Source organism: Netta rufina (genome assembly GCF_964035555.1).
Source record: "Netta rufina genome assembly, chromosome: 15".
NCBI classification, from domain to species: domain Eukaryota; kingdom Metazoa; phylum Chordata; class Aves; order Anseriformes; family Anatidae; genus Netta; species Netta rufina.
The window spans coordinates 17,743,942-17,813,161 of record NC_140138.1 but is presented as its reverse complement, the minus strand read 5'-3'; the positions used below and the strand labels follow the sequence as shown (position 1 = coordinate 17,813,161).

Below are 69,220 nucleotides of genomic sequence, written 5' to 3'. Positions count from 1 at the left end.
CAGGACCCTGCAGCTCTCGGCTGCCCACCCCACCTCATCAGCACACCATGGTTATTAGGTGCAAGGAAGGCACGGACCATCACAGCATAGCTTCCTGAACCCTAGCAGAGGCTGCTCGTGTTTTTATTGAAGTAATTGCCACAGAGAGAGATGTCCTTCTACAGATGTCCCAAAATAGGGAGTGTTGTCAGGTAATAAATTTGTCAGGTAAAAAGGCAGTGTTTTGCTAAAGTGTAGGAGTGGTATTTCTTGAAAGTTTTGTGGTGCACGTACTTAAACAGGATTATTGATTCATGCACGTATGTGGACCAGCATTGGAGGCAATCAATAGGTGCATTATTAATGTGCTATGCTTATACCCAGTGATTACTCATGAAGAAGTGGCCTTTACTGAGGGCCAGAGTTCAGACTGGTCTGTTGTGATAGATGCTTTTTAAAATTGCTTGATTTGAGTCATCACTGTTTCATTCCATGGGTCGCAGGAGTTACTCTGCGCGTTATTATTTTCACGTCCCAGTTTTTCACTCGCTGGGCCCTGCAGACCTCGTGCCCAGCCCCGTGCTGCTGCCCTGTGCTCTCCCTTGCAGCAGTCCCTGTAGTTTTAGCAGGCTTCTTGCTCCGGATCCTAGAAGCACCCATTGCTTCGGTGCCTTGTGCACCTGCGGGCTGCTCTCTTTGCTCGAGGACTGGGTGTGGGGTGGGAGGGGAGCAGGGGCTGTGAGCGAGGCCGGTCTTTGCTCATGACTTAAACACATCTCAAATTCGGCGTACAAAGCTGGCAGAGCCAGCAGGTGGGGAGCAAGGGGGAGCGATGCCAGCGCCTATGGCAGGGGGCTGCCCTGGGGGAGGGTGTCCATGGGCGGCCTGGCCTCCGAGCCCAGAGCGTGCAGCACCCGTCTCTGCGCCGGCGGTGTGTGCAGGGAAGCTGGAACATGAGAGGACTTGAGTTACAACAAGGCAGCCTGAACTCTGGAGTATTTCGTTCACTAATTAAGCACAGACCTTGTGAGCTAGGACTTACTGGAAATGAAGATGCCAGGGGGGTATTTCTGAATGCTAGTACAGCTGGAAATTAATTCTTCGAGATGTTACGTGGATTAAAAGGCACGGGCAGGCTGGTGCTGTAATTAGCAGCTTTGGGGTCCTGCCGTGGCAGCCACAGGAGCAGCTACTGGGGTGAAGAGCTGTCTGCAAAGCAGCTCTCTCCTGGCCGGCCAGGCAGCAGGGAAATAGGACGGAGGCCAGCGTCTCGTGGCTGCAGTGCAGGGGATGAACAAATGCACAAGATGGGAGCTGGGCAGAACCAAAGGCAGAGGCCCTCTGCATAGCCCTGCAGACACTGAGCTGAGGCGTGCTGCGGGTGCGAGGCCGGGCTGGCCCTGAGGGCAGGAGCAGGGCACGGCACCGCCGGCCCCTGGTGGGAGCACACCGGGAGATGTCGGCGGGTGCTGCTGGAGCCGGCCTCGCCCCTCGAGAGAACACCTCCCCCTGGAAAACCCTGCCTCGCTGACACTGAGGGGTTTGGAAGGAAAGTGTCAGCACCGATGAAGCTCTCAATGGGAAAACTTGCGACGATTTGAAGTGTAAATGCCATATTTCATTACAGTTCTCCCTCTCTGTTTTGTTCCAGGTTTCCTATAGTACTTTCTCTCCCATCAGAGACCATCACTTTCATGTTATCAAGCTGAAATATTTCAGTGGGGTCCTTCCACAGTGTCTGAACTCACTTTCTTCCCAACTTTCCAGTCCACGAGATGCTTGAAACCTTGGCTCTGTCCTGATTTGGGGATTACAAACCACCCAGGGAGATTTTTACCCAGGAAGGGGAATCTGGTTTCCTCAGGATGTGGAGCAGGATCTGTGCAGCTCCAGAGGCTCCCGATGGCACCAGTGCAGCCCAGCGATGGTCCTTGGGGCCAGGTGGGGCTGGTGGCCGAGGCGTGCCTGGGGATGGGATGGGATGGGATGGGATGGGATGGGATGGGATGGGATGGGATGGGATGGGATGGGATGGGATGGGGATCTTCAGCTCCACAGCACAGCAGTATGGGCAATAAGGCAGCTCCGGCCTGAAATATCCCTGTCTGCATTCAACCTGTGTTTTGCTTCTTGCAAAGCTTTGAATAGGAAAGTAGTTACCTCGACTGATCTCCTTTTCTTGTTAGCTGGGCAACACACCATCAGCCAGCAATCCAGACCCGTTTCTCTGCAGCGCACCCTCATTAGAAGCACCAGGGCCAGCTCAGACTCCTAAAATCAAAGGCGCGGGATCTGTGCAGCAATCTGTGCAGCACTTCTGAGGGGTTTGGCGCTGCCACCAGTTCCCCACATGCCAAACAAGCACGCGGGGAGTCTGGGCAGGGGGTGCTGGGGCGAGGGGCAGGTCCCAGCCCAGCCCTGGTGCCGGCAGCCCCGCAGCAGCTCCCCAGCGTGGCAGGGGCCGGGCACCCGGGCACCAACCTGCCCTGCACGTGCTTTGCCGCACACAGGAGATGCGGTGCCAGCAGCAGCAGGAGCACTTGTGACCTGCTGGAGAAGGGACTTGTCCAGCCTCAAATCCCCTTGCAAGGGGTGCAGGGTGCCTGTGGGCCCCACGGCCCCCTGTTCACAGCCCCTGTCTGAGCCCTCCAGTGTTCCTGGGAGCCTCCACGCCAGGCAGCAGAGGCTGTGATCTCGCTGCATCTCGCTCTCTGCCTCTCATTTACATATTCTTTCTTTCATCTTGCAGCAGAAGTACCAACTTTGACAGCCCCCTTCCCCAGAGGCCAGCCCGATTAAAGCGCGGATACTCAGAGCCGTCTCTGTATCACAGAACCCGGCTCACCCGCGGCTCGGCACCCCCACAAGTGACGGCTGAGCACGAAGCGTCCCGGTGGGAGCAGCACAGCCCCCAGCAGCAAGCCCCAGCTGCCCCCATCCAGCAGCGGCCGTGGCACCGCGTCCCCACGGACCCAGCAGGGCCCCGCCGGGTCTGTGCGGAGCCAGGAGGTGCTTGCTCTGCACCCCTCGTTTGATGCTCAGCAGCATCGCCCAACCCGCCAGCTCCCACCACCTCAATTAACACTCCTGACCCTCCTGCCATCCTGCCAGGGGCCTGGGGAGGTGCCGTGATGTGCCCACCCGTCGGTGAGTGGGGAAGGTGGGAGGCTCCAGCAGGAAAAGGATCCGCGAGGCTGTGTAACTGAAGGACAGCAGGAGAAAAGGGAAGGGTGTTTCAAAGCAAAGACCGGGGATCCTGTAACACCCACGGGGAGCGGGGAGGCTTGTGAGCTGCTGCGTGATGAATGAGAAACACAGAGATTACAATAATTTTGTGTAAGAGTTCTCAGCTCTGCTTTGCTCTCCTGATTAATGGGATTTTGTGGAGAGTGCAGGGAAAGGTCGCCTGACACGTGTTCAACAGCTGATGGCATTATTCATCAGCTCTGCCAGGGAAATGTGACTGCTAAATACCCACAGATGTGCCCCCCAGCAGTGCCGAGGTGCCCCCCCACAGACTGAGCAGCAGCCCTGGGGCATCCTGAGTGCCTTTACAGGGTGAGTGCATGCCTCAGACCAGGCCTGTGCCTGGGTCTGCAGAACGAGGTGTCGCAGCCAGAATCCAGCTTTGGCACATTCGTTCCCCTTCCTGGGGAGGACTGCTGAACAATGGACAGCCCGACCTGCGCCTGCCATCACAGTGCAGGGTCAGTAAATGACCTGTGGGTCTGATCCCTGTTACAGCTGGCTGCAGGGCTCCGCAGCTCAGCTCCCACACAGTGAGTCAGGTGTCTTGGCACGTGGACTGCCCTGGGAGAGGTGGCTTCTCGAGAGCTCTTTGCCTCATAGAGGCAGGCGAGACCCCGGAGAGCCCTGGGCCCACTCCCAGTGTGGCACAAGCTGTAGGGCAGTCCCCCAAAGGGCAGTGAGTCTCCTCTGGGTGCCAGCGAGCCCAAAGCAGCTGCCACAAGGCCCCAGCCGTGCCCATCCTGGGCTGGCACCACAGCCCCATGCAGGAGCTGGCTGAGCCTTGTCCTGGTGCAGCTCAGCGGGCTGGGGGCTGAGCTGCCCACGGCTCCATCCACCCCGACCCACAGCACCTGAGCACACAGCAGAAGTGTGAGGAGCTAGACAGCCACCAGCAGCCCTGTGTGTAAATCTCAGCTAACGACAGCCTCGATGAGTGCTGCCAGCAGAGCAGGATGCTGTGACTGCCGTGCCTTCAGTGTGCCCAGTAAATCATCGCTCTCCTGCCTCTCTCCAGCCAGCATGCCCGCTGAGACGCACAGAGGTGCCAAGAGGGTGGCCCCAGGTGCCAGAGCCCAGATGCTGCACGGCCTCTGCTTGGCCCAGCCTTGAGCTCGCAGCCCCAGGTGTCTGCCCTTTGGGCCGTGCCCCCACACCCTCTGTGCCCTGCATGGGGACAGGACTGAGCCACGGGGACAGCATCGCACCCGGCAGTCCCGGCAGAGCTCGCCCTCCCTGGTGTCCCAGCTCACCCTCCCTGGTGTCCCCGGGGCTCGCAGGGGGATGGTCCCCTCTTCTCCACGCTGACTCCTCTGACCCTCTCATCAAGGTGTGCAGCGGCTTTTACTGTTTTTCCAGTAATGAAACTTTTTATTGTTATATTATAATCTGCTTAGCGCAAATGGCTTGTCCACCCAGCCCTGCAAATCACTTGTTATCATTGCAGTCAATGGTCTGTGTCAACCCAATTTCACAGACAAACGCTTCTCTCCCTGACCACGGTCACTGACATGGATAACTCTGATTTACAAAGCCAATAAAAATAGATTCAATGAATTAATAAGAACCACTGACTTAATATAGGAGATTAAAATCTCCAAATGTAGGGTGACTGGAAGCCATTTAATACGTGAACGGTGGCAAATGGGTTATAGAAATGTCAGCCTAGCCAGGGTCAGATGCCACAGTATGGTGATTTATTGGTGAGGAAAAGGCTAATTGATAAGTTACCTTTAATGCTTTTTTCGAGTAGCAAGATTATTTATATCACAGTTTGTTTGTCATCCTTTACTTTTGGGGTCAACCAAAATTTTTTATGATAAGAAAAATCTCAGCACCTTGTTCGTTAAAGTAGCAAGGTCATGCTGAAGGGTGGAATTTAGCTGCAAATAATCAGGTTGGTGTGATTAACGATGGCCTTGCTGCCGCTCAGAGCAAGACATGGGTGAAGCCAGCCTTCAGAAAGACAAAGCGTTGGCCACCAGCCGCTGACAAGGATGTCTGTGGAGAAAATACAGTAAATAAACACAAAGAATGAGGTGAGCAATACCAAGAGGAAGCACCTGCGTTTCACCTCTCACCCTGGCCCGGTGCCATGCTCGGCAGCATCTCTGTGGTCCTGCTGCCTTTCCCTGGGGCTGCTGGAGCAGGAGGGTGGCCCCGGGCAGGGCGCGAGGGTGCCTGGGGCTCCAGGCACCTCCCGGAGGCCTCCTGCAGGGCTCCACTCTCCCTGTTTCTGTGCGTCAGCAAAGGCAGATTTTTGCCCTTAAAGACCTTCCAGCTCCATGTCTCTGTCCAGCGTGCTGCAGGCAAATGTTCCCAGCCCTTCCCAGCTGGCTGCAAATACCAGAAAATTGCCAGCCGGGCCCCTGGTGCTGGGGCAGAGCCGGCACTGCTGGGACCCCCGGTGCGGGGCCTTGCACTGCCCATCAGGGCACAGGCACCCACAGCAGGAGGGATCAGAGAGCCCGATGGAAATGCAGCTCCCAGCACCAGGTTAGGAGGGATGTTAGATTACAAATGAAAGGCTTGTGTAGACTTTCAACTTCACTCTGCCTTCATAAAGGTGTCAGCTGGAATTATTTTGGGCATTTACTTGCGTGGTCTAGTGCATCACTAGCTAAAACAGTTTTTTTTAAATAATGGGATTTGATGCTTGGCTCATGCATAAAAAATAGCAAGAACACGACCCAGTTGCATAATTTTTAAGTAATAAATAGAGTCAAAAGTGTTTAGCTCAGCTGCTGGCACAGTGCGAGCACCCTGAGCACAGGCACGCAGGGCAGGCAGCCCCAGGCAGCAGCAGCAGAAGGAGCAGAGCCTCCTGGACTCACTGCACACTCCTATGACCGAGCCCTTGGCCGGCACAGCAGTGGAGCAGCACCGCCAGCTGCACGCTGCGCCCTGCTGCCAGCTGCAGGTGAGGCCGTGAGAGGCTCCCGAGCCTTGCCCCAGCAGCTGCTGCCCGCCTGCACGGCCTGGCCCCGCGGGCACCAGGGGCATGGCAGCTCCAGCTGGGCTTGCAGCAAGCACGAGGCCGACCCCCCCCCAGGGACCAGGGCTGTGCTGCTCTGTAACCACTTACAAAGTGACTCCTGCTCCTGTGGCTCAGTGCTCCCCAAGGCCACGTCCATTTCGTAGCTTTATTGCACACAACAAGAGCTCTCCTCGTCCTGCGCCTGCCTCCCTGTGCAGGGACTCAGCCAAAGACAAGCCGGGATTCCCTGCGAGTCCTCTGCCAACCGCACAGGTTCGCAGCAGTTCCTGCTGCCCGTGATGGGCCTGGAGATGGGCGCAGGAGGTGGCTCCATCGAAGCCATCCCCTGCCTTGACCCCAGAGCAGGGCTGGGGGCTGGGGGTACAGTGGGATCCCCTATGCCATGGCCACCGACCTCAACCTGGCTGCAGGAGCCTGGTGGGTGCTGCCGGTGCCACCTCCGCACGGGGCACGGGGCAGGCTGGCCGTGAGCTGCTGCTGGCACGAGTGTGGTGGCCGGGGGTGCACTGCCCGAGGTGCAGGGCAGGGACAGGGGGGCCTCTCCTCCCGCACAGCAGCAGCTTTGTTTTATTTTTGTTTTGATTGATGCCAGTTGACATACGGAGAATTCCCCACAGCGGGCAGTCACTCACACGGCTGATTATGGGCTCTGACTTCTTTCTCTAATTAAAACTCTCCCTCCCCTTTTAATTCCTTTGCCCCCAAACTGCCTGTTCTGGATCATCTCCTAACGCGACACTAACCGCCTGTGACAGGCAGCAGGGGATGCCCCACACAGCACGGGACGGGCCCCACACCTCGGAGCGTGGGCACCCAGACCCCGTGCCCTGGGGTCGGGGTGCGTGGGGGCACCCCCGCTGCTCACCCCTGCTCCCCCATGGGCCACTCCATGCAGAGGCCGGCTGGGGCCCCCACACCAGCCAGGTGTGCCCCAGGGCAAAGCAATTCCCAAAACCCAGGCACGGGGAGCAGCCAACTCGCAGCCGGGCTCTGCGTGCAGCCCGCTGCTCCTGCTGCTGCCCGCCCGGGGGGGCACATAGCGCGGCATTGCCAGGGAAGGCAGCAGCCTGCCCGCAGGACTGACCTGCTAAAGGTCCCGCGTGGGTTTTCTTGGCACTTCGGAATTCATTTCTAATGTAAGTGAAAGGAAAATACGCTTAAGCACAGGACTTAACCCCCTGAGTTGAGCTTTGTTTTGGCTGACATCAGCCCCCATGGAGCAGGGCCTGGCAGGGGGCACCTCCCGGCTGCACGAGGGCACGGCAGGCACGGCACGGCAGGGCTGGGAGCAAGGCTGGGGGCACGGGGAGCAGAGTCCCGTCCTGTCCCCCCCCCTCCACCCGGAGACCCCTCCCCAGAGCTCTGCGGCCGTTTTCTGCCCCCTCTGACCCCAAACCCGGCTGTCTGCCCGGGACCTGCTGCCTGCTGCCACCAGGGTGCCTCCCCTCTGCGGGAGGGGTGCTCATTTCCCAGCTTACATTTGTATTCAGCCCCAACAGCCTGGCAGGTTGGAAGCTGTGCGCCACAAAAACATGTGCAGTAATTTTATATAAACAAGTTACCGAGCTGGAGTTTTACTGCAGCGGGTAAATACTGGGTCAGGCCCTCTCTCGGCAATGTCTCTCTCGCTGTAATTAATATTGATTTTGTGCAGCTGAAATATAGCTACAAAATTTAATTTTGCTGCTAAGATTTTTGACATCACTGTTCTTAGAGATTAATGTGGGATTTAATGAAGGATTTGGCCTCTCATCTGTGATGTTCCCTCATCCCGCAGTGTGCCACAGCCCCGCTCGGCCGCAGCCTCCAGCCCTGTGGGCGGCGCGTGGCCCCGTGCCCACAAGCGCAGGGGACCAGGCCAGGGACACAGCCCCCGTTTCACCGCGCTGCTTCGGAGGAGAAGGAGCTCGGGGCGGTGGGTGAGCCGGGCACGGGGCACAGCCCTGGCGTGGCAGCTGGCCGTGCTGCGGGTAGGGATGGCTTCGCTGCTGCCACCACAGCACGGCCGGTCGGTGGCTCTGCTCATCCCACAGTGGGACCGGGTGGGAAGAGCCTGTCCTCAGCCCGGCACGAGGGGCGGTGGGTCCAGAGCTCTGACCCAAAATTGGGGTGGGGATTGTCCCGTCTGTGCTGCAGGTCCAGTGAGGACAGCAGAGCACCACATGCAGGGGGGACGTGGTCCTGTCAGCCCCCACTGTGCCTGGCATGGGGGTTGGAGCCCCTCAGTCCTGTGAGGGCACCAGGCCAGCAGCCAGGCATGGAACAGCACGGCATGACATGGCATGGCACGGCATGATACAGCACAGCACGGCACGGCGAGGCAGGACCCCAGGGTGCTCCGGCCTTGGGAAAAGCAGTGCAGCAGGCTGGCCCTCACACCTGGGGGCATGACGAAAAGAGCACAGGGTGGCACTCGTCCTGGCCACTGCCTCCAACTGCAAATATCAGATGGAACAAGGACCATGTGGCCGGAGCAGATTTTTCGCTTATCAAATCAAGGAGCAGCTGGATTAGAGGATTAGAAAAAACAAATTAATTACTAATGACTTCCCCGGGAGGTTTTGCCATGAGTCTCCGGGGCAGGCAGTGAGCTGTGCCCAGCCCTGGTGGGGGTATGGGCAGGGGTGCACGTGCAGCTGGCGGTGGTGCAGCCGTGGGGCCGGGCGAGGGGACCCGGCGGTACCTGTGCTGCTGGCACATTACAGCCAGCAGCGGGTGGAGGCTGGCCTTGGACTGCTGAGACAAAGCTGGGGCTGGGGGGAACCTGTGAGTGCAGACCCACACCTCTGGCTCCCGGTTAGCACAAGCTGCTGAGTTTCCATGGGTGTATCTGAGCCGTGAGATCCCCCTGACACAGAGAGGGTCTGAGGCGGGGGCTGGCTGCAGGCAGAGCCCACTGTGCCTCCCGCTGCACGTGCTGCCCTCCCTGCCCTGGCCGTGCTGCTCCAGATCCCTGGGGGATTGTGCCCCGTGGGGCAATGTGCAGCTCAGGTGCCTGCCGCTGTCCCTGTGCACACCGCTGTGCTCCACGCTGTAATGATGTGCTCAGCTCCACCGCGAGATGCAGGAGCGAGAGGGGGCAGGCGGCTGGTTTGGTTTGCACAGTTAATTGATTCGGTAAACAAGAGCTCATAAACAACTGTTACTGTCCCCATTATCCAGGACAACCGGGCTGGTTTCCATCTGCTTCCTGACCTGGATATTAAATTGCAGCAGCTGATGAAAATATGTCAATGGGAAGAAAGTTTTCTTGGCTTGCCAGAGCCTTTTGCTTGGGCAGTGCAAGTGCCAGGCAGAAGGACAGAAGGACAGAAGGGCATCGTGTTGGAGTGAGCAGGGCTCAGGGCTGCAGGTGCCATGTCCCCATGCTCCAGCCCATGCTGGAAGTGCAGATGCCCGGCCAGGGCCCCCTCACTGGGGCACCCACGCCAGGGCTGGAGCTGCCGGCGCAGCGCTGGGGACATCCATCAGGCCCCGGGCTGACAGCGCGGCCATCGACCCGCCTGTGTGCTGGGCGCCGGCAGGGAGGGCATTCCCGCAGTGGCGGGGAGTCTGGGGAGATGTCAGTCGATCAAAAAGCTGAAAGAACTCTTTAAACCAGATCAATCTCTGCCTCTCCCTGTCTCTGGGTGTGTGCTGGGTTGTATTTTTAACCACGCACATCACAGCTTGTGGAGGAGCTCCCGACGGACAGGAGAGCTGTGAGGGGGCAGGGAGGCGATCCCAGCCAGCAGCAGTGCCTGAGGCTGCCCCTCACCACAGCCCCCAGGCATCGCAGCACCCCAGAGCCGCTGTGACCGGCTGCTGCGTCCCTTGGGCATGGGACGTGGGATGTGGGAGGTGCAGGACAGGGACAGCTCTGCAGGGCAGCGCCAGCTCTCAGGGCTCACCGGGCCCCACGCAAGGCTGGTGGCACAGTGCTGCTGGTGCAGCCTGTCCCAGGCATGGGGACAGCCCTGTGGTGCAGCACAGCTGTGCCATGCTCTGCCGTGCTGTGCCATGCCGTGCCATGCCGTGCCGTGCTGTGCCATGCCGTGCCGTGCCATTCCGTGGCAGAGCACCCTGGGAACACCCCCAGCTGCCAGGCAGTGCCCAGCCCGGTTCACTCGTTACACAGGGCTAATTGGTTTAAAAGAGATTGCTGGGTCACTAATTACGGAGCCTATTGAACGGCACGTCTCAGCTTAGGGATACAATTAAAAGTTCACCCTAATTAATCAGGGGTAATTAACAGACCTTGCATCTCTCTCAGATTAATTAATCAAGGAATCCAGAGCAAATCAATGCGGGCAGGAGGGAAGCCGAGGAGGGCGGGGGCGTCGTGGAGGCCACGGGCTGCCTGACCCACTTTGCTGGGCTGCGTCACCGCTCCCTTGTGCCGGCACTGCCACGGCTGGGCCCTGCCTGCCCTGCCCCGGCCCTGCCATGGGGCTGGGCTCATGACCTGGGTGCCGCCAGCGACAGCAGCGCGATGGCACTGCCAGCATTGTGGCGTCTGGCCCCATGGCAGCCTGCTGGGCCCGCGGGGGCAGCGGTACCCAGGTGAGAGCACGCCTGGGGGCATGGGGCCGGTGAGCACCGCGGTGTCCTCGGCTGAGGTCTGCTGTAGCCATGCCAATCGTTAATGGTGGTTTGGCTGCGACTGTTTTATCTCCGGCTCCCCAAGGAGAAGCATATTGAGATAATCCAGACAAAATGATAGATGTATATCGGTGTCTTGTGTATGGATCTGGCTCAGCGTTTGTAATATTTTGTTGCTAAGGAAGTCCTCGTTTGTGGTGTGATCGAGGACCCCATGCCAAGTCACGGAAATTGATGTGCTCATAGTGGGAAACTTAATCACCAGAGGGTAAATGCCCACCTCGTTTTTCTCATGAAAGAGAAACGCAGCGCTTTGATTTTTGGCTCCAGTATAAACAGGGTGTGATTAAATATTGTTTCCCCTCTCTTGCTTGTCATTAATCACGATATAGCTGTGAGCGCTGGGTGTGATGTGGGGACACTTGCTTTGATTCCTCAAGTTCTTAAATGGTTTTGTTCTCTTTTCAATCCCATTAAAAATAGAAGGCAGGGTGTTTCAAAGTGCTCCTGATGGAGATCTCCTCTGGTCCGAAGGATGTGTGCTTTTGCAGGGAAAGGGGCTCTGCAGGCGGGCAAAGCCCCCAGCACCCGGCCACCCAGCGCCCTCCTGCCCCTCGTGCTGCCTCGAGGTGCTGCAGTGCCTCACGGCACCGCACGGCCTTGGGGCTGTGCCCACACCGGCCCTTGCTGCTCTGTGTGGGAAAGCCCTGGCTCCGGCAGCACTGTCTCAGCTGAAGGAATTAATTAGTGCTCAGCTCCTGTGGACAACGTGCTTCCCACGCAGGGGTGCAGCCCTGCCCATGCCCCTGGGACCTCGCGGGGCTGGTGTAATTGGCTGCGTTGTCCCACAGCGAGCAGAGCCTCTCGTTCAGACACATTCACTGCCCCTGAGCTCCTGGGGGCTGGGCTGGGAGCTAACACCTGCAGCAGGGGCATCTCAGGCCGGGTCAGACGCTTCTGGCACCTGGAGAGGTTCCGCTCCCTGATGCAGTGAGGAAGAAGAGGGCAAGCCTTGCTCCAACCAGTGCCAGAGGACACAACAGTGTCAGGACCGAGTGTACGTTACCCAATTCTCTACCCTCGGTGTGGATGGGGCAGTTTTCTTTTTATTTTCTGCTCTAAAGCACGCTTGCTCTAAGGTAAGGATAGGGTTATAAAGTTATAGATGAGCCAGGCTGAAGATGAGGCAACACTAGAACAAAGCTTTAAGAAAAAATTACTGGCCCGTGTTTGACTACAGATTCCTCACCTGGAGTTAAATGTGACTGTGAAGGTCTGCGAGCCAAAGAGAGATTTCCAGTTACTGGAGAACTAGCTCCTGCCCCTGCGGTCCCCAAGGAGCAATAATGAGATTTACCCGAAGCAGCCACCGCGGCGAGCCCAGGAGAGCTTCGCTCATGGCGATGCAGTGACGAGGGGCAGCGGGTGGGTACGGGGTCCCTGCCTGCTGCAGCGCGCAGATGAACTCTGCCGACTGCTTTGTTTTGTGCAGTGCTGGTTGTGCAGCCTCCCCGGGGCACAAAGTGTGCACAGCCCCAGCAGGGCTGCCCAGAGCCCTCTGAACCAGGGAGGGGGCTCAGGCTCCTTCCAAAGGGTCTGAGGGGTGCTGGTGGGGCGAGGAGGAGCCAGCTGCCAGCGGGTGCCAGGACGTGAGGGCTGCCCTCGCCCTCCGGCTCCCTGTCCCTGCCAGGTGGGTGCGGGCTGGGCACGGAGCCTCTGCTGCTGTGCTGCTGGGCACAGGGCTGGGACAGCCAGCACGGCCCTGCCCACACCCAGTTATGTTCTTTGCAGCGTCAGTGACAGATACGTAAGGATTAAATTGAAGTAATCTCTGTAATCTACTCAGCGAGATTAAAACCTCTCCCTGCCCCCCTCCCGTTTTTATCCCTTTCATTCCAGGACTCTGCCAGCAGTGATTGCAGCCCAGGGAAGCCATTTAGCTTTTAAGCACCCTTCCAGCCTGCTTAAAAATGCATTCAGAATCAAATGAGTTTGTGCAGCGGGGCCATGGCTGGCTGCTCTGGCTGGGTGAGAGGCTGAGAATTAGGACCAAAGTAGCTCGAGTCAGAGTCAAAATTAAATTTATTGTTTCTGACCTTATTTGGAGTACAGTGCATTTACAAGTGATTAATGAGGCTTACAGCAGTTTCAGACTCAGTCGTGCTGCTTGGCGCAGCCTTTTGGACTCTCCTGTCCTTGGTGAGACCCCGCACCTCAGAGCCTGGGAAGCTGCCTGCATGCACCGAGCTTGGTAGTGCTGGACCAGAAGGGAGCCTGCAGGAGCCAGGACGGGCCTTTGGAAGCGGCGCTGAGGCCAGGACAGCCAAAATGGAACCGGCCTGGGGGACCTGCTGCCATCCCCATCCTCTGTGCCACCGAGCCCCTGAATCCCACTGGGGCTGCTGCCCATGGGCTTGGCTCAGCTGCGTTCCTCTCCTTGCCTCTGGGCTGCAGAGCCCTGCAATCTCCCGTTCCAGCTCCAAGTTCCCCATCCAGACAGGGAGAACGGGGAGACGCTTGGGAGCAGCAGGCCATGTGGTGGAGGCTCCGTGCAGGCATTCAAGGACACTGCCAGCGCTGTGAGGCTGCAGCAGCTCAGCCCTGCCTGCCCCGTGGCACCGAACATCCCCTGTCCAGGTAGATGTACTGCTCAGCCATCAACTCAAGGCACAAGAAAAGGTGGCAGTTTGTCAGCCTGGAATCAAAAGGTTGTTAATGACATACATATTAGACACAGAAAACTGGATTAACAATGACACTTTGGCCCTGAGGGCTTTTTTTGGCTCTGGAAATAAATTCTACCCTTGATCTATTCTGCCTACAACCTGAAGACATCAAGGGTAGAATATCACCTTTAATCTTATTTGCTATTTCCAGTATGCATTTTATTGCTTCCCCCTCTTCCTATAGGTTTCATGTGCTCCCAGCACACTTTCTTTGTGTATTTCAGTAATAACCTTCTATGATCTCTACATTGCTGCAGCCTTCTCTTTTGGCATGCCCATCAGCGACCCGTGCCTGGGACGAGCCCTGGAACAGGGCTCCTCCTTACCTGCTGTCGGCTTGTGGCCTCTTCTGCTGGGGGGGGTGGCAAGGAAGGGGGGCTGAGGGCTGAGGCTGGGCTCCGCATCCTTCCAGTGGGGTTTGAAATGCCCCACGAGTACTGCCCCCACGATCCTGTGAGCTGGCACTGCTCTGTGCAAGGGGACAGCAGGGGAGGGGAGGCATGCCAGGAACTCTCCTGGGGCAGTCTGACAGCCGGGACCACGCAACAAAGGGCAACCAGCCTGGGAGAGACCTGGGAGGGACAGGACTGGGAATGAGAAGACTTAATGCAGGGCAAGGCAGAGCGGTCTTGAGCTGCTTTGGTAAATCCCACCACAACAAGGGAGATCGGAGAGCCTGGGAGAAGTGAAGGAGGAAAGATGAGAAAGATCATCTTGGAAAGACAGCCAGGAACAAAGGAGAGGCAAGGCGGAGAGCGAGCCATGAAAAGGGGCAAACAGATGGAGGGAAGAAGACAAAGGCGAAAGGTGCAAGGCTGGCAGCCAACAGCAAGTGCCAGCTCAGTTCGGAAAGGGGCAAAGGTGGGGAGGAAGGGCTGGAGGCAGGACCTGCTGTGGTGCTCGTCCCCCCAGCGCCACAGGGGGCAGGCAGCACGGCATCTCCTGCAGCCGTCAGGGCTCCGTCTCCCTGCACACCGGGGCAGCTCCGCGGCACAGGGCCAGGGCTGCAGCCCCGCCAGGGAGAGTGGGATCGGGGCCGACCCCGGGGCTCCCACTGGCACAGGTGGCAGGGCGAGGGTGCGCTGAGAACACCAGGAAGCTGTTGTTTTTGTGGAGCTGGGTGTAAACAGCAAGCATGTCATGGAAAAAACATGCCCTGCAAAGAGAGAGAGACTGAAAGCAAAATTGTCAGCTTTACAAAACATTCCTCCCTTGCAAAGCAGAGAAACCTGGAGGTGTCTAGGCATCCACACCAGCTTTATTTATCCAGGCGCCTCTAATGTTCATGCCTAGGCAGTGTGTTTGCTGCCGAGGCTGGATCACCACGTGGAGGCAATAAAACGGCTAAAAATGGAAAAAGCAACTTTTCCACAGATTTCCTGTGGCAGTTTGTCATGGAGCGGAGCTGAGTGATTGATGCCTTCTGGCCCCGGAAAGGCAGCCCGCCAGCGCCCAGCCCCTCGGTTCCCCTGCTCCATGCTCCTGCCCCGCTGCCACCTCCCCGGGCCGAGGTGCTGAACCCACAGCAGGGGCTCCATCAGCACTCCCTCCTCGCTCAGCACAGCACCAGCCCAGGCGGAAGGTGCCCAGCCCAGAGAAGTACCAGACGTGGGTGGGTTTACACCAGCCAGGAATAACCCAACGGCTGTTGACTCCTCCAGGCTGACACAGGATGTACGCTGCTGTTTTCCGCTGCGATCTGCACGGAGCTGCTGGTGTCCGAGCCTCTGCCCTGGCCCCTGGCAGAAGCTGTTGTTGCACAGAGCACCAAACACAGCACCCAGCACCCCAAATGCAAAGCTCCCGTGGGTCACTTCACCCTGCCAGGACGATGAGGTTGGCCCCACAAGGGACCAACCCCCTCTGACTGTTCCAGAGCTCTCCTGATCCATCAGACACTTGGTTCTGTAACTAACTATTTTTACACTCCCAGCAAGGTCCAATTTTGTTGCTCCCACACAAGCACAGGCAAAAGAGGCTGCAGAGAGCACTGCTTTTCAGCAGCCTTCTCCATCTTTCTTTACATCTGCACTGAGTTCCTGGGTGCTGCACAAGAGGAAACCTCATCCCCACCCTGCTGCCAGGCAGCTCGCAGTATCCTTGTTTCTGCTGGGCTGCCACTTTTTGCCTGTCTCATTCTATTACCGTCCTTCTTCCCGAGTAACAAGACAAGTAGTTTTCTGCAGCTGAACAAGCTTTCTGTGCCGAGAAAGCAGGGGCAGTGACTCTTAATGTTTAAGTGGTGCTGCACACAGTCTTTTGGCTTAAGTGTGAGCAACCAAGCAGAAGCCTGGGCTGGAAGGGTGCGAGAGGGAAGGAAGCGTGTCAGGTGGAGGGAGCCAGAGGACTGGGGACGAAGCAACAGTCTGCATCCATACCCTGCAACAACCGTGTGGTTTTCCTAGGTCAGCCTGCTTTTAGGCCATCACGGTTTGTAGACTACGCATCCCCAACCTGGCAGAGAAATGTAATTCTTGCGTCTTGTTCTTCCAGCTGACGGCTGCTCCTTCTGCCCTCGCTGAGGCCAGAAATCACTGCCGCCGTGCGGGGCGGCCCCTCCTCGCTCCTGTCCCCTCCCTCGCAGTGCAAGCCGCGGGGCCGGGGCTGCTCAGGCGCCCGGGAAGGAGGCTCGCCGGGAGCTGGAGGGACACCGTGCCTCGCTGCCAGCGCCTTACCCAGCCCGCTGCCGGCTCTGCCCGCGCCTCGTGCTCCCGCAGCATCGAGCCCTGCCTTCCCTCGCCCCGGGCCCACCGCGACCCAGCGCCGAGCCGTGCTCCCGGCCGGGGCCCTGTGCTGCCGGCCCTGCCCCGGGCCAGGCTCCAGCCGCCGAGGCGCGGTGCCCCCGTCCCTGCTCCGCCCGGCTGTGCCGCCGGGAGGACGGGGCTGGAAGGGGGGCGCGGCGCTGCGGGGCCCCCCCCCGCTGCCGGGGTCCGGCGGCTCGCACCGGGAGCGCGGCCGCTCCGCGCCCGGGCAGCACAGGGCAGAGCCGGCGGGGCGGGACGGCCGCGGGCAGCCCCCGGCGCCGCTCCCGGTCCCGGCGCGGCGAGAGAGCGAGGCCGCTCCCGAGGCCGGTCCCGGTGCCGGTGCCAGCCCCGGCCCCAGCCCCGGCCCCGCCGAGCGATCGCGGGGGCTCCGGGCGGCGCTGACGTCAGGCGGCCCCTTAAATAGCAGCGCCGCCGCCTCTGCCCCGGCACTTCCCGCGGAGGCACAGCCGCCGCCGCCGCCGCCGCCGCCGTCCGGAGCGCCGCGCCCGCCGGGGATGGGAGCCGCGCCGCCGGGGCCGCGGGCGCGCGGGGGCCGGGGCGGCGGGCGCAGCCCCCCGGGGCGGCCCGGCCGCGCCGCCGCGTAGCCCCGGGCCATGCCGGAGGGGCCGCGCCGCCGGGCCCCGGGGGCAGCGCCTCGCCTGCGCCGCGCCGAGCCGCGCCGGGCCGGGCCGCGCCATGCCCGCCGGGCCGGCCCCATGGAGCCATGGCGCGTAGGGCGCAGGGCGGGCGGGCCCTGGCTCCGTCCCGGCGGCTGGCGCGGCGGCTGCTGTTCGCGCTGACGCTGTCGCTGTCCTGCTCCTACCTGTGCTACAGCCTGCTCTGCTGCTGCGGCGGCCCCGCCGCGCCCCGCGCCCGCTGCGCGCCCGCCCGCAGCGCCGCCGCCGCCAAGAAACTTCTGCAGAAGTCGCGGCCGTGCGGCCGCCCGCCCGCGGAGCCCCCGGGCAGCGCCGCGCCCGCCCGCCGCCCCCGGGAGCCCCCCGCGCCGCCGGCCGGCAGCGCCCCGGGGCCGGGCCGCCCGGGCTCCAAGCGGCTGCCGAGGGCCATCGTGGTGGGCGTCAAGAAGGGCGGCACCCGCGCCGTGCTGGAGTTCATCCGCGCGCACCCCGACGTGCGCGCCCTGGGCACCGAGCCCCACTTCTTCGACAGGAACTACGACCGCGGGCTCGAGTGGTACAGGTGAGGGCGGCGCCGCGGAACGGACCCGGACCCGGCCCCGCCGAGCGCCCGGCCCCGGGCACCCCGCCCGGCCCGCGGGGCCGAATCGCCACGGCGCTGCCCGGTGCCGCTGCCCGGTGCCGGTGCCGGTGCCCGCGGCGGCGGGCGGGGACGGGTCCCGAGGCTGCGCCCGCCGTGGTTCGCGAGCCCTCCGGCGCCGCGCATTCCCGGAGCGCCCGCGGGCGCAGCGCACGGGCGAGGCTTGGCGCTGGCGGCCGAGCCGGGGAGGTTCCCTCCTCATCCTCACCGTCCTCCTGAAGGGCCGAGCAGCGCGGGGGGAGGCCGGTCCCTGGCAGGGCAGCCCGTGCCCCAGCCCCGTGCGGCTCCCTCCCGCGAGGCTTCTGGAGCCCCCAGACCCGCATCCACGCTGTGAGTGCAAACGCCCCAGCCCCGTCCCTGCGGGCCCCTGGCGCTGGAGCCAGGACGGTGAAGGAGGTTTCCCACCGTCGGAAGAAGCAGCCGCCAGTGAGAAGGGGCGAGTCAGAAGGCTGCGGGATGGCACAGTTACTGTCCCTGGTGCTGCAGCCCTGCTCAGGGTTCCTCAGAGCCCCTGCCCTCCCCCATCTCCTCTGTCTCAACTCAGGCAAGTGAGTGTGTCTGCGATCCCCAATACTTTGCAGAGAGCAGTGAGTGCATCTCCAGCAGGAGATGGTAAGATTTTAATTTGAGTAAAGGCTTTTGAGGGCAGTTCAGCGGTGCTCAGAGAGGCAGCGAGCGCCATGCGTGGGCTCATCCCTGTGCTGTGGGCAGTGAGATGGCCTCTGCCCACAGTGTTTGGCCCAGTGTCCTGGCGTTTTTTTGCTGTGTGTCGTGACAAGTGCTGCAGGCGCTTTGGGTGCTCTCAGGCACGGCTGGGTGCTTGTGGGGTCATCGGGAAGCAGTGGAGGCTTTGTTAGCCCCCTGGTGCCTGTGAGCTTGCAGCAGGAGGATGCCCAGCACAGGCAGAGCATTGGAGCTGGTTGTGGGAAGCAGCCCATGGGGCTGTGCGCCCAGCTCTGCTCCCTTCCCCTCTCATGCACTTACTCCTGTCTCAGCAGGGGTTTTCCAACAGAGATGTGCCCTGTACCCGGACAGAGCCGTGCTCCTCGGCTGCCAAATGGGTTGGGAGGCACCACGATGCGATGCTCACTCCCAGCTCTTCTGGGATCCCTGTATCTGTCTCCTTGCTGGCCAGACATGAGTCATGCCTGTGGCGTCAGGACGCTGCTTTCTGACTGCGAGCAGGTCAGAACTGCTCTGTGTATCGCAGGGGTGGTTCTCCAGCCGTTGGCACCGGCACCGGGGTCTGTGCTGGGGAGGCAGCTCAGGCACTGCTCGGGGAGGGCTATCAGCAGATGCAGGCAGCTCCACTGCTGAGTTGTACGTGGGTCACGGCGAACCCTGCAGAGGGATATGTTCCGTTCCTTTTGCTGTGGCACCGCTGGCAGGTGACTGGCGAGCCAGCACAGGTGCGGGTGGAGCTCTCTGAAGCTGTGTCTGTCCTAAGGGAACTGCAGCCAGCCTAGTTCCTCCTACCCTTCACCTGCCATTGCCCCTCAGCAGGTTTGTCCCCCCATCCAGATGTCAGATGCTGTCACCTGTCCTGCATTGCCTCAAAGCAATCGGGAGCGATTCTGCAGTACAGGCGAACGAGAACAGGAGCAGCAGTGGTTTGGCTGAGGGGCACCAAACAGCCGGATGGGCAAGGCAGCAGGACACAGGTCCTACCGAGCGCCTCGCTCAGAGGGGAGCTGCGTGTGCTCAGCACCTGGCTGGGAAATGGCCTCCCCATCCTGTGTCCAGGTCCTGCTCGCAGTCCTGGGCCCTGCAAGCTCTCTGGGCTCTGGTGCTTCCCCACGCATGGTGGCTGCAGTGGGCTGTGGGGAGCCTGGGGCTGGGGCCTCGGCGGCAGCATGGGACCAAACCCCGCGGCACTGCTCCAGGGGTGGTGGCTGTGCTGGGAGCGTGGCCGGGTGCTGCCGGGGCCTGGCTTTGTGTCCAGATCAATAGATCACATCAGAGCAGCAGAGCTTCCAAATTACTTCAGATAAAACAATTAAATGACACTTCCCTGGTTTTATTACTTTTTTTTTTTTTAACCTCACAAATGTGCCAAAACATAAGCGCGGAGGCTGCTAACGTATAAAGTGTGGAATTGATTTTACTTCTTGCAAGTGGAGCAATTAAATGTGGAGCAGGTCTAACCCACAGCATGACGAGCTCGTGTCGCTGCCAAGAGACCAAGGAGGCAGGAGCAGGGTCCTGGCGGTGGCTGTGCCCTGGGGAAGGGCAGAGCTCTTGGCACCCGGCTGTGAGAGGCTGCCAGCCAGGACCAGCACAGGGGCCGCCTGTTCCTGCTGGCTGGGGAGAGGGGAGAGCCAGAGCACGGGCTGCGTGGAAGGGCAAAGGCTCCCCTCTTGTGAGCAGAGACATCAGCTTCAGGAGCCCCTGCCCTGTGATGGCCGAGCACTAGTCGAGCCCCATCCTGTGCTCCAGTGGGGAGCCGAATGGAGGGCGCAGGCAGGTCTTTGCTGCAGGTGGGAGCAGCGAGAGAGCTGACTCCCTGTGACATTCCAAAAACATGAGCTTCATTTTTCCTGTGTTTTCCCCTGACCCTGAGTTGGGCCAATGTGGAGGTGGCAGAAGCAGTGACAGGGGAGCTGTGATGCTGCTGTCCTTGCTGGCTCCAAATGCCTTGCTTACTCACAGCTGCTGTTTCCGTGGTGGCTCCTGTAGCACCTCCTGCCTTCTCCCAGGGCAGCCTTGGCTCATTCCTCTTGGAGACTGCATGCTTCAAGTGGGCCCTGAGCGGGACCCCTCTGCTCTCCCCCCTGCGAGACCACGCAGCTCAGGAGCTGCCTGCCTAATGACAGCAGCCCAGAAACACCCATGCCATTCCCAATTCCCATCAGCCTCTCTAATCCACCTCATTAGCTAGAGATACACTACAGGAAAGGTATTTTTAGCAAGATCTGTTTTAAGACAACTGAAACCAAACAGCCAGCTACTGGGGAATATCGATTCATTACCAATCCTGGACTAAATGTTCGATACAGAGCTTTTCCTGCTGCAGGTAGCGTGCCAATAACCTTCAATATTTTCCAGAGCACAGGGAAGACAGGGTCGTTTAATTTGCAGTTAACTTTGAGCAGCAACCGTGGGTGCAGTTTTCCTCTCCAAGATTCCTGAGTAACTCCATGAAATGCTCCAGCGCCGCCGCGTCGCTGTCCCCAGGGAGCTGAGCTGGGAAGCGTTGGTGCCATGGGCAGCCCTGGGCGGCTCCAGCTGGGATTCAGCCGCGTGGATCCTGTCCCAGGGCAGCTCACTGAGTGCTGCCAGCCTCCCCTGCCAGCCTCCCTGCCGTGCTCGTGGCTGCCTGGGGAACAGACCCGGGGTGGGGAGGAAAACGCTGCACCCCCCACGCCTGCGGAGGGAGCGTGCAAGCCCTGGCTCCCGCACTCCGCCTCGCTAATTGCTCTCTGCTAATGGCCAGGTTGGCTCACACACAAATGGAAGCCCATTAGGGTTTGCCCAACGACACCGACTGTTTTGTGGGCTTGACTGACAGTGCATTTTGCTAAAGTTAATTAGCAAGAAGAGAGGAAGGCAGCAAGCTTCAAGGATGCTTTGAAGTTTCCTTGACTTCAGAGAGCGCCCAGGCGCAGAGGAATGGGTGCGGGCCCCCGGCAGAGGCTGTGTGCCTGAGGAGCTGCCCTGCCTGCAGCGCCTGCCCTGGCCGCTGCCGTGGGCCTGAGGTGGGCCTGGGGCAGCCAGAGCCCTGGAGCCTGGGAGAATGCAGGGAGGTAAATCCTTGCAGGGCGCCAAGTCTTCAATATTAATGATGCGTGCTCTCATTCTGTCTTCCATGACCTTGTTTGTAAACACTGCAATTTGTTCTAACCTTCGCTTCAGTAGCATGAAATCTCTCAGAACCTGGCGTGGCTGTGGGCATGGATGCTCCATGGAGCTGACGAGCGAAGGCTGCTGGGCCGTGGCGGCCTCGGGCATCTGCTGCAGGGACCCCAGCCCCGTGGGAGAGAGCGGGCCCTGGGGCTGGCAAACAGCGGCTGGTGGCACAGCCCGGCTGGCCTGGGGCCGTGGCAGAGGTGTGTGAGGGGTGGCTGCATCGTGCGAGGGGCCGCTGCGGTGTTCTGGGCACCAGCACGCCGCCCTGTTCCTTTGCACGTTCCAAGCACTGGAATATCACCACGTGGGCAGCGCGTCTCCGGCTTGAGCTTTCCGTTAGGCACATTACGTGATTTTTAATGAGTGTTCATTTTGGAAGTTTCACCTCTGAAAACAGTGGCTGTGGGAATGGCCAAGGGGCAACCCCAGCCCTTCTCCGTGCGCTGCGGCCTCTCCGGGAGGCTGGTCTGCACGGGGCTGGGATGTGCTCCCCTGCGGGTTGTTCCCTGCCTGGCCTGCGGCTGCTGGGCGCTGGGAGTCGGTGCTGGGTGGCTATTTACAGGGACGGGAGTTACACCCAGGCTTGCGTGCGTGAAGGGCATCGGCAGTGTGCCCTTTGGAAAAGATTTTGTTGACTTAAAGGACACAGCAAATCTCTTGAGCATTTGAATGATTAAAAATGAATCAGCAACAAAGTTAATTACTGTGCTCACACTGCTTTTATGCATTGAAATGTCCCTCATTATCTGTCTGTGAGCACTGGTGTAAAATCTTTGAACATAAACATTTATTAAAGGGAGCTGATCCATCGTTAAAGCTCCGGGCTGCCTCGGCGCAGGGCCCAGGTGTTCTCATGGTGTGGCAGGAGGGACACGGGGCTGGGACGGGCTTTCCCTGGGTCGTCCCTCAGGTCATCATTTTCCCAGTGTGGATGACGGTGTGATCCCTGAACTGTGCAGGCTTTAGGGGGACGCAGCCGAGTCCATCCTGCTCAGCTGAGAGCCCTGCTCCCGGGGCCAGCACCCCCGGCCCTTGCAGCGTGGCCATCCTCAGCAGGGGACACCGCTGTGGGGAGGCCTGGGGGACCTGGGGACTGGGGCTGGGGACTGGTGCTGGTGCTCAGCGCCCTGTGGCCTCCTCACGGTGCTCTGTAACGGCATGACTGCCAGCTGTTAGGCATCGGCTGCTGTATTGCTGTGTCCTGAGAGTCTGCTGCAATGTCACTCCACCAGAAGAGCTATTTTATCTTCCTCACACCTCAGTTTCTCGCATGCTTGACCCAGTTTTGCTTAAACCTTCGTGGAGCTTTGCTTGAGCTTTCATCTACTGACAGCATCTGAAGTCCTGCCGAGCCCAGCACTGGCCCCACGTGCACCTGTGGCACAGCACGGCACAGCACAGCACGGCACAGCACAGCATGGCATGACCCCTCTGCAGCGGGCACAGGGCTCGGGGCCAGCCGGGGGCCATGTGCCTGCTGCAGGCAGTCTCAGAGCAGCAGCGCTTTGGGTCCCCGCATCACCAGTGCCTGCCCAGGCACCCTGTGCACCCCAGCCAGGCTGGCTGCATGGGAGCGGGTCCGAGGGGAGCCCAGCGGGTGCTGGGTGTGCTGCAGGATTTCGCTGCCCACCCAGGCTCCCCTCTCCCCGTGCCCAGGCAGCAGGCGCTGAGCCCATGACATCGGGTGGCTGAGGGAAAGCGCTCGGCCCTCATCACGAGAGCCAGCACTTGGGATTTTTTTGCCAAATTAAACAGTTTGTTTTTATGCCGATGAGTGGATGAAGTCCAGGATTACACACACTTCAGTCTGCGGCCTCTGAGGAGAGCCCTGGATGTGCTCGCCAAATCCTCTGCACACAGCGAGCGGCAACAGGCAAATATTTACCCAGGAGCTGGCAGCTCTGCTGCGTGCTGCACGGGCTGGATGCAGACCTGGGCCATAACGGGATTATCGAGTGTGTGCTCCCCCCCGCACGCTTATCTGCAATATCTCAATCATCTGATGAATTTTTGTACAAATTTATCCCTGGGAGAGTGTTTCACGCATGTTCGACATCAAAGCAACGTAGGCAGCAAGGGAGCGTATGTTTCTTTAATGTGGGAGCGTTGTAGGGGCCGCAGGGTGCCCAAAGGCAGATTATGAGAAAATTAATAATTCAGGCCTGGGAAAGGTGCTGGCGAGAAGTTAACTCCTTCAGGGCAGGCGCTGCCTTCGCAGCGTGCAGCCGGGGCAGCCACAAGCAGGGCTGGGCAGGGATGTGCCGGCTTCGGGCGCTGCAGGGGACGGCCGCCAGCTCGGGGCAGGGACGTGGCTTCTGCCCCGGTGCTGCTGCCCGTGCCTGGGAAGCGTCCTCCTGCGGCTCCTGCCACCCCCCTGGGTGCGCCCGTCCCCTCGCTCCAGTAAGGGGGCAAATACAACCCCGAATCTGAGGGTAGGAAGCGAGCGTTAGCGCTCACAGAAAATGTCACTAAAGGGCTTTAAGAACTTAGTAACTACAATGAAAATAATCTCTAATTCAAGAGGAATTAGTGCTGTATCTCCAGCCAGATTAATGCATTGAGCAGGGGATTTGGCTGGTGCTGGGAAGCCCAGAGGGATTGCTGTGTGTCCCTGGGGCACATCCTGGGCTCACAGAATGGCAGCGGGGCCTGGGCAGCCGCTTTGTGGGGGCACGGAGGGCTGGGGGCACGGTGGGCTGGGGGCACCTGCCCTCTCCCCAGCACAGCAGCAGCGATGCCGACCTCCTCGGGGAGCCGGCCGTGCTGTAGGGAAGGGGCTGTGGGCCTGCCCGCGTCATCCGCCGAGCAGAGCACGGCTGGAGGGAGGGAAGGCTGGGGAGGGCTGGGGGGAGCCGGGTGGGAGCTGTGTGCATGGGCACCGTGAGCAGATGTGTCTGCAGCCCACGCCTGGCAGGCGGGGAGAGCTGCGATGCCCCGATAATTAAATCCCTCTGGTGGTCAGAGGGCTAGCCTTCTTGGCAAGCACAGTGAAAAGCAAATGAAGTGGAAAGCCCGTGGCTGCTGAAAGGCGTGTGCTGGAATGACGAGGGAGCTGCACCCCGGCACTGCTGCTGGGAAGTGCCTCCCACCCCTTCTCCTTGGAGGGGACCCCAGCGGCTGCCCCCCAGGAGGTGGCTCTGCTCCCTGGGCTGGTCCCTGTGCAGGCGAGGGGAGAGGCGTTCCTGCAGCCCACACTGCTGTGAGGCCGGAGAGGAGTTCACTCCACTACCTCCCTAATGATTTCTGCGCAGAGCTGCCCTGCTGCTCACTCAGCATCAGCTTTTTTAACCTCCTCCATTTCTGCTGCGTTGCAGATTCCCCTCACCAGGACAAAGCGCGGACGGCTCGTGCACGCGCTGCCAGATGGAGAAAGCTGCCGTGTGTTTTCCCCAGCCGGGCAGTGCCAATGGGATGAGCGCAGGGAGAGCCTGGTGTGTGTGACAGGAGCGTGAGCGGTGCTGGCACACGGCAGGGGGAGCTGAGCCCCTTGGGGTGTCCAGGGGCAGGGGAAGGCAGCACCAAAACCACCGCCCGTCCGTCCTGGGGCACCGACACAAGGGCGCCTTGTTCCCAAGGTGTCGGTGGGACTGGCACGTCTCTGGCCAGGGCTGCCAGCCCGGCAGCACAGCCGCGGGGTTTTGCTGTGGCCCCGGGGACAAGCGCAGCCCAGTTTGTTGCCTCAGCAGCGGGCTGGCGCTGCGGCCCCCAGGCAGTGGTGGCGAAGGTCTGCGTCTGTCTGCCTGCGTGCGAGAGCGGTACCTGGCAGGGCTGTGAGCAGGCTGCACCTCCCCGCCCTGGGGCACCGTCCTCGGCCCTGGTTGGCACCGTGCAGGAGAGGCAGCAGCAACCCTAAAATCGGAGGGCACGGCAGGTCCAGGCAGCACGGGGCACCCAGGGTGGCACGGCTGGGGGGGACCCAGCGCCGCGGAGCTGTTACTGCTGCACCGGGGTGCGCAGCGCCGCGGGCCAGGTGCTGAGAGCCTTCAAACCTGAAGACACGAGCCTGAGGCTTAAAACTCTGTGACATGCTATTTGTATGCAAATAACTTTGTGAATGCAGAAGTCCAAAAATATCATTTTAAAGTCAACTGTAATTAAGTTTGCAATGCATTTCCCAGCTCTTGCAGCTCTGGGGATCCCGCCGTTAACATAAAGATGAATGTGTGGATGACATTTCTCCCCCTTGCATGGTTTCACTGGTGATTTATTTATCTATTCGGGCTGTGTTTTGTTGTCTCAGCAGTCTCTGTTGTTCAGGAGCAGCAAACACTGGGAGTCCATTTAAAAAAAAAAAAAAAAACAGCTCTTGTCTCATTTCTGTAATTTACTATGCAGAGATTTTTGTTTTTTCATAATTGATTAGAACCTGTAATTTCATTTTTTAAATACATGGACCTAATAGCTCACGTAATGAAAGTCTAACAAGCCTGAAGATGAGCCATTAATGAAACAGCAGTTTTATGATTCTCCACCAATATATTGTAATAGTGATTCGCTTATAAAGCTGTCCTGCACTGATTTATGATGAAACTTGTTTGTGATATGGAGATACCAGCAGTGGGGCCTGGCACTAAATTAGCATTTCCTGACAGTCATTAAACAATGGGAATCATAATCTGGATTTATGGGGTTTGGAGCAGAGCAGTGGGAAAGGCCAATTAAGCCACGGCTGTGCTCAGGTACCTATGTAAAACATCCCCGTTAATTTATGCTAGTTAATTAGTTCTCTTTCAAATGAGAAAGCTGGTCAAGAGCAAGTGAGGGCTGCAAGGCCAGCGGGACTGGGACCAGGTGGGTGCTGCCCCTGCTGCCACTGCTGCGTCTCCTCCCAGCTGTTTTCCATCAGGGTTCGTTCTGCAGACCAAGCCCAAAGCCGGTGGCTGTGGACCTTGCTCTAGGGACCCTGCAGGGACCACGTGGATTTCCAGAGGGCTGAAGGATGCTTCCCTGGTGGTCTCTGGTCGGGGTCACGGCTGCAGTGTTCCCAAACAGCTGTGCTGCAGCAGGCCAGGAAGGCCTGGGGTCTGTGCAGGGTTATCCCATGAATAAATCAGTGCCTCGCTCCGCCGGCCGCATTGCTGCAGGCGGGGTTGCTGATGTTTGCTTTCCGTGACTGCTTCTGTCCTGAGGCTGCACTGGGCCAGCCCTCAGTAGATCCAGGTCTGGTAAGATGCCTGCCGCACCAGCTCTTCCTCTGCCTCGCTCCTTCCCTCGTGGAGGGGACACAGACCTGCCAGGCTGCAGGCATTCCCCTGTGCCACATGAGCTCTGCCTGTCCTCCCAGAAGAGCTGGGGGGGGCCCAAGCCCCCTGAACACCAGCGGTTGCAGCGGGGGGCACTGGCTGCACCCAGGGTTCAGGGGCTGTGCCTGGGGCCTCGGGCAGCTGGCGGCAGGCTCCGAGCAGGGCACAGGTGGCTGCGGAGCATTGAACGTGTGGTGGACTGCTCCGAATAAACCCTTCCCAGAGGCACATTTCTCAGCTCACCATAAAGCTCTCCCCAGGCAGCGCCTGCTTGTGCCTTATAGCTTGCGTTCTGCTGCACGATTAAATTGCAGTCGCTGAGCCACTAACTTGTACTGCAAAGTGGAAATTGTAGCAGATGCTTTTGAGCAGTAAGCACAGCTGAAATATAAGGTGCCTGTGAGTGCAGGAGACCCTGTGGGTGCCTATGGCACACGCTCCCCTGCATGTGCCTGGGGGGCTGGTCACCTGCGTTTGGCACGGCTGTCCCCTGGCTCCTTCCAAAGCCCTGTGGGTGGGGAGGAGAGCAGTGATGCCCCTGCCCCTGGCCCACGGAGGACGCCTTAGAGATGCTCTGTGGCATTGCCTGAGCTGGCACAGGAGCAGGCTGTGGTGTTCGGGCAGGGCAGCAGTCACGGGGCTGGGTATGGCTGGCAGCACGGTTTGCAGGGTTGGGGAGCCCTGAGCCAGGCTGAGCACCTGGAAGCCAGGTGAGCTCCTCCTTCCCTGGCAGTGTGTGACAGCAAGGCCCCTGCGTGCCCACTGCTGCCGTAGGGGCAGCAAGGCCCCGGGCACCCTGTGCTTCCTGCTGTGCCCCACATCTGGCTGTGATGGATCCAGAAGTTCACTCTAGTAATACAAAACCAACTTACAAATCTTTCTATCCCATTAGTCTTTATTTGATTTGGATGTTCACTTGTCAAAGCAAGTGATTCAATTAGCCCTAAGCTGGGCCCCAGCCCCTCGTGGTGCAGCACCCCTGGGCTGCCCCCACCTCTCCACGCCGCCCGCCCTGCACGCACCCGCTGCCTGGCCCTGCAGCTCCGCTTCACACACAGCTGGGGCACAAGGGCTGCATGCAGATAGTGCTGGTTGCCAGGCTGAGGGGACACAGAGGAGGGGCGGCTGTGTCCCCACGGGGGCTGGAGCCGGCACGGCTCTGGCTGGCACCTGGTGTGTGCCTGTGGTGCCCACGGCTCAGGGAGTGCGGGAGCCTGGCTGCACTTTAATGCTATCAGGGAGGGGAGGAGCCAGGTAATTGCAGTAATTCCGGAAGGAGCCACTGTAATTTCTTGTGCAAATGGCAACCAGTGCAGTAATACGTGATAAAAGACTGGGCGAAGGCTGGCAGAGGCTGTCTCCTGGTTAATGCGCCCATGGCAGCGATCCAGGCGGATGGCAGGACCGCTTGGCTGTGTGGCTGCGGAATGAAGCCACACGCTTGCCTTAAACTGATGATGAAGCTGCCACTGGTGGTGATGGAGCAGCCCTGGATGCTGCACAGCACCAGCTCCCTGGCAGCTCAGCAGTGCCCTTCTGCACCACCCTGCCTGGCTCCAGCGCCCCGGGAGCAGCGCGTCTCTTCTGGCCGGAGTGCGTGGGGGCACTGGGGCACACCCCTGCCCTCTGCCGGGGCTCTCAGACGGGACACAGGGAGACACGGCCGGGGCAGACCCCGCAGTGCTGCGGGAGGGAGCGGTGTCCTCCTGCCCTGCCGGGACCGGGCACCCTGCCAGCCTCGTGCCGCGCACACCGCCCAGCGCAGCGTGGGCAGCCACTGCGAGCGGCACAGCTCCTTCCTCACCGTAATCTTCCTCTTTGCCTGCAGGAGCCTGATGCCACGAACGCTCGACAGCCAGATCACGGTGGAGAAGACCCCCAGCTACTTTGTCACCAAGGAGGCGCCGCGGCGGATCTTCAACATGTCGCGGGACACCAAGCTGATCGTGGTGGTGAGGAACCCGGTCACCCGCGCCATCTCGGACTACACGCAGACGCTCTCCAAGAAGCCAGACATCCCCACCTTTGAGGGGCTGTCCTTCCGCAACCGCAGCCTGGGGCTGGTGGACACCTCCTGGAATGCCATCCGCATCGGGATGTACGCCGTGCACCTGGAGAGCTGGCTCCAGTACTTCCCCCTCTCCCAGATCCACTTCGTTAGCGGGGAGAAGCTGATCACAGACCCGGCCGGGGAGATGGGCAAAGTCCAGGACTTCCTGGGCATCAAACGGGTTATCACAGACAAGCACTTCTACTTCAACAAGACGAAAGGCTTTCCTTGCCTGAAAAAAACAGAGAGCAGCAGCTCGCCACGCTGTCTGGGCAAGTCCAAAGGGAGGACTCACGTGCAGATAGACCCCGAGGTGATAGAGCAGCTCCGGGACTTTTACAGACCTTACAATATCAAGTTCTATGAAACAGTTGGGCAGGACTTCAGGTGGGAATGAGCACCCGGGAGCAGAGCTGTGGTGACGTGACGCTGCAGTCTTCCACGAGGGTGGCCTGTGGGGGCCGTGGCCAGGCCCTGCAGTCAGCCCGGCCCTCCTGCAAGCCCCAGGCACAGGCGGGGCAGCAGCCGGGGTGCTGCAGGGTGAGCGGGGCTGGGGGAGCCCAGCTGGGGAGGCGCAGAGCCCTGCTGCAGCCCCTGCAGGATGGGTCCCCGCGGGTCGGCGGTGCGGTGGCTCGTGCTGGGGGGTCCTGCTCACTTGCACAGCCCTGCGGTCCTGGGCCACGGCGATGGCCCCACCTCGCAGCCCGTGCACAGGCTCCTCCGGGGCGCACCCCTCCTTGGCACCCCAGAGTGAACCAGGGCCCCGGGTAGTCCCAGCCCCAGGGAGCGGAGGAGGCGTCGCTGCCTGTGGGGTCAGGGCAGGCAGGGCCCCAGCCGCCCTGCTTCGCCTCCCAGCACTGCAGCTCGGCGTGCAGCCACGAGGGTGGTGAGATGTATCTGCTTGAAGAAAAACTGTCTTTGAAAAATGTTGTACCGATATTTTGTCCTGTGAATAAAGCACAGAATCCTGCTGTTACGGGTACTTTAGTGGCACTAGCATCCTTGTTCAGCATGTGATCTCGTGTGTAAATAAAAGCGGCTACCACCGGTCCTTATGCATGGGCTTTTCTTAGGGCAAGCCTGTCCGTGGGCTGGGGCAGCTCTGTGCTGCCCTGCTCCCCTTGCTGTGCCGCTGGGGCTGGCGGAGAAGCGGGCAGCGGCGTGGGGCAGTGACCCCAGGGACAGGACCAGAGAGAGGGAGGGAGGCTCAGCCCCGCACATTGAGCAGGGAGCCCAACCACATCGCTCAGGAGCACCAGAGACACCCCAGCATCAGTACCACCTCCTGGCAGGCTCTGGGAGCAGGCTGTGTTACATGCAAGGGACGGGAATTTATGGTGGAATTTAATGGGCTGTTCTGTAGGAGCCCACAGTTACACCTAAATGTCAAGTGCAGCCTTGCGAGATGGCCCCCGGGCTGAGCTCACCTCCACTTCCCCTGGCTGCCGTCCCCTCTGATTCCCCGCCGGCCGCAGCCGGGCAGCTGGAGCTGCAGCCCCGTGCCCAGGCTCTGCCACCAGCCATACACAGCCCCGGCAGCCCCCCAGCAGTCCCCTGCCAGCAGCAGCCCCCATGGCAAGGGTCCTGGGGGTGTCACTGCGCGCTTTGCCCAGGCACGGAGCCGTGGTGCTGAGGGTGTGTGAGCAGAGCCTCCCCGCAGCACCCAGCACAGCTGTCCTGAGCGCAGCCGGGACCCTCGGAGCCTGCCCAGAGCAGTGTGAGGGGCCACATCCTCGGGTGGTGGAGACGGGCACTCTGCAGCATGCCCAGCCCTGGGGGAGCTGGGGGCCCAAACTGCTCCCATAGGGCTCAGCCAGGGGGTCAGCCACCAGCACCCTGGCTCAGGCTGCACTGAGCACTGAGCGGGGTCCTGTCCTGCCACGGCAGAGCCCACACCGAGGTCACACACACAAAGCCCCGTCCCATCCTGCAGCAATCCATTTCACCACCCTGTTAGCAGGCGCTGTAATGAGCACCTCCGTTCGTGAATATCAATAACTGCTCTTGTCGGAGCGGTGTTATTTGCCTTTCCGAGTGCTGGACTGTTTGAATCATCTATTGATTTTCGTAGTAAATCTCAGGCATTTCTGTCAAAGGTTGCAATTTACCACTAGCATCTAAATCTCAGCGAGAGCCCGAGCCTTCAGCCTCTCCTGGCTGCCAGCATGAGCAGAGGCTGTCCCTGGGGCTGGGAGCAGCGGGGCGGCCGAGCCTCTCCCCCATGGGGCAGAGCAGCGCGGGTGCTGCCGCAGGGCTGCTGCTCGGGGTGCCGGCCACTCGCCCCCGGTGTGCAGCAGGGCAAGGACAAAAGGAACAAAAAACCTTCCCCGGCCCAGTGTGCCTGCTGCAGAGCGTTGTGCATGGCACAGGGGCGGACAGGCAGGGGAGCAGCACGACCACGCTCAGTCCAAGGGACCTCACTGGAAGTAAGGCCTGTCTGGAGAGCTCTAATTGGAAAAAGGTGGAGGTAATTAACAGACATCTCACACAGCCCACCCTGCCTCCCCTTCCACTAGCATCCAGCAGCAGCTGCAGGAGCTGCAGGAGCTCCGAGAGGCCAGCAGCGAGGGTCCCAGAGACAGCTGCAGGCAGGCGGCCAAGCAGGGGATTACCAGCTGCTGCAGGAGGATGGGATATTTCTTATATGAATTTTCCTTTAAAGGACAAACATATTCACAGCAAGATTCACAAATCCCAGACTCGCGGTAGAAAAGCCATTTCCAATCCAGTCCAAGGAGGCAGAAGGTGCTGGGCTAGATTGATCCCCCTGACAATACTGTATTAGTGGGAAATTAGAGCTGGAGGCTGAAGAAACCGCTGCAATATCAAACAACTACTTTACATTTGTCCGTACAAATGGAGGGAGCAGAAAAGGGCTTAAATCAAGTATTAGATTTACAAAGGGTAAGCAAATGAGGGCTCAGGAAGGGCTGTACTGAAAATGCTGATCACATTAGGAGCTCTTAAAACGTGGCTTAAAAAGCACTCGAGGAGGCAATCTGCATGTGGCAGCAGCAGGACGGGAGGTTCATTAACGTAGAGCAACGCTGCCTTGGAGATGCCAGCGCTGAGCAGAGGGGCTGCCAAAGGGCAGCTCCCCCTCGGCTTTGCTGCGGTCCTCCCCGCTGCCCCCTGACCGTGCCCGTCCAGGGACGTGGGTGCCAGAGCCTCTGCTCAGACCCACGAGGCAGCACAGAGCTCTGCTGTGCCGGCACCGAGTCCCCAGCCGTCCTTCCCCAGGAGCCCGGCACATCGGCGGGTCCCGCCGGCACGGCGCAGAGCCATCCGGGCACAGCAGCAAGATTTCAAGCAGACCGGATTAGAGCGACTAATCCCCTCCCAGTGGCTAAATCAGCTCAAAGCTCTGGCTTAGCAAGCTCTGTGAGCTCCTGCAAAGGCACGCAGGGTCACAGTCAGGAAGGAGAAGAGCTGGAGTTACGGCTGGTGCTGGCTCCCGGTCCGGCCGGGCTGTGCTCGGCAACGCCTGACCCAGGGATGGTCCCCAGGCAGCTGGGGGGGAGGCTCTGCCTGGGCACAGTGCCTGGCAGTGCCGGGGGCTGCCAGGGGACATCAGGGGACACACCGCATCCACCACAGCCCTGGCAAGCTGCTGGGGGACACCCCGAGCAGGACCCCTGCCGCTTCAGCTGTGCTGTGTGCTAGGATTGCTGCGCCCACATTCCCCAGAAGGAAAAGTGGGGACTGCAGGGGTGTGTTGTGGGCACTCCTGTTGTGCCGTCAGTGCCGATGGCATCCGCTCACAGAGCCCTCGGAGTCCCCCTGTGCGAGAGGGAGACCTCCTGGGCAACCAAACCAATTGGCTTTGTAAAAAGTGTTTGCTGTGCCGTGTAGCTGCGGTCCTGAGCAGCCTCCGTGCCATTACTTGGCTGTAATAGTTGGGAGGAAAATGCTTTAAGAGTGAACTTTATAAGCTAGCATGTAAATTGTAACGACCACTGTTTAATTTTTACTGGGCTGCACTTTAAGCCCACTATTTCTCAGCTAAGGGTGATGGAGCCTCACCAGAGTGCTTCGAAGACTTGATGAAAATGTCCAAAGACAGGCCGACAAGGCAGACCTTTTGTTGACTTGATTAATGTGCATGCCGAGTTCAAAGTGCTGAATGCAGCTTGCTGGTCGAGGAGGGCTGTGGCTGCAGCCGTGGATGTCAGCACTGCAGTGCAGCGCGGTGCCATAGCGCTGCCCCTGCGGCTGCAGCTCGGCCAGCCAGGCTCTCCCCGCGGGATGGAGCTGGCCGCGAATGATGTGAACCTTCAGCAACCCTGCATGGCTCTGGGCAGGCAGAGGCGCTGCAGAACCGGCCCAGCCCCAGCACGTGCCCGCTGCCTGTGGCACACGCACCCTGGCAGGCTCCTTGCAAGCCCCTGGCGTGCTCCTTGCTCCGTTCGCAGAGGTGAGGGGTGCTGGGGAGCCACAGCCTCAGGGTGCCGGGTGATGAGAGAACTGCTCGACACGCAGGCAGGACCCACACCAAGAGGGGCTCCCCGAGGGCTGTGGGGGTGCTGCCCATGGGCCTGTCCAGCTGCAGGGGCACCGGGCGCTGCGTGAGGAGCTCCCTGGTGCGGCCACTCCACAGCCCTTGCGTGCGGCGTGTTGTGATCTGCTCGCTCAGGCTTGAACCCCCGAGGGCAGCTGTTTAATATTTATCAGCTCATAAATACTTAAACATAATGAATGCGACTTAAGTGGTCCCTGATCCTGTTTACGCTGAAGAGCTCTTGAGACATGCTGGGTCAAAGGAATCCTTTCTGGGCCCGAATTTACATCGCTGGCAAGTGCTCTGCCCTGCCCGCGTGGAGCGGAGCTGCCAGCACGCCCCTGGGAGCCGCGGCGCTGCTCCTGCCCCGCTGCCACCTCCCATCCCTGGCGGGGGCAGTGACGGGCACGCAGCCACCCCTCGGGCTCACCGGGCCAGCTCAGCACCAGCACCACACCAGCCAGCTCCGGCTGTGGCTCTGCACTGCACGTTAAATTAAGGCCAAGTATTTTTGGTTGCTCAAGAAGCATCATTCGTCTCTCAAACTGAGGTGGGAACACAGTGCTGTAAGCGCTGAGGAAATTTGATTAACTTCTTCTTAATTAATATAATTCACTTTTGCTGCTGGCTCCACGCTTACTGCCCACAGCGGGGACCAGGAACCAAACGGGGCGCTTGGAGCCGGGGGCTGTGGACAGCTCTGTGCTGGGGGAGCCCCGGCCCCGTCCTGACACCTCCGAGTGCGCTGCGCCCACAGGCTGCTGCTCCTGGACTGGGGGGACAGACCCCTGGACAGACCCCTGGACAGACCCCTGGACAGACCCCAGCTCCCTGCCTCCCGCCCCTCTGGGAGCCCCACTGCATCTGGCAGGCTCCAAGCCCCCTCCCCAGAGCCCAGGCTCCTTTTGCAAAAGTAAATGTAATTTCTCTTTTATGTGAGCCGCTGAGGCACAGTGTATAAATTAATCAAATTCCTCTGAAGCTCAGATCTTCTGCAGGGCTTCATTCACTTAGGAAACCAAGCCCACCCAGCCCCACAGCCCCTTCTCTGATGCCTTTGGCTGCTGCCCCCTGTGACAGCCACAGGCACTCAGTTGGCACACTCGGGGTGCTCTCCTGCCCAGCCACAGCCCCCTCGGGGGTCCCATTCTGCTCCGCAGCCCCCCGTGCAGGGTGGGTACTGAGTGCCCTGAGGCTGGCCCTGCTCTGGTCCCACTGCATGGAGGGAATGGGCAATGAGGAGAAACTGCTGGCTGCCCATGAGGGTGTCAGCGTGGCTGGGTGTCAGCCTGCCCGCCTGCTTTCCCAGCAGCTCACGTCCTGCACAACTGATTAACGTGGTCAATTTGCTTTGAAAGTTTTCCAACTTCTTCCACAAGCTCTGTGCAGCGCTCCAGAGAACAAGAGCGTGTGAAAAGGAGAAGATCTGATGGTATCAATACTGCACTGAAGTCTGGGCATCACTGCATAATTCATTACCTGACAGCTAATTAACCAGCTGGTCCAATTAGGGTGACTCCTGCAGCCAGGGCTCAGGGCATGGAGGGAGCGGGGCCCTGGTGCTCCCCACAAGCAGGCGCCCGCTGGGGGCCACGGGGCCCGGTGAGGATGTCAGCTGTGACACGAAGCTGCTGCCAACAGATGGGAGCGGGCACTGTGTACGGGGATGGCTGCAAACGCCTCGTCAAGAGCATTTCAGCACCGACGGCGAGGTGCTGCTGCTCACACCCCTGCGAGGAAACCAACTCCAGCAGCAGCCCCAAAGGCAGCAGTGGTGTGGGGCAGGGACCTTCACCAGGGCCGTGCTGGCAGCGCTTGGCTGCTGGGCAGTCCCCAGCCCACGGTGCTGGTCCTGGGGGCACAGGGACACCAGTGTGGGGCCGGCACTGGGTGGCACTGGGTCCCTGGCCGGTCCTGAGCCGTGGCAGTGGGGCAGGTTCAGACAGCAGCGCGTTGGGTGCCAGCAGCTCCCTCGCTGCAGCCTGTTCTTGAGGCAGGCACGGCAGTGAGGACAGCAACGGCTCGTGCACGCTCTGCTGACTGGCAATAAGGATGGCTTCGGTATAAATATTTACCTAGAGATTGAATGGATTCAGCTGAGTTCATTCCTATTAGAGGATCTGTTAGTAATTATCTGAATATGCGTTATTACCTGGGGACCTATAATCTGCCACAGTAATGAGTTCAAGTGGCTCAAGTGGCATAATAAACAGGAGAGGGGAGGTGGGAAGGGTACGGCTGCCATCCGCAGCAGGGGCAGGGCAGGGCTCAAGGACAGCAGAGTCATCGGCCTGAGGCTGCGGCAGCACTGGGACGCAGGGCTCCTGCTCTGCCCACCAACAGCAGGGCAAGGTGAGCATCGGGCACGGTGCAGGGAGGGCTGACTGAGCTCAGAAAGGAAAACAGAAGCTGAAATGTGGGGGAGAACAGGGCTTCCCAGCACTGGTGTTGTGCATGGGATGTGCTGCAGGACGGAGTGCTGCAGCTCCCGCAGGGCACCCAGGCTCTGGCTCCACGCCTCCATGCAGCCCAGTCCTGCCCAGCTTACAGACTCACTGCACATCTTCAATTGACTTCATCTGACTCAAACAAGATAAAATAATTAAACAGCAGGCTGTGAGGCTGAGCTCATCGTCCTGCTGCTGCAGGTATTGACTCATCCCAAACCACAGCAAGGGAGAAAATCCCCTCTGGGAGAGGTGTCCGGGCTCTGTGTGTGCTTGCCAGGTGCACAGTCCGTGCTGCTATTGCCACTGGAGCATGCCCAGCCACGCACACCACGGGGCCGCAGGGTGGGAGTCTACAAGCATGGCGATGCCCTAAGAGGCAACACAACAGAAGAAGTGCCCAGGAGTGCTGGAGATGAATCACTCTGGTGCTAATCCTGCGAAGGATCTGACCTGCCAGCTGAAGTGAGCACCCGCGGTCCATCTCTCCTTATCACACACAGCATTTTCCCCTCGCTGGCACGCCATGCTCTCGGCAGCCGGGCAGGTGAGCGGTGTCAGGCCTTGCTGTGCCCAGGCCGGTGGTGAGAGCCATGTCCCCAGAGCCAGGGCCTGGGGGCCTGGGGGCTGCCCAGCACCTCCCGCAGCTCTGGGCATCGCTGGAGCTTGGGACGGGGCCGTGGGCACCTGCCCCTCCTCTTAAGGCAGCTCTCAGCTTCTCCCACCTTCCCTGCCTGGCAGGTCCTGCTGGATTCGAATATTGTGAATATAGCTCTTTATTTAAGGAACAATGATCTGAGACCAGCAGATAATCTCTGTCCCATCGCTGCGCGCTGCAGCGCTGCCATGTGATATCGCTGTGTTTAGCTACGGCACTGTTGTGAGAGCAATACGGTCATTAAGCTCTAATTTCTAAAACAAAGATAAAATTACGTGATTAAGATCTAATTAAACTCTAACTACCAGCACTATGAATCACTTCAGCACACAGTTTAATGGATGTCTTTTGAAGCCATCATGCATTTTGTTTCCTTCTGTGGCCGATGATTTCCCTAAAGGGATTGGGTTTGCTCAGTCTGATGTTTGCTTTCGCTGTTCCTGCTTTATCTGGGGACCACTAAAAATGTTTACATGTGAGCAAGAAGCTCAAAAATCCATTTCTAACCAGACAGAAAATTTCACTTGACAAGCTCGTTCAAATGTGTATCTCTGTAGAAATAATCGGAGCACAGAGGGTTCTTAATGCCAGGGCCGTCCCCCAGCCCCCAGTCTGCTAATGTAATTTCGGAACTGCCATGTACCGTGGTGTAATTAGCATGAGCTGCCTGCATGGCAGATAGCTCGGTGCTAGGTGCCTTGTGGCCAGAGCTGCGCTAAGTGGCATTAAAACGCCTTGTAAGAAAAAAAAAAATAAAAAATTAAAAAAAAAAAAAAAAAAAAAAGGAAGAAAAAAAGGAAGAAAACCTCCCTTACAGCTCTGGGCTGTTGGCTAAGGAACAGTGCTACAATAATTTTGATAGAGACTATTCTCATCTTCCTTTTCCCCAGCAAAATATCGCCTTGCTGTCCCAGAGCCACCTCTGCCAGAGCAGCAGGGGTGTTCCCAGGCCGTCACTGTGGTGCTGCAGCCCGTGTCGTGCCCCAGGAGCAGCCGGTGCCCGCCGTGCAGCCCATGTCCACGCTGCCCGCAGCTCCCCAGCAGGTTCACGTTAATAACGTGCCGCACACCTTGCTGCAGCGGGCGGCACGGCCGTGCAGCACTCAGTGGCTCGCATCCCTCCTGCTGAGCCCTGCAAAGCCCAGGGCCAGGAGGTGACGGCTGTCACGGAGGCCAAGAGCCCAGCTCTCTGACAGCGTGATGGCCTCACTCCTCTGCCCGGGCAGCACTGCAGCAGCCGCTCCTCTCCCCTTCCACGGGCACGGCTCAGAGCCCTCCCTCCTCCAGCACAGCGGTGGAGCCGCCCCAGCGGTTTGAGCCCTGGGTTCAAGCCCAGCTCAGGCCAAGCCCGGCACTGAGCAGCGAGCGGCTGCAGCGTGTCGTCCCGGCAGGGCAGGGGCCTGGCTCGCTGCACAGGTTGCAGACATTGAAGGGTCAGGGCCGGGCTTGTTGGGTATCACTGTGCCCTTTTAGTTTTGTAGGTGCTGGAAACAACCGCTGCAGAGACGCCTACGGTACCCCAAAGCCAAGGCTGAGGCTGCCGTACGAGCTGCAGCGTTCGCAGCACGGCCCAGACAACACCGAGTGCCAAACGGGTTAATTGGCGGCACGGGGACGTTTGAGGGAAGGTAGCCTGGTACTTCCTTGGGGAGAGCACGCAGTGCAATGACTTCTTACCCATTGCTCACACATTGGAATGGGTGGAAAAGGGTGTTGGAGAGAAATAACACTGAGAAAAGTTATGGCCCCATTTAGGTTTGCTTTGTTGCCTTTTTTTAGCAGAAGAATGCCTTGTTTTCCCTGAGACGACACATTAAGTGAACACACGTCCTCCTGGGGATAGCTGCAGCTGCAACAGGTACCTAACAAACTGCTAAATGGGAAAGAAAATTTCCATCATTAATCAGGCACTGTGAAATGAGGTAGTTCTCAAAATTGCCCCCCCATATAATTGTTAGTGGATCCAAACAACCAGCAGTAAGTCAGGGTAATGTTCCCCAGATGACTCAGACAGCCAGAAGAGATAAAGGAATCAGAGAGGAAATAAAGGAATTGAACATCGTGAGTGCTTCTGTTTTACATTGTCATAGGGACAACCTTCCCTAAGATGCTCATTAGACCAGGAGCAGGGCTCACAACCAACTCCTTCATTTCATGAACTGACAACAGCAACACAAAGCGCCGCCCGCCCCTGGCCAGGCGGGTGCCTCAAACACTCTGTGCAGTGCCCGGGGCAGCCCCTCGCCTCCTGCTGCAGGAGCCCGGGGCCAGGAGGCAGCGGCAGGGCACAGCCACGGGGAGGGAATCGTCCATCCGTGCCACTTGGGAAAGCCCCGCACGATGCAGCCCCGTGGCCGCGCCAGCTGCAGCTGCCCAGAGCCTTCCTTGCTCCCCACAGGCTTCCAGTCCCCTTCTGCAGCTTACAATGGACACGGAGATGAGCTGTGTGGGGAGATGCTGGCGGAGCATCCTGCAGGACGCTGTGTCCTGCAGCACCGGCAGAGCCCCGCGGGGGCAGCCCATCGGGGGGCTCCTTGCGGCTGGGTCGCTCTGGGGCCAGGCACCCGAGAGCATTTCCAGCCATCACAGCTCAGATGCTTAGAGAAACCGAGAGCAGAATGTCTCGCATGATAATTATTGTTATTTATAATGAGGCAGTGACAACAAGTGAGCAGAGTTCGGTTATTCCCCAGCCAGCTGGCACAGCGTGCCCATGTTTCAAGAGCCATTTAGCAGCTACGAGTTCTCAGCTTTGAGCACTTTCCAAGGGACCTCATTTCAGAGAGCTCTCTGCAGAGAGGCAGAGCTTAGGAAGCCCGAGTGGAACCCCAAGGAGGCCGGGGCAGGCGTCACCAGATGGTCTGGACGAGCAGTGTGGGACAGGACCGCACAGGTAGGGCTCCCCAGGGGCCTGAGGTGCTGGCAGAACAATATGGTTCTTTGCAAGGGCCCCACAGCACCTGAGCGCTCTCTCTTGTGAATAAACCAGGATGGAAGTAGTGGGAACATCCCTGCTCTGCCGCCTGCTGCTTAGCGCCGCCCCAGCCCCGCCACCGTCTGCAACCGCTCGGCACCGAGCCACAACGGGCGCCTCGCAGCCGCTCATTCAGCGGAGTTAGTCAAACCAGCAGTTAGAGCAACGTGAGCTGCACGCGGAGAAATAAGAGGGGACAGCTTGCCAATGCTCGCATCACGCTACTGAGCCTGTGATTAAGGCATCTCACAGCTCTGCACCACACGGGTGCGTGCACAGCACCCTGCAGCTGGGGCACAGAAGCACTGCCAGTGCCGGTGCTGCTGCCGCTCTCGGTGCCAGCACACGCTGCAGGGCAGCCCCAGCCCATCGGGGAGCAAGAGCTCCCCAGTGCACAGAAAACAGAGAGGGGAAGGCGCCCTGCCTGGAGCCGTGCCCACCTCTGCCGGCACCTTGGTTGGGATTTCCCTTCTCCTGCACCTGGAGCCAGCCAGCGGCTGCCTCTGGGCAGGCTGGGGCTGATCCATACCCAGATGCCTGCTTGTGAGCACGGCGTGGGAGGCAGCCTCGGCAGCCTGATTTGAGCCAATATTGTCCCCTACCTGCACGGCCTCTTGCCCTGTCATAGGCAGAAATTAGATTGAAGTGATGCAGTTTGTTCCTGACAAAATCCTTTTCTCATTTCTTTTTCTCCTTCAAGGTGCCCACAAGCAGCCGGTTGGTTTGCTAAGTTATTAACCATTCCTGGAAAGCCACTGCAGCCAGCAGCGGGCCGGTCTGTCAGGCTGCAGCTCCTGCTCTCGCCACTTGTTAGCAGGGAGGGCTGCCCTTGTCCCCCCTGCCGGGAAGCGAGGTCTCAGACACAGCCACTGACGAGCTCCAGGCGGCTCCAGCCGGGGCTCCCAGTAGTTTGTCCATGAAAACAGGCAGTTTTCAACACAGCCGGCTCTGGCTGCAGGAGGCTGTGCTGGCAGGACAGGGGACACACGGGGATTTACACCTGGGTGAGCTGGGAGGAGCAGCACCCACACAGGATCGGGCAGAAGGGGAGGGAAGGGACCCGACGGCACCCGGCGCTGAGGGGCAGCGCGGGACACATGGCCCAGTGCAGCAGGACCGGGGCTGCCGGGAGCAGACTTCAAAAGGGGGAGAAAACGCTGCTGCTCCGAGTTAATATTCCCTTGCGGATCTTCTGCTCCTCATTATTCTGGTCGTTACTTAAGCAACAGCCGCTCGTCACTTGTGGCTCAGCAGCTAAGGAAGGGCTGAGTGCAATAGGCTAATTTATTTTCTTTTAGTGCTGCTCAGACATGGCAGCCCCTGGCTGCTCCTCACCGCTGGTAACCAACTGGAGGCATTTCAGATATTTCTAATGTATGAAAGCAACTGGGAAACAGAAATTACCCTCTCTGAAATAATTCCTGAGACAGATTTCTTTTGGCACTTTGCAATAGATACGCAGAGGAGGTGCATGCTGCAAGTACTAGCTTGCTTTTCCTGAGCAATTTATTAGCCCTGCCATCTGGTTAAGACTTCATTTCATTCCCCCAGTTAAACGTACCTCATTGACAGAAACGGCATCTGCAGGAAATGTGAAAAAGTGGGAGAGACAGCCAGGGCCTGGCCCGGCCCCACACGTGGCCTGGCCGATCCTCTGCAGGCGAAGCAGAGCTGCTGCACAGAGCCAGGGGAGATGTCTCGCTGCTGGGGGCTTTGTGGGGTCCCCACCACGCTGCCCCGTGCCACGGACATCATCCCTGTGCCACAGACATCATCCCTGTGCCGGGCCTCCACCGAGAGCCAGGCGGGTGACAAACGATCTGCTTGGGATGTGCCGCCTCCGCCTCTGCCTGCGCAGCCCAAATGAAATTAAAATATTGACAGAAGCAATTTCCAGGGGGAAATTGGAAGAGTTGGTGGCGGTGCCGGAGCCAGCAGGCTCCTGCCAGGCAGGCAGCCCCCTGCCCCACCTCCGAGGTTGGGCAGCCCCGGCCAGCACAGGCAGCGCAGGGCAGGAGGGCTCGCGGCTCCCTGAGCCCTGCCGAGCCGCTGGCAGCACGGGAGGTGCATTTCTGTGCGGCTGTGCCCACGCGTGCTGATGGGCACACAGACGCCTTGTACACCCAGCCAGGCTGCCAGGAGGGGAGGGCAGGACCCCAGGGTCACGGGGGGACCCCAGGGTCACGAGGGGACTGCAGCCGTGGGACGTGGGCGGAGGGCGCAGAGCTGGACCCTGTGCAGCAGGCACTGCGCTGTGCCAGCAGCCCACCCGTGTGCTGCGAGTGAATTCACTGCAAGCCTGATGCAGTGCTTCAGGAAAATAGCCTGTCCTTAGTGGAGGGCACAGAAACAACGGGAAGGGAGAAAGTGACCTCATTACCAGGCCAAGTGAAGACCAAGGGAAAAAACATCCCCTGTCCCTGCCGCCCCCAGCACCCAGCCCTGCCCAGCAGCAGCTCCCCAGCCCCGACGGATGGCGCTGGGTGCCCCAGGCAGCACCAGGCACTGTGGGGCCGGGGCAGCTCCTGCTTCAGTCAGGGCTGGGCCAGGAAGACTTCACGCCTCACTTAACCACCTCCTCTACATAGATAACGTTGGTACACTGCATTACATGTTCTTTATCTTCACATCTTAATACTGCCTGGATGGAGTTAGTAAAAGGCACACTCTGTGCTGCTTCATTGCACTTTATTTAAGCCATCCCAGGGAAAGAGCAATCGGGCCATTATTCACCGCATGCCTGAGCACCGCGCCAGGCTCCCTGCACCATCCTGTGCTGACACGGGAGGCCTGTGGGCACCGCTGCCCCAGGCCACTGCACAGGGCCTGATCACAGCCCCATGGCATGCATCGCCCCCCTGCTATGCTACACCGTGTGGCCCCATGCCAGCAGAGAGCATCCTGCAGCAGCGTGCACACCGTCTGCTCTGCTCTGCTCAGCTGCAGCCTCCCAAAAGTACTGGGAGTTATCACCGGGGGATCCACTGTCTCCAGATGTAGGAGGCCAGGACAGTGCAAGGGAACTGAGTGTGCATCCAGCATCAAAAGACTGAAAAACAGAAAGAAATTGGGCTCAAACATCCCCACAAGTGAGCCAGAGAGCCTGTGCCCCACCACTCAGCAGCAGCTCAGTCTTGTGGCAGCTTGCGTGGGCTCCGGGTGGACTCCGACCTGCTCTGAAACAACAGGCCGGCAGGAGATCAAGTCAGCTGCAATAAAATTTTCATTACTTGTGTGTTTGAAAAGCTGTTGTACTATTTTAGAGAAGAAAGGTAATCTGTCATGGTTTATTAATGCGCTGTAATGGGGCTCTTTGCAGGCAAAGGACACGTGGGCTCTGTAACGTGTTCTGTGGGCAGAGCAGCACCCGGCAGTGGCACACGCAGGATGGGGCGGCAGCGAAGCAGCTCTGAGCTCCCCTCCCAGCCCGTGCCATAACACAGCAGCGCCAGGCACAGCACCACAGGACAGCGGCTGTGGGAGCCGCGTGCTGCCCCTGACCGCACACGAGCCCCCCGGGTACCAGCCCCCAGAGGAGCAGCAAAGCCTGGGGCAGGACCTTGTACCCGCTGGATTCTCAGAGTGAGCCCCTCCACGGGGAGCCCCCCCCCACGGGCAGTCCCCCCCACGGGCAGCCCCCACACTGTGCGCCCTGGTAAGCACATCAGTGCCGGGGGGCGCAGGGAGGGGGCTCCGAGCGCAGCACACGCAGGTATCCCCACTGCTTCCCCGGGCTTGGCTGCTCCAGCTCCCCTCGGGAGCTTTAGAGCAGGATGTAATTTGTACCTGTCTACAATTACGGCTACAACGGCTGTGCAATTGTTGTATTTTAAGAAAAAAATAGTATTTAAACGGCAGCAATAAAAGCCCTTAGCAGGTAGTCTGTTGTCACAGGCAGAGAGCTGCCAGGGCCATAGTGCCCGTTCAGGGGCTGCAGGGCAGGGGAGCGCTGTGCTGTGGCCACGTGCACAAATCCCATTAATGCCTGAAAGCTGCTGGGTGAAGAGCTGAGTCTGGAGATCAGAAGCCATGAGTGGGGCAGGAGGCAGCTGCCTTTGCACTGCTCTGAGTGCAGGAGAGCCCCACAGTGCCTGCTCTTTGGCACCGCCGGCAGCTCAGGGCTCTGCAGCTGGGTGGGTGAGCTGCCCGTGCCCTGTGCGGGAAGGGGCTGCGGGCATGGGGCCGTGTCCGGGGCTGAGGGGTCTCATCTGCCTCAGCCACCGTGCCCAGAGGGTGCCCTGAGGGGAGCAGCACCCTGCACGTACGCCTGAGACAACGGCAGTCGGGCAGGGCATGATTGGAGCTAGATGCTCAATTAACTGGGGACCTCTTCTTTCACCTTGAAATATGCACTGAAGTGTTGAGGAGGGATGAGACAAGAGCTGCATAAATCTGTCAATTGCTGGAACCCTGATAAAAGGGAATATCTTGGTTAATTAAATCCATTCATAATCAGATGGATTTTGGCCTTTCTTTGGGCACAGTTTCTGCTGCTTTAGTTACACTCAGAATCATCTTCACATAAAGGTTCAGGAAAATAAAGCAAACTTGACATTTTCAGAAAAACGCACGTTTTCCCCAGAGAGCCTGTGCGTAATTTCATGGCAGGCAGCACGCAGGCACCGGAGAGAACCCGGCAATTTGCTTTCCAGGCGCAGCTCGAGGATCCCTCATTGCTCTCCCCGCTCACGCTGCTCTGCAAAGCGCGCCAGCCACCGGCAGCTCCCGGCCCCAGGCGCCTCCCTCTGCCCCTGCGCAAGGCCAGGACCGTGCTGCAGCGCCCAGCTGCTGCCCCCAGCCCGTGGCCATCCCCGTGCCACCGAGCCCCCCGGCACGCGCCCCCTGCCCACATCTCTGCGCTGCACCGAGCTGGTGAACGAGAGCATCAGCGCCGGGCGAAACGCTGCCCAAAGCCTGTTATTTCTGTGCCACTGCCTTCACCAGCCAAACTTGTAATCGCATCGGAGAATGAAATCAGGTTTGTTTGACAAGACCTACTTCTTTTCAACCATGTTGACAGGCATGAATTTATATTCTCGGGCTCTAATTCTCCCATTAATTGACTCTTGCAGTAGTTTTTCCACTGATTTGCCCAGGACTGATGTCAAGCTAATTGGCTGTAGTCATCCCAGCCATTTCACTCACTTCTGTGTCTCAGCACAGCACCTTCTCCTCCCACCCAACACCATTTCCCTGCTCTGACTTTAATTTAAGCCGTCCCATCCACACAGACCCTGGGGCAGGGCTGAGGACCAGGCTGCCACAGGACCCGCCAGCATCGTGCTGTGTGCCTGCTCCCCACCGACCCCACCTCTGCTGCTCACCTGGGCCTCCACACACCGGCTGGCCGATTCCCTTCCATTTGCATCATCTGATTTACAGGGTTTGAGCTTTTGGAGGCCTCATTTACCCATTTCTCTCTGCATCCACAAGAGACAAGGATTGTTGTCTTTTAATGAGAATGGGCATTTCCCTATTTTGTTCAGATCTGAGAAGGAGGAGGTCACGCTGCTTCCTGACCAAAGTCAGTCACCGTTCCCCATTTCTGATGAGAAGCAGCAGCACCTGCTCGGCCCGGAGCTGCAGGAGGGCACCGATGACCATGAAGTGTCTGCCAGGTGCTCAGCTGCGGTGCTGGGCACTCCCTGGAGCTGGGACTGGCACTGGGAAGGAGCTGGGCTGTGCTGGGAGCAGCGTGGGCTGCGTGGTGCCCACAGCAGGGACCCCCCAGCGTGACCAGCAGGCACGGGACAGCCCAGCCCACCACCCTAACACAGCGCAGCCCCAGAGGCCTTGCAGAACCCGTGCTGTGTTTGTGCCTTTTTCCCTCTTACAGTCTTTTTCTTGAGTGTTTAATAGGTAATTTGCATGTTGCAGGTTCATTTTTAAAAACAGTTTTAATGAAGGTGTGTGGCTGTGTGCGTATCTGCGTGTGTCATCTGTCCAGGCTCACACCATATAAATCACCACTACTTTTGGGAAAGCTAATTAAAGGTAATCATGAAAACCTCATTAGTTCTCATTTACATAAGATACACAGAAAAATTTCCTAACCTTTAATCCTGGCAGTCACAATCCATTTAGATACCTCCTGTATGCTTAATTCAAAGGCAGAAGCACAAACCCCATTCCCTCGGTGCATGCTTCTCCCAGAGCCCCACTCTCAGCCACGGTGAGCCCAGAAGATGGTGCCAGCTGCTCCCTTGTCTCCTCAAACGATGCCAGAACAGGTCTGGCTCAGCACACAGCTGCCTGCAGGGTGGGGAAGGTGCAGCCACATCACCAGAGGTCATGAGCACATCCAGCACCACAGGTGAGCGCAAGCACGTCCTGCAAACCAGGCCCTGCAGCACGGGGCTCTGCCCATGCAGCAAGGCTCTCACCATGGAGCAGCAGGAGCAGCAACACCTGGGAGAGGTGGGGGTGGAATTAATCCCTGGGGGAAACAGAAAGTCCCAGTGTGCACAGATCTGCGGTCTCCAGCAAGAAGCCTCGCCATCTCTGTGATGATTGCTTCAGTAACGAGCATTCCTGGCAGCAGCAGGCTCTGCACAGCAGCTGGTGAAGGTGACGGTCACGCAGCAGAGGTCCCTGCAGGCCACCAAGTGCCATGTCAGCTTCTACCCCTCCCCGGGCTGGTACGGAAATGGCCTCTTGCCTTCTGCCCTCCCGATACAGAAATGCAGCTCAATTAGAGCCCCTCGTGCTGTAAAAACACTGGAACATTAAATGTATTAGATAAAACTGCTTCTGCTATTAAAGCAGATCACGTCCTGGAAACCTACGCAGTAAGCTGTGCAATTTCACCCTGCGATATGACTGGATTAAGTAGTCCCCACAAAAGCCTCTTATGGTACAAAAAAGACCATTAGCAACCTATGCAATCAATAGCAAACACGGTCCTCTTGCTGTAAAACAACAGAATTAGCCACAGAGCCGGCAGTAGCAGCAGCTAGGCTCGGGCCCCGTTTCACAGACTCACAGGGGAAGGGCTCGGCTGACAGCAGAGGGGTTGTTGCAGCCCCTCCACTGCTTGCCGTGGGGCACAGGAACACGCCACAGCCCCACGGGGACCTCGTGCACCCACATCGCACCAGGGCAGGGCAGGGCAGGGCGAGCAGGAGCCCCAGCAGCGATCCCTCATCGCCCCAATCCCGGTAACAGCTCAGCTTTCTTTGCTGCAGGCTGGGCTGGGGGCTCTTACAGCCCTCACATGTGTCAGTGCCACCACCCGTGAGGTGACTGGGATTAAAATTATTGGTAATTGGGATTAAAAGACGAAGTAAGAAAAGAAATGGAACTGGAAATGGGCTTTCTGTAGCGAGAAGCGCTGCTCTTGCTGCTGTCCGAGGGCCAGCTGGGGTCTGGGGCTCTGATGCCCACACTCAGCTCCTTCCCTGGCAGGGGGGTACAGGATGAGGAGAGCTCCAGCTGACTGTGTGCAGAGCCCCAGATGCTGTTAACAAGTATTTAAGTATTAAAAAACACCTTAAAGAAAACCTGAGGCCAAGAGCTGAATCGTCACAGAAAATAATGTGCTGTGAAGGGAATGAAAGGACAGCTGGGAGAGTCGCTCGTCACAGGAGCTGTGGCTCGGAGCAGTGATCGTGGAAACTCCCATTCTCTAGAAAGCACAAACCCACTGGGCTCCACCAGTGTTTGCACAGCAGTAATTTAATAGAAATCAATCATGCAAAACAGACACAGTATGAGTTTGGAGATTCATTTCCATATATTACACTGTACTCCCGTCCTTACTCTGAATGTCAGGGGCAGCTGCAGCCAGCACGGGGCTGGCAGAGCTGGCGGCTGAGCCCTGGCAAGCAGGGGAGGTGCCACAGAGCCCAGAGCCTCAGAGGAGAGGGAAAAATCCCCCTGCAGCCACCCCGCATCCCTGGCCCTGCTGCCACATAAAAGCTGTGCACCGGTTCACCCCGTCCTGGTTGCATTTACTTCCCCGTGTCCCTCTCGGCCCCTCTCAGCCCCCTCCTCTGGCAGCAGCCGCTCCCCCAGGGCCAGGCACAGCCAGGATCCGTGCCTGGCGCTGCACCGTGCGGCTGCAGAGGGCAGCCCGTGCCAGCACAGAGCATGCCGAGCTGTGCAAACCACCCGGCAGCTGGCTCCGGGTGTCCCTCACCCTGGCGTCAGGCCCGGGCAGCGGCACCTCTCCTTTCAGCGGGACCCTGCCGAACCCACACGCAGGGGACGGGCAGCAGGGCCACAAGCTGGCAGCTCCCGTCACGCACAAAACGCTCAGCAGCCTACGGCAGCAGCAGGGAGGTTTTGTCACTTGCAAGCAGCCGACAGCAGCCCCGCACAGCCTCTGGTGATTGCCCTTCATGCTCCCTAACAGCGGGCACCCCCGGCCCCATGGCACCCCAGGCCCAGCCCTGGGGTGCCGCAGTCCCCAGAGCCCTGGCAGCTCCCTCCGCTCCCCTGCCTCTGCTCGCACAGCGCCTGAAAGCCGGGCCGAGCCTCGGCTGAGAATTTACGGCTCCTCCAGGGAGCCCCGTTATATTACAGAGACAGACGGTGCAGTTAGGGAGGCTTCTCCCAGGAGTGCCCTGCGCTTTATGGAAACATGATTCAAAAATACTATCACTTCAGGGAAAAGGGAGATATATCTGGAAGAAACTTTATGGGACAAATTTCTAACAGGTTTAACATTTACCCAGTTTCATATTTTCTTTAGCCCTATTGGGAGAGCTTAATTTCCTGTGAAATTCAGGTTGCAAATGAGTTTGGCTGTTCAGCCAACCAGGAAAGTGGCTCAAATAAGTGATTTCATTCCAATTGATCAAGAATGCCAGCCTGCTAGGAACATCAAGCACTGAGGCCCTGATGGTCTGGTAAATGCTTGGGTTAATTCTGATTAAAATATTAAAAACCTTGCAGAGTACACAAGTATCCGCACAAAACCAGCGCGGAAAGGAAAACATTTACGAGCTGCTCAGGACAGGAGGTGTTTGCTTTGCTGACAGCTCCCCTGATTTAATTATCATCCTTTCAGCAAGTTCTTATCGCCATTTCTCAGGAGGTAAGCTTCTTTGGAAGATGTTTGTAGGGGCTCTGTTTTAGGTGCCTCCAATTTAATTCTGATTTGCTGCCACTTGAATGCAGGACGGGGGAGCTGCCCCGCTGGCTGGGAACACGAGCAGGGCTCAGCCCGCCTGGGCAGGGCTCAGCCCCTCTGGGCCACGTCTCCTCTGCGGTGCCAGGGCTGGGCTGCCAACCCCTGGGGGGCTGCCAACCCCTGGGGGGCTGCAAACCTGGGGGGAGACCCGCAGCGCTTGGGGCAGCGAGGGGCTCCAGGTACGGCTGCAGGGGGATGCACAGCACAGGGCTGCCATGCAGTGACACAGCGCAGCCCCAAGCTGGGCTCATCCTCATAGCCAGCACCCAGCGCTGGGGCAATGTCTGCGGGTGCCTCCCGCCCGCCCCGCGCTGCCTCTTGCAGGCTTGTGGCGCAGTGGGCAGGGCATCGCCTGCTAATTGCACCTGCCAACAGCAATTCACGGCCCCGCAGCAAACACATGCAAATTCATGAGCGAGGAGGAAAAGTCCCCTGGATTTTTAAAACATTCGCTAACAGCAAGTGAGGGCAATACATTATTTAAAGGCTTCTAAGGAAGGAAAATAATTTCAGCTTAGTTAGCTTTTTAGGGCAGTGTGAGGAGGGAGCAGGGAGCTGAGCTGTGAGCAGCAGGGAGCTCACCCTGGGCACTGGGGGCTGCGGGGCGAGGGCAAGGCGCTGGGGCTGGTGCGGCCCCTGGGCAGCACAGGGCACCTGGCACAGGCTGCAGCCGCTCCGGCCACAGCCAGCAGTGGATGAGGGGACACGGCACAGGGTGCATGGCATCCCCGGGGCCGCCTCCCCCAGGAGTGCCCGGAGCGCTGCCACGTGGCTGTGCCGGGCGTAAGAGCCGCCGTGATGGACGACGCCGAGGCTTAATGGGCACTGCGGTACAGGAGTGCGCTGACGGATGAGGTGTCACCGGCTTTAATCCAGAGTCATTAGCCATGCTGAAGACTTGCATATCATTTGTTAAACTAATGGATTGCTGGAGGTCATTTAGTAATAAGAAAGGAAGAGAAGGGTTATTAGTTTCTATCAGACATTAATTGGCTAGAATCGATTAGTTATTTGGCATTTGCAGTGTATTAGGGGTGCTTCCCCCCCAGGAGCCCCGGCAGGCAGAGCAGGGCAGTCGGCACTGCCAGGACCGGCAGCTCCCACAGCAGCTCTGTCCCGGGCTGTGGGGCAGCCCTGTCCATGCAGCCGTGCCTCTGCAGGATCCGGGGAGCCCCAGGCACGGCAGGAGCCCACCAAGCCCAGTGGCCCAGCGAGGTGTCCTGGTTTCAGGGCATGAGGGCACCGCCGCCACGGGGAGCATGCCGGCTGGGAGAGGCTGGGGGCTGTGGGTGCCGGCTGTGCCCCAGCGCAGAGCACGGCCGCAGGGCAGCGTGTGGCACCTCTCCCCCATCCCCTGGCCGTGCTCCATCGGGCAGGGAACGGCAGAAATGCTTCTGGAGCGGCTCAGGTGATGCCACATTTATCTAACAAGCTTCCAAATGAAAACTAGCATTTGGACTTATTGCATTCTGGCTTAAAATTTGATTACATTTTTCTACAGCTGTAAATCTGCCTTCCTTTCTGCAACATTATTATTAAAGCCAGTATTGAATTGGTGGTGTGATACGTAAAATTTCAATCCTGGCTTTGACATTCCAGGAAGTTAAAAACCAATTACAGTGTGTGCTTTGCCTCGGGACAGAATGAATCATTGAACACAGCCACTTCACCAAGAGAAATTAAAGGTTGAGGCAGCAACACAGGGAAGGTATTAAGCTAAAAATCAAAGGTCAATTAAAGTAAAACTGAGACTATTTTATTTTTAATATTTTGCTTACATTTTCATTCCTTTCTGATGAACAAGGAGGCAAAATAAACCTGCACTTTTATTTATTTGCTGGGTGATAAATCTGCACCGAAGTCGGTCTCAGGAGCTAAGGGGAAGCACTCAGGGATAAAACTCCCAGCCAGTAACCAGCACTAACCTCGCCCTAACAAAGCCCCAGAACAATGTGTGAGCCCCCATCCCGCCCGTGTGAGCGTCGGCGCTGGGCTGCGAGGGCCCTGCCAGGGGACTCGGCACTGCTGCTCGGCGGGCAGGGGCTGCAGAGCGAGGGGCACGTGTGGGGCTGTGCAGCACGGGGACATCCCACTGCCACCGTCACCCCGAGCCCACCAGGCCCCTCTCGCCTGGCCTGTCCCGGTGCTCAGAGCCCCCTCGGAGCAGCACCAGACCCTTGGGACACGCTGTGCCTGCCACAGGAGCCAGGCTGGGGTGTCGCAGTTTCAGGAGTGTGGGAGAGAGCACAACAGCCCGTGCTGGGCTGTGCAAAGAGCTGCGCGTCCTGCACCAGGCGTGCTGTGGAGCCGGGAGGGCACAGCATGCCTGAGCAGAGCCGGGTGGCGCGGCACCGGCACCGTGGGCTGCTGCAGCTCTCGGGACCATGGGGACACCCACGGGCTGTGATGAGCTGCTGGGAGCCCCAGCCTGGGCATGGGGCCATGCACAACAGGCAGCATCAGCCGCTTGCTCTCAGCTCGGCTTTTAACTGGGCACCAAAACTGAATTTCCAGCCCAGAAGCACCTGACTGCTATTTTCCAAAGAGAGGCGGCAGCAACGCCAGCTCCTCAGCCATGGCCCTGCCAACGGGTGGCCGAGCAGGGGGGACACAAGGTGCTGGGGGGGGACACGAGGTGCTGGGGGGTGGACACGAGGTGCTGCCAGCACTGCTGAGATGTGGAAACCACCGCTCGTCCACCAGCTCTTTGTGGTGCACAGTCAGTGGGCAGCAGCAGCAGCATGGGCCCTGTGCTGCCCCTCGGGAGCAGGGTGCCTCAGCCGGGGGACCCCCAGTGCCTGCCCACCGCCACCCCCCGGCCAGGCATCTCCCCCCCAGGGCTCACTGGCACCCGGCCGCCCCCGCGGCACAAACAGCCCTGTCGTATGAATTGCTTCATAAATAAATAAGCAAGCAGACTTCTCCCAAACTACTTGGAGCACAAACAGCCCTGGAGAGATGATATCAGAGACCATAAACTAATCTAGCAGCAGCCAGTGAATCAGCACCGCCCTCAGCTCTTAACCAAGCACTAAATAAGCTCCGGCTCGATGTGCCGGTGCCTCCACAGGCAGCACGAGGAGAAGGGGCAGGATCGGTGCCGGCCCGACATAATGCCCAAACGCGGGAGATATTTACCGACGTCATTACAGGAGAGAATGAAAATGCAGGTTATCTCCTGAACTGTGGCAGAAGCTGTTGACCCCTCCTGTTAAACAAAAGATAAGTTGTACTTTCCATTTTCTGTTAGCAATATGTCATCGGCAGATGCCTTTTACGTGTGGACTTTAATAGATAATCCATACCCTTGAAGTGGAGTATATCATCTGCTCATTACCAATGATAAATCAGTTGCAAAATATTAAAATGCTTAAAGACTGTCATATGGTCTTCATGAATTGCTTTGCAACACACACACTTCTGCCTATTAAAGGGGAAAATGTATTCATCGTGGATCCAGGCAGAGCTATCAAATTCTGCTTTATTTACAGTCTGGAGTACAAAGCTATCAGAGACTCACAGCAGTGGAGAAAGAGCCACCTTCCTGCCCTGCCATTACCAGCCTTTCTAGATAATCTGACCTCAGCTATGGAAACTCATTAAGGTCGTTAGGAAACACACCAGTTCTCCAGGGAGCCAGCTTCTTGTAGATTAAAAAAGGGAGCGAAAGAGCATGCGAGTGCTGCTAACTGTGCACTTTATTCACGTCTATACAAGTGTGCTAACCTCAGGGAAAGAGTAATCTAATATATTCTCAGACAATTTAGACTCATTTCAATAAAAAAAGAATTAGATTGAAGCAAATGGCAGGGAGAGCAGATGTTACGGTATTTGTGACACCCAGAAGAACAAGCTGATAGCGCTGTATTACACGGGGACGGCGCTTTCAGCCCTCAGACTTGTGCTGGGAGGGAAGGAACGGGAAGGGCTGGGATGAGGGGACGTAGGTGGGATGAGGGGACGGGATGTGCTGCGCAGAGCCGGCCAGGAGCCGGGTGGGCAGCACAGAGGCACAAGCACACCGTGGGCAGTGGGACTGGGCCCCAGGCAGGGCACAGCCGGGGGCACGGCAGGAACCCAGGTCCCATGGGGCTGGGGCTGGGGCTGGGACTGCCCCACTGGGGTCACCCACCCCGTGGGCTGTTAGCCACCCATGGGAACGTGCACAGGAGACACGCACCAGGGGTTCCTGCAAACGCACCGGCTTGTTTGGTAAATACCAGTGTTGTTATAAATATTCTATAAGCCCAAGAACTGCAGTGCATTAAAAAATGATAAGGTCCCTGCTTCTCGAGCAGCCACTGCTCCATGCTGGTGCCCTGGAAGAGGTATTTAAAATAGGATGTCAGCTGGGGCTGACAGAGGCATTTGTCGTGGGGCTGATGAATAGTTTGAGAAATATTCAATACCTTTAGGAAGGATCAATTCATCACAGTTTGGCTCAGGCTGAGTGGAAACACACAGCCATCCACATTGCATTCGTTTATTAAGAAATTCATGTCATTATGTTAGACATGCGGTTTCTTATTTTTTTTTTTCACTGGATGAATCTAACGTGGAAAAGGGACCGTGCGGTGAGGCGATAAATTGCTCCGGCAGCCAGCGACGTGTTCCAGGCCCATTTAAACGTCTCCAGGACATCGAGGCAGGGCCAGGTTCAGCGTGGCTGGGTGGGCTGCGGCAGCCTCCAGTTAGCACACGCACCCCGATAACAGCAGAAGGATTTGCCCCGTGGCAGCGGCCGTCACCGCTCTCCAAAGCTCCCAGGCTGGAGCCGGCAGGCCCGAGACCCCCACAGGCCGTGGGGCGCTGCGAGGAAACGCGGTGGGCGGCCTCGGGCTCTGGCAGCACGCGGTGCTGCAGGGCTGTGCCCGGCGTGGGGCAGGACGCTGGCAGTGGTGGCTGCGGGGATGTGGTGCAGGTGGGACGAGGCCCCGGTCACCGGTGCCAGGCTCCCGGCCAGCCTCACGCCAAGGCTGCTGCAGGGCCCAGCAGCAGGGGCCTCATGCACAGGCAGCGGGACGGGGCCACCGCTGCATCGGCCCCCAGAGGTGCAGCAGGGCCTGGAGCCACGGCCCGACACCAGCCAGGAGCACGGCACGGCACCACACCGCGGGTACAGGCGAGCAGGAAGGCCCTGCAGCTCCCAAACCTTATCGGTCCCATCTCTGCGTACGACAAAAACCTGCGTATGGACTTCTCCCTGGCAGAAGAAGGAATGGTTTTGTCAGCAGTGCAGTTCTACAAGCCCTACGGATGCCCCAGTTAACCGTCAATAACAAGCCACGAGCATCCAGGAGCCAGCCAAGGTCTCAGCAGCTCTCTCGATGCTTCCTATCAGCCTCCCAGCTTTCAATTAGGTACATGTGTATTTATGAAATATTATGACAATTGAAAGCCTTTTAAGTGTTACAGTAAAAATCCCTATGTGCAAAACGACCGGGGTATCAGCACGGCCTTAACTGCTAAATCCATGCGGTAATCAGGTTAGGCTGCCAGCGAGAGGCTGGTGTCAGCGGTTTTTATTAAAAGCTGTGTTTTTGCTGTAAGAGGCACCGGGTTTATGTTACCATAAATTGTCAACAGTTGGTCAGATCCCCACAGAGAAAGGATCGATACCCAGCAGAGGGGAAAAAGTGCTGAGAAAGGAAAAGCGATACTCCAATTAGAACAAAATTTAGGAGTCCAGAGGTACTGATGACAGTGCCTAATATGTTATAATTTATTGACGGCCTCCAAAGATCAGGTTTTGTTCTGGCTCTCAGCAGCAGCTGGGTGTTAATGAAACACGGCAAGCCCCAGGCCCCCGTCCCACAGCAGGGGCAGCCGCCTGCCCACCCTGCGCCGTGCCCCAGTGCCCCACAGCCGAGGCACAGCCCAGCACGGCACAGCCATCAGGGGCTCCGCACCCAGCAAGTGTTTTTCGGCCCCTGCAGTTTGCACAGGGACAGCAGGGAAGGCTGCAGGGAGAGCTGAGAGCTCTGTGGGATGGGCACCAAGCCCCAGGCACCCCCGGGCACCCAAAACCTTCACCTCCCTCCGCAGGGCCCCAGAGCTGGTTGAGCACAGCCATAACCCCGCACCAGGGCTGAGCCTCCCCTGCTGACCTGGATTTAATAACGGCCCGAGTCCTAACCTGCCCTCGCTTCATCTCGGTGCACAAAGCACCTGCCATTGGATGCCTCATAAACAACGAGGCAATAAAATTTAATCATTCCAAGATCAAAGTTCTCAAGTGTTTTCCAATTGTCCTCTCACCACCCTCCCAGCTAGATTAAGGGAACCGCAGTGGGCTCGCTATTTAATAAGTGGCCATAAAAACCCATCTGGATTGGAGAAATATTGGCAAATATAATAAACAAAAATATATTAACTCTAATTCTGCAGAGCCTTTGGCTATATTAATCTCTCTTTAATGTAATCACCTATAAATAAGTGATGACCCTATGATTTAATATGACATCTGTCATCCCCATTTCCATACAAGATACGAAGCAATTATGCTCTCCAATAAGTAATAAAAGCCCAGGTCTCCTCGTGCCCCGTGACTGCCCAGCGTAAGGCGAGGTTCCTCCACGCGACACCTGCAGGGGCCACAGGGTGCAGGGCTCTGCCTCGGCCAGACCCACGCTGCTGCAGCCGGCTCGTGGTGACGGTTCTGTGATCAGGGCTGGGACAGGGCGAGGGCTGATGGCATGGCCCTGCTGGGGCACAAGGGAGAGCTCAGGGGTGACCCACACCAGCCGAGGCTGCAGCCGGAGCACGTTTCACCCACCTACAGCAAAGACGTCAGTGACAGCACCCTGCCCGCCGTCCCCTCCTGCTGCCCACGGGGGGCTGGTGGCACCCCGGGACCCCACAGCCCCAGGACCCCACAGACAGGGCCCTGCGGCTGGCTCTAGCTAGAAGACCCCCGCAACCACTGGCAGCAGCTCCGCAGCCAGGAGGAAGGCAGAGGAGGCCCTCGCACCCGTCTGTCACTGCAGGGAGCTGGGCGGCGATGCTGACCTGAAAGAAGGCTCACGCAGCCAGGATGCCTAGTAATAAATTTATTGTATTTTATTACATATTCCCGTTTTTCCACTGAATCCCAATTCCTCATATTCAAACTCTTCTTTCTGAAAGAAAATGATTTTTAACATAAAAATATAAATTCTGCGTATTAAAAGTGCATACACCTTGAATAATAAAACATACAAATAAATAATAAAAGGCATTGACACAGTCTCATGCACTTGTCCTCAAATAATTTAAAATTTATGGTACAATGTTCAATCCCAAGTAAAGACAGCCTGCTCTCCAGATTACTGTACAGTTCAAAAACATTAAAATACAGAAGAGAATATCAAAGGTGTGGGCAAGCCCCACGTCCCAGTATCGGTGTACAGTGATGTGACATGCAGTTTTCAGAACTGTAGATATTCCAGTGTAAAATCTGACAGTGTGTCCAGAAGAGAAACTACATTTGTAACAGGACTTAAAATTCAATTTTAACCAATGGTGAGGCACAGTTGGTGAGCAAATCTGTACAAATTAATACTTGGAAGGCCACAAGAAAATAATGTAGCCACTTGTAGCCTGTATTCCCTTGTGTCACCCTACCCAAGGCAATGTAGCACCTAAAAATGTTTTCTTATTGCACTGCACAAATGCCATACAAACCTAACGCTAACTTTCTTGCAGCGCGTTTGTGCTGCAGGGCCTAGAGCAAAACAATTTGTGTTTACACTTAGTTTTAATCTGTGTCTTTTAAAAAACACTATTTGCAGGTAAATTGAGTGCTATCGCCTTTAAAAAAAATAGAAGACTTCCTAAACCTTTAAACCTAATATAGATAACATACAAGTCTTCACATACCCTTATTTTTACAAAATAAAGCTCCTAATAGGAAATGCTTCATGGTGCTTTTATTAAGGAAACCGCATAGTACTTTCATCTCACCACAGATTAAAACTAAATTTCAGTTCCCTCCACAGATAACATCAGATGCCGCCAAATTAGTTTGGATCAGAAGGCAATGACGAAGATAGAAAGAAAGATGACAGCAAAACCACTCGGAATGTCGCTCCCCACCCTCCCCAGGCAGCTGAGCCCCGGGCACGGCTCAGGGCAGCCCCCAGCCATGGCACTGGGGCTGGCCGGGGGGCGGCTGCTGGGGGCTGCCCCCCGAGCACCGCCACGGGCACAGCCTCTTCCCACAGCGCTGAGTGTGTCAGTACAGGTACACAACGTGGCAGGCTACATACGAACACTGATCGGGTTTTTCCTGTTTTTTTTTTTTTTTTTAAAAAGAAAAAAAGAGAGAAAACAATACAATACAGAAAACCAGTTTGTTCTCATTTCAACATTTCAAATTCCTTTGACGTTATGCTACGCTCCAGCCTTGTCAGTAATCCCAAATTCTGCAAAGAAAAGAATCAAAGATGTGCAAATAAAGCAGGAAACCAGGTACATGCTCCTGTGTGCTGACACATAGCTGCACCAAGAAACAGAAATACAGAGTCAAAGCAGTGCTCCGGCACCGAGGGAGCAGCTCTGGATACTGAAAGCACGGTCTATGGTTTGTATTAGATGCTTGCATAGTTAATAAGTGCATGCATTTGAGTACAGCAAGAGAACTGCCATGCAAAACTGCCTTTATTACGTAGAAAAAATGGTTGATCATGCTCAAGTTTCAGCTTTGGAAAGCAAACAACTCTGCAGCTAAGAAGGATGAGGGCACTTGCAGTAAGTGTACTGTAATTAAGCTGCTAATTTTCTATCCTAAGCGTTTTTATTTTTTATTTTTTTTTAGCCATATCTGGTAGTTGGAAAGGGTTACAATTTATACATCCAAAGTGAGACACGAGTTACTGAGAACTGCAGGCACCAGATCTTCTATCAAATGTGATTAATACAAATAAGAGGTGCCTCTTTAATACACATCGTTGAAAATGTGCTTATAAGTTGTACACTACTAAACACTATCCAAAAGACAAAGCCCAAAAAGGGTAAAAATAATTTCTGTAGGTGACCCCAGCAGGAACCTAGCACTGGAATGAGGGCGCTGCTCTCCCGGGCCCTGAGGGCTGGCCCCCGGCACAAGCCTCGGACCAGGGGCGTGATGAGGGGCACGGGCAGACCCCAGCAGGCGAATTCCAGGTGAATTCCATCCGACCTCGGCTAGAAGCACATCACAAAGCCTTCCAGGGCCCGAACTTTCAGGAAAGGGGTGGCCGGGCACTAGCGGCTGCCACGGAACAGGCACAAGCCCCCGCTGTCCTACAGCCCCCAGGCAAAGCCAAGCCTGTGCTGGGAAGGTCCCTCCCTGGAGCACCCCTCGAGCTGGGCCACATCCACATCGGGACAGCGTGGTGCACACAGACCGGGCTTCCTCTGCAGGAAAGGGCTAAGAAACAGGTCTGCTTAAAGCGAGGAGAGAAGCCTGATGGTTTTCCTCAAGTCACTTTAAGTAAGGCCTGCAGGAGCCCACGATCAGTTTTAGAAAGATTTACTCCACAGCACTGGTGAAGCCAGGGTTTTAACGGTGATCAGACCTGGATTTATACCCATCACGGACACTGCTGTTCCTGGGCCTGCATCCTTTAGCCCTCTCCTATGCAAAGAAATTCACAGACTGCTGGAAATCTGAGACCAGAAAGCAGAGGACGCAGAGAGGCAGCAGGCAGCTAGTTTCCAAACTGCTTTGTTACAGAATCGACACAGCCACAGGAGCAGGGACCGCACTCTGCAGGTCCCTACAGACATGCCTGCCACATTTTGCCCGAGGTGTCTTACACTCAACAACAACAGTGCACCCTTGCAAGTCAAAGCGTTTTGCTTGAGGACACCCGAAGGCAAGCCCTCCTGAGCCAGAGGACACGCCACGTGCTGGCAGCCCCCCGGAGAAGAGCAGCACCCCTCAGTCACTCTGACTCCAGCTTAATGGGAAGAAAAGGGCGCTGGCAGGGCCAGCTCCTCAGCCCACCCCACGCTTATCCATGGGGCGAGGCGTCTGAGCACCAGAGCTTCCGTTTTTCAGAGGGCCGGGTAGAAAACCAAATTGGCAGCGTACACAGAGCAGACAGTGCTGGAGCTGGCAGCAGTTTCCATCAGAAATTACAGTAAGCACAAAGAGGAAGGGCTACCTAACTTATCTTGGGAATGCAGAGCTTTGACTGCTTTTAACCTCAGCTACGGGAACGCTCGGCACCAAGACCTCTCGTTCCCGTTGTATCCTAACGGCAGCTCTAATGACCACTCTTGTGCCCCAAATACAAACATTCTGAACTGGCATTCGGCTGAAACGCCAGCTTGGACATGGCTTCAAGTTTCCTTCAGTACAGACATGCAATACATTAGCAAAGAACACCTCAGAAACCATACACCATCTTCCAGTTGGAACTTTTCCAGTGAATGATGGATGACATGAAAAGAAAGTGTCATTTGATAAAAATAGCCTTTCACAAACGTCCCATGGTGAAACGCACAGAGAACTAGGTTCTGTCTATTAAAAGGATGTCAAACCAAGTTAGCAACAGCTACCGGAATTACATTCTTGCTAGAAGAGTTGTTACAAGAGAAGAGCCAACACGGTGCAAGATCCTAATGCAGATCAAATCTTAAACAAGTACTTCAATATCGGCATTTCAGGGAGAAATTTAAGTACCAAAATGTGAAGCAAGTCTCCTCTGCTCTGCTGGGTATAACAAAAAATAATCCGAGAAGAACCCAAGTTACACATTTAAGAAGCAAGCGATACCACCTTCGCTTCTTGTTGCTGCATTAAACGAGAAGGTGACAACAACGCACGGGAGAAGAAACGGATCAGGAAGATGGTCACGTTCAGGCTTAAAAATATAGTCCAGGGCACAGCACAGAGTCCAACAGACCGTAAAAACAGGCAGGCCACTGGCATTGCCTCTGGGATGCAGGAGGCAGGTCCTAAGGGCTCAGCCAGGACAGGCCGAGGGCTGTGCTGCAGCCACAGAGCCCTGCAGCTCCCCGGCTCAGCTCCGCGCCCCAGCTTTGCACCAGGCAGCAGCTGCCCCGAGGCACGCTTCTCTCCAAAGCTGTAAGTGGTGAGCAGAGAACAAACCCAAGGAGCAGCAACGCGCCCGAGCAGCCTGGGGCAAGGCTTCTTGCAGGGTCACCAGCACGGCGGCTAGGAGCGGAGCTGGGACAGGCCAGCTGCAAGCAACTGCTCGTCTGAGGGCACTGACACGGTGATGGGAGAGACGAACGAGCTGGGGTCTGCAGGCTGAGCCTGGGAGCTTCACTGGACGAGACCGGGCAGCAGGCAAAGACCTCACCAAAAGACAAGCGTGCACAGCACACTGCCAGCGGCTGCATGCCACGAGCCACACGACAGGCTGCTGCCGTACAGAAAGGATATGCAGAGCAGTAATAAAACCTCATGAAATTAAAAAAAATTACACCATGAGTATACAAAAGGGCTTGAGGAATCCACCTTCAGAGAGGAATCCTAAAGAGCTTGAGGAATCTCCCCTTGGAGAAGGGCATGTAAACAAGGATGTCGCTAGATGTAGTGCTTCAGCCCTGACAGAACAACACCCAGAGGGGGACAGGACCGCGGCCATAAGAGACACGCAGGGGGCAGACCATGGGGAACGCGAGGAGCACACCGGGGAGGAGCAGGGCAGCAACCCCGGCATGGCTCCGGGGCACAGCCCCTCCGACCCTCACTCAGAGAAGGCAGAGAGACAGGACGACACTTGCCTTGGCCAAGTACCACAGCTGGACGTAAAGGTGCTCCCTCCGCACCATGCCAGGTAAGCATCTGAGCACATCAGGAAACGCCGCTGCTCAGGAGTTTGGGCGGGGGTCCCAGCAGTGCTGCCCGCCGGGCGCATGGGGACAGCCACCTCCCGGGGCACCGCACCAACAAGCCGCTCTCACAGGAACGGGCTGGAGCCAGCTGCTGCTCAGTGACTTCTGTTGCTGAGTATAGTGCTTCAAAGAGAGAAAGCAATTAAAGAGAACAGGCTAGAGGTCGCCTTAGGTGTGGACAGAGTAAAACTCTTCACAGACAGAGCAACAAAAAACGCAGATAACATTTTATGGAAAAATCTTTCCGCTGTCGGAATGCAAATGTGAGATCTGTTACAAAGACACGCGTACGCACAGACACACGGGTACCTTTCTGTCCATCCACTAATGCTAGTCCCTCCTATACTGGCTGAGTATATACCTGAGAAACAACATTAGTGTTGAGATATTGCCCTTAAGAAAGCTAGAAAATGGAAGGGAGTAGGGAGAGCGGGTCGAGAGAGCGCGTAAGCAGCGGGAGGCTCTCCTGTCCAGCTTCCTTCGCATCCTCCACAGCGCAGAACAAGGCCAGTGCAGACACAGCCTGCTCAGAACGAGACCAAAGGAACATCAGCTCACAGCTCTACGAAGCACACCAGTGTCAGTACAACTGGGTTTCCGATTTCAGACCTTGAGTCTGAAGGAAGTTGTTGCATTTTCTACGAAGAGACTCCTGCACAAGTGCTATGGGACAGCTGCGTTCGGGTTCAACAACGACTCCAGATAGACTACTTGCATCGGTGCTGCCTGCCTGTGGCTATTTGGTTTGATGGCAGAATCAAAAGGCGCTTTAACAACTCGCAGTTAACTTCTCCTCAAAACATACATTAGGCACATGAACAAAAAACAAGAGCTCAGAATAAATTAGCTTCTCAGCAGAAAAGACACCTGGATTGCAGCATTTCACTGAGGTTCCAGAGAAGGCCGTACGGACACCTGCATGCTGGAAGGTAACTTCTTCAGCGGCTTGTCAGCGGACTGCTTGCCACTGGAAGGAGGAGACTGGGCTCCGGGATCTAGCTGGGAAGACTTGGACTTGCGACTGGAGAGCAGCGAGTGTTTGTTGGGTGCGGCATCTTTTGGGACGAGCTTTTCTTTTGCAGTAACATTGGCATTGGTTTGAGAGGCTGGTGGGACACCACCTTTCTCAGACTTGTCCTCCAGCACGTTTTTGCTGACTGACTTGGAACTGCCACCCGCTGCCTTTTTGGAGAGCATCGTGGTCTTTCCCAGGTCTGCCGACCTCCGGGTCTCCTTCTGCCGTAAGGCCGACTTGAAGAAGGACAACCCCTTCTCTTCTGACTTGCTGTCCCTCTTCAGCCCAGAGCGCATACCAACGTTGGGAGACCGCAGGTTGGCCATGGAGGAGCTCCTCACGTGCTTGCTGTCTACTGCCCTGCTGTCACTCCTAGAGTGGCTTATCCGTGGGGAGCTCGTTCTTGAGCTGCTGGTAACGCTCGTTTTGTCTGAGCCCAGGCTTATCTTAGAGCCCTCCCTGCTGAGGCTTCGCTCTGAAGTCCGGCTCTTCCCAGCAGAAGAGCCCTTAGTCAATGAGCCTGATGTGGCTTTCTTGGCAGCTGTGGAAGAGGGAGAAGAACCTGACTTTTGCTTCTGCTGAGCTGCTGGGACAGCCACCTCAACGGGCTTGGTGCTGTGGTCCTTCCTAGCCTGAGTGGGAGCAGGAGACCCATGTCGCCCGCTGGCCCTGGAGGAGTCAGTCTTACTCCTAGACCGGGAAACCTTCTGGGAACCCTTTTGGGGAGGAGGAGAAGAGCGAGAGACTTTGGTCTCGTGGGTAGATAAGACTGTCCTTCCCTTCCTCAAGCTTTTGTCTGTTTCGGAAGCTCCCTTGGAGCTGTGAGCCTTCTTAGGGGTTCCCTCTGCCTTCTCTGGAGCCAGTCCCGTCCCACTGGGGGCTTTCACCTCCTTGACCGGAGAGCTATCCACAGAATCACTCTGATCAACAAAGGCAATTTGATTGTTGTTATCAAAAGGGTCCAAAGCAGGGTGATTCTTGTCTGGCTGCACAGAGCTTTTGCCAAGCCCATCTGAAAGGTCTGAGCTAGATGTCCTCACAACAGACTCTTCCCTGAACGCCCCTTCCATGACAGCCAGGGGGGCTCTGCGAGCCGTCCTGTGCTCTCGGCGGCTGCCATCGCAGGGTTCCAAGTAGCTGCTGGAAAGGTTCCTCAAGCTGCCAAAGCAAGAGGTGGAGACTTTATCATCAGCAGCCTCCCCGATCTTCTCCAGGGTGGAGGCAGAGGTGTGTACTGGGGAATCTCCAGAGAAGCGTGACGGGGAGTTGGAGCGTAACTGCAGCTTTGCAGAGAGCGACCACGAGGGCCTGACGCCGTTCTCACTCACTGCCAGTGGGCTGGTGACAGAGGATCGAGACGACAAGCTCTGACGCTGGACACTTCTCACAAAGGGCCGAGTTGAAAATCCTCCTAGAGAGGAAGCAACATCATCAGTATGAGAGCCAAGCCCACAGTTTATCCCACCCATCCACAGATGCCATTTCCCTACAAGTCAGACAGTTCACCTGCACCACAGGCACCATTCCTTGCATAAAAGCTGAACAAGGAATTCAATAAAAAGTGTGCCTGTCTTCTCAACCCCATGGTGGGAGTCACATGGGAAGAGGTACAGCAGGGCAGCAGACAATTAGAGCCTATACCAAGCAGCAGGAGTGCGTCAGCCTCCCTGCAAAGGTGCTGCAGCGAAACCCAGAGAAAATAAAAACACAAAATACTTGATTGAGAGGTTTAGTTGACAATATTTTCTTTCTTTGAAAGGCTCCTTAAGGTTCCTGCCCATCATTTCACACCAGAGAAAAGCCCACCTGTGCTCCTACTGACAGTGTGCCTGCCTCCCCCAGCTGCTAGAGAAACCATCCATCCTAACTACTTCACCTGCAGCTGTCCTGGTAGGGATCTCGTAACTGACAAGTTAGTGCCTGAGAAAATATTTTTGACCCAGTTCCCCCAGGCGCTGCATCGTTAATACACACCATCATCTTCACTCCTCTCCCCGGTCAGCTCCACCGATTCAGAGAGCGAAGCCAGAGACGTGCGCCGTGACGATGCTGCTGAAGCGATGCTGGGCTGCTTGCTACCAGGAAGGCGGCTGACCCAGTGCTCGCAGAGCGAGGAGCTCGTGGAGCCTGCAAGGCATCAGGCAGAGACATCAGACCAGCAGCACAGAGCTGCACAACATGTGAAACCTCTGGGAAGGCCACAGAGCCAGGTCAGTACTGCACCAGCTTCAACAGACTCTGAGTCTGGGGCTGTCTCACAAAGCCACAGCATCCAGATAATGCAGAGATAAACCTCTGTTCATATGCAGTTAGTGTCATAAGCAACAGAGACCATCACACTTGTCCCAATACGCTGCGAATCAAAAGAATCAGTGCCTCAGTGCAACAGCACAGAGGTGGAGGACAGTCCTCAAGCTGCCACAAATGCACCCTGCAAACCCTTTTATTTACAAAGACAAGTAATCAAGCCTGTACCTGCCCACAGCTCAGCCCAGATTCACAAGCAACATGTTCAGCTGCTGGCCACTTACCCGAGACCAACTGCACTGGCAGGGGGAATGAACCAGCCACACGGCTACGTCCTGGCTCAGCAAGGGCAGCTCTGAACACATGGCACTGGAGGGGGCTCCCCCATCTCCACAACCTCTTTGCCATAACTAGCGTGGGGTACATAAGGCTGGGCAGCAGAGCAGATGGGAAGTTTCCCACAGTCTCCTCGGTGTAGCAGAGGACTCTGAGACAAGCTCACTGTGAGTTCTGGGACAGAGAGCTGGGGTGTAAGCAGAGGCGGGCAGAAAATACCTCAGTTCCATGCAGGACAAGAACTACATCCACTCCCTGACAAAGGTAACAGGGCTTACCTGCCACAGAGCTGTTAGCAGACCACGATGGGATTGCTGTGCGTCTCTGGTAGAAAAGAATATACGCTGTCTGCTTGCAGACTTCATTTTCAGAAAGCTGCTGAACATCGCTGTCATCAAAGCAGTACCACTGGCCATCAACCGAGTTTTTGCAATATGCTGAGAGAAACGTTACCATTAGACTTTCCTCACTCCTACTATCAGGATTCCCGTATGATAACTTGAATGTGACTTTATCTGCTATGATAAACTCGGAGGAGAATGAAAGGAACAGATTCATTCATGCAACACATCCTTTTCCAGTCTGACTAGCAAGAAGGAAGCCTGAGACAATCAGAGTAAAATGAACAGCTCACAGCTCAGGATTGTCTTTGTTCAGCATTGCTGCTCAGAACAGAACACTATTTGGGGTGGCCCCATTCACTCCACGTTGTTATTTGTGGAGGATCTGCTCCCACCAGTGAGTCTCCTCCTGATGGAGTCCCAGAAGGGAGGTTACAGGAGGATGAAGCCCAGAGGTGTGCAGCAGAGGGCAATGCCAGATGCACGTTTTTTGGGCTGAGTGAAAATGAACAGATACTAAGAACCACCAAACAACTTAGCCTACCTCTGGCTGCCCTGGGAGCTGCCAAAACATGCAAAGAGGAATTCAAAACCTGTGCTGTACGCACAGGCAATGTGCAAATATTTCTCATATATAAAAGACTCTGGCAACTACAGTGGCGGGAAAGAACATTTTTGAGACACAAAAGGCTGGTGACATTACACACAAGGTAAAAAAAAAAAAAAAAATGGAGAAAGGAACATACAGTAGGACATTTGGGGGTCAACAGGCATTGTTTCATTTCCCAGGGTCATAAAAGTTCCCCATCCAATATCACATAGCCAGCCCTTCTGAACTGGGTTAGGTCCTTTTGTCAAGAGAGAAGTAAAAAACTACAGACAGGATAGAGAACAGAACTGTTTTCTTTCTGAAAGGATCTAACAGACATAACATCGCAGAGCACTTGCCTGTATAGTGTCCCCCTTGCATGGTGCCATGATGATTGCAGACTGCGTACAGGTCGTAGATGTAGTCCTCAGGATCCCTTCCGAGGCCGTAAGGTCGCCTCCAGGGTGACCAGTGAGACGGCAGGCTCCAGCTGCTCTGACTGCGCTTTACCACGTGAGGAGTCATGTCCAAGCCACTCAGGGGGAATTTCACCATGTTTTGGAGTTTCATCCTTCGGTCTCCTTCCTGTGTGAGTGGAGGACAGCATGAGCTGCAGCGAGGCCACCGCACTTGGCAGAACTAACAAAGCCCTGAAGAGATGTGTCAGACAGAGCAGCTGCTGCTGAGATGCTCTCATCAGGTCGCTCCCCATCCAGCACCCCCGCAGACACTCTTACCTGCCTAAACCTTTTGAGATGTATGATGAGAACATCAGGTAAGGTCCAGAGGCTCAGTGTGATGCTGCCCTGCTGCAGCTGCTTGCAGTGTGGGCATCGCCACGCATCATCTGGGGCAAGCTACAAGAGGCAGGAGCAGGAATTAGTTTCCTGGTTCCAAGGCAGCTCTTCACCACTGCCCCGCTGCCCAAGGCACAGTGCAGGCACTGACACACGCACCTCAGCTACCTCCAGCATTCATCAAGCTCATTAGAAACACAGAGCTCCCACTGATACCTTTCAAAACAGCAAACGAGGCAAGAGAGGGGTGCCTCGCGGCACAGGCACCTCCCACTGCAAGACAGAAGTCAGCTGGTGCTGCTGTGCGGAGAAACTATTTCCATCCTTCAAACCCCCCGTCCCTTAGAAATTAAGAAAAAAAAGGAGAAAGCCAGCAGGCTTGGCAGCCTGAGTAGCAGTATCCTTACAGGAAACCAGCAGCAAAGAAGGAACCTGACCAGAAGGATTACAGATATACTCCAAGTTTTGTCTCTGACACCTGTCAGAACCCTCTCCACGTCTCCCCATGTCCCAGTAGCACAGAGTTACAGACGATGGAGATTTTCACTCTCCACCAGGGAGATGGTATCTTTTAAAAGCCACAAGCATGACAAGCACTTCCATCCAGAGCCCCATGCTCAGAAAATTGAGAAGCCAGAGCTGTAAGCTGTCAGACAACTTTTCTCTCACCTCTGAAAGAAGCGACAAGAGAGGCTCCAAAATTATTAAAGCTCAGTTGCAGGCCCACAGTCCACATCTGGGACCATCCCTTTTTACAGGGGATTAGAGACCTCTGGCAAAGACACACAGATCACTCGTGTGATGTTCCAGGTGAGGGCCAGACCAGACCCAGCTCTAGCCTGCGCTGTGGCACATCATCGCTCCTGCCCCTTCCACCTCCTCACACCAAGCTGGAGAAGTGCAGCCACACTTCTGGAGCCCCTTGTCCCTGTGTGACTGCCCAGCAGGTCCCTGCTCAGCACAGGCTGCCTTGAGCCCACTCAGCTTGGGAGCTGCCCAGCTCAGGCCTGGGAGCACCCGACTGCTCCACGACAGCAGCACACTCCCAGAGATGCCACGCTGATCTGATCCTTCATCCTGAACGCCAGAAAGGCACTGCTGTTTCACAGGGGGAAGCACAGGAATTTGCTCCTCTGATCTGCAGTCTTAACATCGGGGACTGGAGGGGGAGCAGTACTGCCCACAGCTTTCTTCCTACCACAGAAAAGCTCTGCTAGCAGGACTGGTGCCTAGTGCTGTGTTAACAAATTTATTCTCCTGCCTCAACACATCAGTGTCTGCAGAACGCAGCTGAGCATGGGATTCAAGCAGCACACAGACCTACCAGGCCTTGAGTCATGGCTGCTATACAGGCGTGCCCCTACCTGTTCCTCTTTGGTGTACAGTTGGAAACACTGAGATAAAGTGCAGGTCTGAGGTTGGTGATGAAGCTCTCTCTGCTGGCGGACGCTTTCAGAGTCTGGAATATACTCATCTTCCGTGTTCATGAACAAGCTGCACCAGAGACACGACACATTTACCAGCACAGCCACCTGCTCCCCACGCTGCTGCTGAGCCAACACAAGGATAGAAGCAGAACCAGCAGCTCCTTCCTGCATTTGTCTCATTATCCACGAGCGAGAGCTGCCTGGCAAGACCCCACCAGAGCAACACAACAGAACACAGACGTGAACAGCTTCGGCAGCAGCTCACTGCCCACAGGATGTCTCACATGAATGCAGTTGGTGAGGGAAGCAGCTACAGGTGAGACACCTGCTCTGTAACGCAGAATGCCAGCTGCAGGGCAAAGGGTTCTGGGTCAGAGCACGTTCAGTGTGCACGGCCCCCGCCGGGTCCCACAGGCAGCACAGTGCCGAGCTGGCTGCAAGCAATGCTGTCAAGGTGAATTCACTTTAAGGCTGCCTACTCCATACTTACTAATCTTTCGTTTCTTTGTCCCATTCTACGACTAACTTCACGTGAGCAGTTCCCCCCTGTCCACACGACTTCAATGCCCTGGAGAAAGGAGCAGACAGAAGTTAGGCTTCAGATTCCAAGTTGGGCTATGTTGTCTTTCACATGCACGTGGCTTATTTTCTTTAGCCTTTCACCTTCCCCCACTGCCACCCAGATCACGTTTGGAAAGTAGAAAAAAGTAGGTTCCAGACAGCACGACACACCACTGAGCAATCCTGACAGCTTCTGGAGGACTCTCAGTCATTCCCAGCTCCCAGGCCCAGGAAGCCCACTGCACGCAGCCGTGCCAGGACTGCCCCTCAGCCCCAGGTGGCCGGTCCCTGCCCCTACCTTTCCACTGTTGGGTGGCAGAGGGGCCGCTCCTCCTGAGGTAGCAGGTACGTTATGCCCACAACACTGACCACTCGCAAGCTGAACGGGCAAACCTGCAGAAAGACAGCAGAAGCCATCTGAATGACTCAAACACACATCACCTCACAGCACAGGCAAACGGTTTATCCCAGAACGTGTTTTACAGAAGACAAAACCTCCTCTGCAGTGACCAGACAAGGTGCTGCTCAGAGGGAATGCCCATCAGACACACACTCAGCAGTCACCAGGCAAACTGCAGCCTTCCTTAAGGCAAGCACCACTTCCAGTGCAGACAGCAGCACTGACTTCTCGAGTAGCTTTTGGGGATAAGGAAGGAAGAGAAGCACGTCATTCCTTCACCTGATCAGTCTACTCTTACCTGTAACGTTCAGCAAACAGCAGACAAAAGCACATCAGACTCGGACACTACTGCACTAAGAAACATGGGAAGGCACCAGCACAGCACGTCCATTGCTCCCAGTAACCTCCCTTCCCACTTAGTCTCAAAGCAGCCACACCGTTTGGCTCACCTGCAAGCAGGCTGCAGGCCGCAGGAAATACTGCATCTTCTCCAGAATTTCCTTCTGCAGAATATCCCAAGCAATTGTTTTTTCCAGGTGCAACACAAAGGGCAAGCCAAACCTAGAGAAAGGAGTAGCATTTGAGGAAGAGATCAAAAGAGCGTGCACGCAAGCCGTCCCTCCCGCACCTTGCATTTGCCCCACACGGTGAGTAAAGCCCAGGCCACCGAGGAAGCAGCCAGAGCCGTAAGCCTGGCCGGGAAGCTGCCAGTCACCTTTTGCTCTGCTGTCCAGTGCACGCTCTGTTACACACCAGCAAGACAATCTTGTCGTTTGCTGTTTGTCTAGGAGAAGGCTGTTCCAGTTTTCCAGACTTCACTGTTCCTTGAGAGTAGGATATTGTTCGGGAGTGCTCAGTGCCATATTTCAAGTTATTCAGGTTATTGTTCACATGTAATCCTGAAAAATTAGGAGAACGGGATACTTTGTTCCATTATTTGCAATACACGTCCCCCTCGGGAAGCCTTCCTTGGGCCTCGAGGAGCAGGCCAGTGTGGAAGTGAGACTGACCATTTTTATTAGCCTCGCACAAAGACTTCAGTGAGCAATTACTTTCCATGGTGCCTACTTCTTTACAGAAATAAATGTTATGTAATGCTCAACTAACTGATTTTTCACAGTAATTTGTGCAAATACTCATATCTTGTCTGACTGCATGAGAAGCTAAAGTGGCAGACACCCTCCTTGTTACTTCCAATAATGAAATTTGCCTTTGACTACCCTCTGTCTACCCAGGATGCAATTACTCCCTTCCTCTGAGAGGGAGGCACAGAAAAGCTG

At 57.1% G+C, this 69,220-nt stretch overlaps 2 protein-coding genes across 3 annotated transcripts in view; one reads left to right on the top strand and one right to left on the bottom strand.

Moving 5' to 3' along the window:
* The first annotated feature begins 16,907 nt into the window (after window positions 1–16,907).
* HS3ST2 (heparan sulfate-glucosamine 3-sulfotransferase 2) lies at window positions 16,908–29,662 on the top strand. Its single transcript, XM_084295889.1, has 2 exons — window positions 16,908–17,471; window positions 28,467–29,662. The coding sequence occupies exons 1-2, from the start codon at window positions 16,999–17,001 to the stop codon at window positions 29,083–29,085; spliced, it is 1,092 nt and encodes a 363-aa protein (XP_084152015.1). The 5' UTR covers window positions 16,908–16,998; the 3' UTR covers window positions 29,086–29,662.
* Window positions 29,663–55,427: 25,765 nt separating this feature from the next.
* USP31 (ubiquitin specific peptidase 31) overlaps window positions 55,428–69,220 on the bottom strand; it is a gene marked incomplete at its 5' end in the record, with an annotated part of 26,819 nt that continues 13,026 nt past the window's right edge. Inside the window, 11 exons of one of the 2 annotated variants that reach the window (XM_084295879.1) lie at window positions 55,428–60,350; window positions 61,095–62,653; window positions 63,217–63,369; window positions 64,104–64,262; window positions 65,115–65,340; window positions 65,493–65,612; window positions 66,917–67,046; window positions 67,470–67,547; window positions 67,839–67,933; window positions 68,390–68,501; window positions 68,656–68,839. In XM_084295879.1, the coding sequence (XP_084152005.1) occupies window positions 61,110–62,653; window positions 63,217–63,369; window positions 64,104–64,262; window positions 65,115–65,340; window positions 65,493–65,612; window positions 66,917–67,046; window positions 67,470–67,547; window positions 67,839–67,933; window positions 68,390–68,501; window positions 68,656–68,839 (2,801 nt within the window). In that variant the 3' untranslated portion in view covers window positions 55,428–60,350; window positions 61,095–61,109. Of the gene's footprint in view, window positions 62,654–63,216; window positions 63,370–64,103; window positions 64,263–65,114; window positions 65,341–65,492; window positions 65,613–66,916; window positions 67,047–67,469; window positions 67,548–67,838; window positions 67,934–68,389; window positions 68,502–68,655; window positions 68,840–69,220 lie in introns of both variants that reach the window. The other variant, XM_084295878.1, reaches the window with a different exon arrangement.

Coding starts and splice junctions, on each gene's coding strand:
- HS3ST2 (XM_084295889.1), top strand. CDS start 16,999: ATGGCGCGTAGGGCGCAGGGCGGGCGGGCCCTGGCTCCGTCCCGGCGG. Junction 17,472..28,466: donor CGCGGGCTCGAGTGGTACAG/GTGAGGGCGGCG, acceptor CTTTGCCTGCAG/GAGCCTGATGCCACGAACGC.